General features: G+C 34.8%; 4 protein-coding genes and 1 long non-coding RNA gene across 12 annotated transcripts; 2 read left to right on the top strand and 3 right to left on the bottom strand.

The window, feature by feature from the left end:
• Positions 1–10,674: 10,674 nt before the first annotated feature.
• Positions 10,675–11,321, bottom strand: LOC145071740 (uncharacterized). Its single transcript, XR_013690754.1, has 3 exons — positions 11,252–11,321; positions 10,898–11,082; positions 10,675–10,819 (listed from the first exon to the last, which is right to left on the bottom strand). It is a non-coding gene; the product is annotated as an uncharacterized LOC145071740 (long non-coding RNA).
• Positions 11,322–20,898: 9,577 nt separating this feature from the next.
• LOC145071751 (uncharacterized) lies at positions 20,899–22,680 on the top strand. The gene is made up of 4 exons (XM_079018380.1): positions 20,899–21,175; positions 21,821–22,062; positions 22,193–22,372; positions 22,447–22,680. Exons 2-4 carry the CDS (start codon positions 21,976–21,978, stop codon positions 22,666–22,668), a joined length of 489 nt encoding a protein of 162 aa, XP_078874506.1. The 5' UTR covers positions 20,899–21,175; positions 21,821–21,975; the 3' UTR covers positions 22,669–22,680.
• Positions 22,681–22,786: 106 nt separating this feature from the next.
• On the top strand, positions 22,787–25,623 carry LOC145071767 (uncharacterized). Its single transcript, XM_079018382.1, has 9 exons — positions 22,787–23,163; positions 23,235–23,491; positions 23,567–23,636; positions 23,734–24,040; positions 24,118–24,300; positions 24,378–24,497; positions 24,569–24,632; positions 24,789–24,884; positions 24,967–25,623. Exons 5-9 carry the CDS (start codon positions 24,119–24,121, stop codon positions 24,973–24,975), a joined length of 471 nt encoding a protein of 156 aa, XP_078874508.1. The 5' UTR covers positions 22,787–23,163; positions 23,235–23,491; positions 23,567–23,636; positions 23,734–24,040; position 24,118; the 3' UTR covers positions 24,976–25,623.
• Positions 25,624–28,737: 3,114 nt separating this feature from the next.
• LOC145100410 (disease resistance protein RUN1-like) lies at positions 28,738–39,030 on the bottom strand. Its single transcript, XM_079037697.1, has 7 exons — positions 38,794–39,030; positions 37,089–37,867; positions 31,346–32,489; positions 30,885–31,208; positions 29,894–30,808; positions 29,199–29,806; positions 28,738–29,065 (listed from the first exon to the last, which is right to left on the bottom strand). The coding sequence occupies exons 2-6, from the start codon at positions 37,619–37,621 to the stop codon at positions 29,207–29,209; spliced, it is 3,516 nt and encodes a 1,171-aa protein (XP_078893823.1). The 5' UTR covers positions 37,622–37,867; positions 38,794–39,030; the 3' UTR covers positions 28,738–29,065; positions 29,199–29,206.
• A 4,137-nt stretch (positions 39,031–43,167) lies between these two features.
• LOC145100420 (disease resistance protein RML1B-like) lies at positions 43,168–71,697 on the bottom strand. Of its 8 annotated transcripts, none has more exons than XR_013705043.1 (10): positions 71,579–71,697; positions 70,033–70,667; positions 68,798–69,926; positions 68,092–68,415; positions 67,097–68,014; positions 66,413–67,019; positions 66,164–66,228; positions 65,999–66,067; positions 64,239–64,402; positions 63,718–64,059 (listed from the first exon to the last, which is right to left on the bottom strand). XR_013705043.1 is itself a non-coding variant. In XM_079037719.1 (8 exons), exons 2-7 carry the CDS (start codon positions 70,563–70,565, stop codon positions 66,191–66,193), a joined length of 3,546 nt encoding a protein of 1,181 aa, XP_078893845.1. In that variant the 5' UTR covers positions 70,566–70,667; positions 71,579–71,697; the 3' UTR covers positions 65,404–66,067; positions 66,164–66,190. The 8 variants fall into 8 exon arrangements, 3 of the variants coding, with proteins under 3 accessions (XP_078893845.1, XP_078893831.1, XP_078893849.1); XR_013705048.1 differs by having other exon boundaries at positions 63,719–64,059; positions 64,266–64,402; XR_013705052.1 differs by lacking the exons at positions 63,718–64,059; positions 64,239–64,402 and adding an exon at positions 43,168–43,231.
• Positions 71,698–72,089: the final 392 nt, after the last annotated feature.

A 72,089-nucleotide genomic window follows, 5' to 3' on the forward strand; every position in this document is an offset into this window, starting at 1 on the left:
TAAGCTCATGCACCACGGAAAAAGAGATATGTGATAGACTTAAAGAGCTGTATTCCACTGATGAAGATCTCTAGCATTCTATCCAAACTCTATTTCTCTCTGAGTTAGGTGCTTTCCAACAAAAGCCAGATGAAAAACTTATTTAGGCATTCGATCGTTTCAACCATCTTTTGAGCAAGATGATCAAGCATGGCATTGGAAGAGAAGTGATCGAATAAAAGGTCACATTTATGAATGGTTTAAGACCTGAATGGATGGCTGTGGTATCAACGGTGAAGGCTTACGAGCAATTTAAAACCTATTCACTAGCGAAGATGGTAGGTATTCTCAACTCTCCTGAAACTGTTGTGACAAAGGAAGCGAAAGTGGTGTCTGGTATGGGATACCTGGCCCTTCTCTCTAAGGCGAAGAATGTGGTAGAGGATGAAGAAGAGTCAGAGATGTCAGAATGTGCTGTGACAAGCGAAGAATATGCAATGATGGTTTCCAACCCGAAGCAGTTTGCTCGCAAAAAGTTTCCTATTGCCAAGAACCGAAACTGGCAGGGAAGCTATAGCTCAGAAAAGGCGAAAGAGGATATCATAAATACTCCTAAAAAAGAAGAGAAGAAGGAGAGCAAACTGGTAGGAGACTCCGGATACGATTGGAACTTTTGCCATGGCAAAAACCACTTTTCCAAAGATTGTATGTTAAGAAAGCTATCAGAGAAGAAGGAGGGTTAAGATGATGAAGCATACTATATGCACAAGTTGGAGGAGATAAAGAAGAAGAAAGCCTCTAACAATTCAATGAATGCTTTGATTGTGCAGGAGAACGTTGTGGATGATGAGTTCGGTGGAGTAGATGTTTGGTCTACAGACTCTGAAGACGAAGAAGTACGTAAACCCACACATGGCAAGGCATTTGTGGCGAAAGAAAAGAGTATTGAGTCTGCTAAGAGATGCTTGATGGTGATAGCTAGAGTGTCACAAATGAGGGGCTACACAACCGAAGGCGAGTATGTGAAGGCGAATCTGAAGGAAGATAAGTGTTTTGCTGCCAAACCTGTGAGCGAGAGGATCAACGACTGCGATCAGTTGATCAAGAAGGTACAATCCATTCTCGAATCACTTAAAATACCTGTAACAAACTATGAAACGGAATTAAACGAATTGAAATTCAAATTTTCTAATTTAAGTGGTAGTCTAATGTAAACACCCCTCACACATGCTAACCTAACCGATCAAATTAGCAGGGTGACATCTTAGTTAGGACGAGAGATGCAGTTATTTATTTGCAACGTGATAACTTGAAACTTATGAAACAAAGAAACATTTTTTGCTTGATTGCCAAAACGTTTATATACTAATATCACTCAATTGCATTTATATTTTGAAATCCGCAAGATGATTCACAAAATCTATATTGTGAAACATTTTTTGCTTGATTGCTAAACATTTATATACCTCCTGAATATTGTCATATTCACTTAGTAGCTGACTCCCATCATCAAGAGTTCTACAAAGCACGAAGCAAGCAGGATTCGGGCATCAAATAATCTCTACAAATACATAAAACCACTCTAGGTTACCACTCCACTTACACTCAAAAGGTATCACCGAGCTCAAGCAACTCTACCCCTCACAGATATCTAACTACTCTCTCAGTAGGCTCATCCAATACACTCAGGTGGACCCTCCGGTCCTAACCCAATAAGCTCATAATAACAATACTCAGCATAAATCACAAAGACATAATGCAAAATATGACAATACACAAATAAGCATATAAAACATCTCAATCACACAAGGATACCACTCAAGGTAGGTATAGTGAGAAGACTCACCACGAATGATGAACATCCCCTAAAAATGTTGTTGTCACGCACCGGTCTCTAACTCTGATCCAAATCTACAATTAACCCAATTAGGAACTAAGTCTAGACTCTCACTCATTAGGTCTAAACGAAGACCACTAACTGGCCCATTAATAGCCTAAAACCCATTGGGCCCACCAAGGCAAAATAATAAATGGGCTCACCCGAAGCCCACTCTTAAAACTAAATGGCAAGCCTAACTCAAGGGCCCAAGCACGAATATATATATTCCTCTAGTCTAATACTCTATTTTAACAAGTCCAAAAGTCCACAGTGAGGTTACGCGGGGCGTACCTCTCTTGGTACGCTCAGCGTACTCATGAATCCGTATTAGTTATTGAGGACATCTCGTTAGTACGTGGGGCGTACAGGAATCACGCTCAGCGTACAACTAGAATTGCTTTTTCCTACTCCTTTGGTCTTAACCGATTAAAACATTAACTCAAATCCTAGATATGGACTCCTTAATGGCTCTTACTCCATAAAGTCAATGACTTTAAGCCTTTGCTTGGTTGATATGGTCACAAACACACGAAACTCTCACTTTCTTAGCTAAAAATGCAAATAACTCATGCATGGCTCAATTTCAACATCCAATACTTGATTTTTATGACACAACACCACTATATACACTCAAAGGGGTTGGTCATTGTCTCTAGAGCTCAATAACTCATAAAGCATCAAGATTTGAGACCAAAAACCCTAAAATGGACCATAACATGCAAAAATTTAAAAGGATGGGAAACCTTTGAGCTTTATACCTTCAAATGAGGCTCCATCCACAGAAAAGCTTAGATCCAAAGCCTGGACTCCAACTCTATTCTCTTCCATGCTCCTTCTCCACTCCAAAGTCTCACAAGAACACTTAAAACACTCAAAGGCTCTCAAATGCATCCACAAACTCCATGAACGAAGGTTTAGGATTTTGGAGGGTTTGAAATCTGAGGGTGGTGGCCAGGAATGAGGCCGTCTCATTCTTTTTATAGGTACACACCTAGAATTAGGGTTTTCACTCTATGCCTAGTAGCCCGACGTACCCACTGGTACGCCCAATATCCTAGGTGGCTCCACTTAAAAACCATGCACATGAGTACACTAAGCATACACACACATACGCCCAGCGTACTCAGCTTCCACCTTTCTCATAATAAGGGACTTACCCTGCCAACACTTCAAACCTCCAATGCTTCCTTGATATGACTATGTTTCCAAAGAATCTCATACCCACGGAAAGGTGACGAGATGCCCTACACTTCTAGCAACTCGTCACAACCCCGAGATCTCCTCATGCCCGATTTACAGCCTACAAATCCTAATCACAGACGATCCGAAACAGGATGTTACAAGTTTACAATTCATTCTTACGGAAAACATATGATTTTCCGGGATAGATACGATTACTTACAAACCAACAGCTTACGACCTAGTTTTATAGAAAATATAGGATTTTCTGGAAATAAATGTGATTTTGATCTCATTGAATGTCATATAATTTCATATAAATACTTATGAACTCACCAACTTAAATGCTGACACCTTTTCTCAAATTACTTGTATTCTCAAGAAAACGTTAAAACAGGTACATCCACGAGTTTTTGAGAAGACGAAGCATTATAGACTTATGTCTTTTAACTTTTGTTTATACTTTTTGGTGTCAATATACAATGTTTTGAACACATAGGTAAAAACTTATACTTTATGAATGCATGGCTGTGGTACTTTGATTACTATTATGCAATTGTTGTGATATTTACATGACGTCCTCCACCCTTGAATGTTTCCGCCGTTCAGGTTTGGGGGTGTGACAGATTGGTATCAAAGAATTGTTTATAATGAACTAAGTATATCTAACCGTATAAAATATATAAACTATAAATACAAAGGGACTAAAAATCTCTGAAGTAACATTTTCATATTAATAAACAAAAACAAAAGTTTTTATGATGAGTTGGACACTATGGTTAAGTCTCGGGGTATGTAATCATGTTTGGGATGAATATAGCATGATCAACTATGTTTATCTAGGACATGACTAATATATGTCGAGAAATAGTCGTAGTGACTTACAAGTCTAAAACTTACCAACAAACCATACAAAGAACCTAATCATATAAAATACTATAGGAGTATTTTGGGATACTATAAAAATATTTTATGCTTCTTATCCCTATTTCTCGTACAGACAACATGGTTGGATACCATTTACCTGGAGACCCCTATAACCCCCATCAAGGAAATGGAGGTTAGATTGAAGAAGATTCAGATAAAGAATCGATGGAGGATAGTGATTTAAGTGGCACAAGCTCGGAACCACAAGTATGTAATCCACCACAAGGAGTACAACGCCCATCCAAACATCATTTTCAAGGCCCAACACCAGTGTGGGGTGAGGAATTACAAATGTGGAGTCACCAACAGGGACAAGGCCCTCCATTTGGTATGAACATAGATTTTTATAACATAAGTAATGGAGGATTGGCTGACAGGGCCCTACCTGTTATAGTACATCGTATCGATCACCAGACTGACCAAGCAAGGATATCAATCAACCAGATACTGGAAACCAACGTCACCACACAAGTAAACACTACAAATCTTCGTCGTCTGGATGAAGATCATGGTCAAACTAGGAACCATGAACCATGAACAATGATGTGGCACTTCAAATGGAAATGATGACTGCCCAAGCTGAAATAAGGGCACTAAGGGAACATCAGGCTACCCTAGAGGGGCATTTGAAAGAAAAAGATGAGGCAAAATCTAGTACTCGGCGTAGTACTCGCCGCAAGTAGTGTTTACACTACTTGTAATTCGTAATGTTGTAATATTTTTCCTTATGTAAATAATATAGATATATGTTAAGGTTAAATGTTTCCAACGGTATGACCAAAAATAAATATGTATCAAATGAAAAGTACTTTATTTCATTAGAAATTAGCATAATTTTTATAACATTTTGTTTACTCATGGCAAATCTATAATTATATGTTAAAATTATGTTCAACAACCTGTTCAAGCTAAATTACATACTTGTATACATCAAATGAACCTGGTACGGAATACATTAAACAAATTCATTACAAGTGTTGATATAAACAAAATTTGCGATTGTTTACTTATATTAGTAGACTTTTATTGTAAATCTCTTAATAGAACATTATATCAGTCAGGATATGATACAATTAAAATTAAGATGCATCTCGTTCAATATCACCTGACTCATAGCTACCATAAGGAGCTTATCATCATTTCCTCATAAAAACTTGTAGAAAAAGATGCCGCCAAGAAAGAATCCCAGACCTTCCAACAATAATCCGCCGCTGCCACCACCTCAATTTGATGTTGTTATGTTTCAAGCAGTAGTAATTGCCGTTGTAGCAGCAGCTGTGACGCAAATTAACACTGGCAGGGCAGGTAGTGGTATCAATCCTCCTAACCATGGAGACAACCCTGGACACTCTAAGGAATGTTCATACAAATACTTTACTAATGGAAAACCTATCACCTTCAACGGATGTGGAGAAGTAATCACACTGATGCAGTGGTTTGAAAAGACTGAAACAATCTACGAAATATGTACCTGACCAGAAACAAGTAAAGTTAAATTATGCAACATGTACCTTCTCTAGCAGAGCTCTTACTTGGTGGAAGAGCCATGTCAAAGTTGTAACCCTTCCGGTGGCAAATTCCATGAACTGGGAAGATCTGAAAATCTTGATGTTAGAAGAGTATTGTCCAAGGGGTGAAGTGGAAAAATTAGAGCATGAATTATGGACTCTCATAATGAATGGATTTGATCTCACTACTTACACAATAGGGATGAGTTATAAAACCGAAAAACCAAACCGGAACCAGAATTGAACCGGAACCGGAACCGGTATAACCGGAAAATGCTTAAATGGTCCGGGTATTAGGTTCCAAAATTACTCTTATTCGGGTTCCGGGTATTTCGGGTATGGGTCCAATGGGTCCGGGTTATCCGGGTTTTTTGAACCGGATATGTTTAAAAAACCGAACCCGAGTTTAGTGGGCCAAGGAACCGATTTAGTGTCCAAGAACCGGTATAGGGTAAAAGAACTGGAACTAAAGAGTTATCTATTGTGATTGACATTCGATAACTCTCTTTTCTCTTGCTTGACGAGTGAAGACTCTCTTTTCTCTGCTCGACATCAAAAGTATCCTCGTATGTTTGTGATAATCATCAAATAAATTCTATCTCGTTTTTTTGCCCTTCTTGTGATCGACGACAACAACTCGGTATTTTGGCCCTTATATATGATCGACAATAACAACAGTTCGTCTCTGTGATTGACAATGGTAGACAATTGGATAGATAACAATGAAGATACACAAGTAAGTGTCAAGATTTTTGATTTCATGTCTTGTGAAGATACACAACTCATTTTTTTTTGTTGCCCTTCACTGTAATCGACAATGGTGGACAACTGGACATTCAAATATTATGTGAATTGTGTTTCAATTGTAGCCTTGGAATCTAAAATGTTAAAAGGGCAAAATGGTTATTTCATCCCATTCAAATGAATTAAGTTCCAATCTTGATTTTGTGCACAAAAGTTGCAGTTTGACCTTTTTGGTCAAACAGTTTGATTCCTAAAGTCAAAATGCAACTTGTCTTTCTTGAAACTTTAGTAAAGAAGAAAAGGTATAAGAAACACGTGACATATGCTTATCAATGGCTTTCTGTTAATCCACAATTCCACATTATACCCCTAACATTTTTCGTAAAGACTTGATAATCAAAGGATAGAATTGTCATTTTAAATTCATAAAGTTACATAATACCCACTTACCTAGCATGTGCTTAGTTAACACATGTGTTTCATGCACCTTTTGCTTGGCAAGGGTATCCCAATGACCCAGTTAATATCCCTAAAATATGGATGTTGTTTCACCTGCATTTATCAAATTATTCAGCTTCCTGTTCACAATGATTAATGTTAATCAAGAAAGCAGACCTCGGTTGCTCCCCTAGCTCCAAGTCTCTGGTTAGCATCTTCTGTCAATAATCTGCACTGCACGATCATTAAATTCAGAAAAATGTAATTAAATTTTAAAGATGATAATTAAAAATTTCCTCTTATTGATCAATGAGATCCTGGGCATGTACAACAACTAACAAAGAAGTGAAAGTAGAAACCCAACCCCACCTGAGGGTGCTCTACATTGAAAGGAGGAATGCCAACAATCAGCTTAAATAGTATTATAGCAACAGACCACCAATCCGCTGATGTACCTGAAAGATATTTGAATAAAACGTTTTCATGCATGAGATTTTATAAGAAGTTGGCATCATTATTATTATATGTTATTGTTTTTTAAATAAAGAGACTCCATCAGACTATTTATTTTTTACTTAATAGACATAATTCACTGGACTATTTACTTAATAGACATAATCTTATTTGTCATGTATTGTAGGTCAAATTTATGAATCAAGTTGTGTTATTTTTTGTGGTTCAAGTATGGATGAGACTTAATTGTCATGTATTGTAGGTCATGTTTATGAATTAAGTTGTGTTATTGTAATTTAATTGTGTTTTTATTGTTATTTATTGTAGCTTGATGATTATGAGGTGTTTGTTGACAACACTCAACAAGAAATCAATGAAGAACCAACACAAAAGAGAAAAAGAGTAGGCAAAACAAGGTCCGATTGTTGGAAATCATTTGAGAAGATTTTTATTGATGGAGTTCGGCATGGAAAGTGCAAACGGTGCGAGAGGGTTCTCGAAGCTGATGGGAATAATACTGGTACGTCTAGCTTAAATAAGCACGTAAAGAATTGTAACCAAAACCTCGAGAATTTGGAAAACCAACAAACATCACAATTTAAAGTAGAACCAAACGGGGAGGGTAGTGTTAGCACTTGGAAACATGACGACAAATAAATTAAAAAGGCTATGTTGAATTTGTTTGTAGTGGGTGGTCTACCTTTTAAATTTGTAGAAAATGAGGCCTTATTGAATACACAAACGCACTAAATGGGAAGGTGGTTGTACCTTGTCGAACAAAAATTTCAAAAAAAGTGTCACTTTATTTTCAAGAAGAAAGAAATAAGTTGGTAACATTCTTATGTAATCCACTTAACACGGTTCATTTGACCACCGATTGTAGGACAAGTCCGAGTAAAAGGGTGCATTATATTGTCATCACCGCACACTTTATTGATGATAATTGGGAGATGCACAAACGGATACTCAACTTTAAAGAATTAAATAGTCAACAGGGGGAAGATATCGGAAAAGAAGTGTTGAAATGTATTCAAGGGTGGGGTATTAAGAATGTCATGACTTGTACGGTTGATAATGCAAGTTCTAATGACAAAGCAATAGAGTTTCTAAAAAACAAATTACCAAACTTGTACAATGAAGGAAAACACTTTCACATTAGATGTATGGCACACATTATCAATCTAATTGTGAGAGACGGGATGAATAAAAATGACGAGAGTGTTAAATGTTTGCAAGACGCCGTAAGATATATTAGAAAGTCGACACAACGGATTGCTCTATTTAAAAAGTGCATGAAAGCCGTCGCGGTGGAATCAACCAAAGTTTTGTGCAACGATTGTCTCACTCGTTGGAACTCAACTTACGACTTATTGAAGAGAGAAGTGAATTTAGAAAAAGCTTTCTACAAGTATGAAATGGAAGGTAATTTTTTTTCTGCATTCTTGCTGAATTTTTAGCCCTATTTAAACTGTCATATCTACTTCGTTGTGAGTCTGTTTGGGCTGTTTTTTTTTTTTTTTTTTAAATTGTAGTTCACTGTTTGACAATAGTTATAAACTTTGGAAACTCCTTATTTTCATGTGTATTGAGTAAGTTACATCCCTCCAAAATTGATATATCAAAGCTGTTTTGAATCTGTTAACAACATTATTTTAGAATTTTTTGTTAACTTTAAACTGTCATATCTACTTCGTTATGAGTCCGTTTGGGCTGATTTTTTTTTTAAATTGTAGTTCACTGTTTGGCAATAGTTATAGACTTTGGAAACACCTAATTTGCATGTGTATTGAGTAAGTTACAGCCCTCCAAAAATGATATATCAAAGCTGTTTTGAATCTGTTAAAGCATTATTTTAGAATTTTTCGTTAACTTTAAACTGTCATATCTACTTCATTATGAATCTGTTTGGGCTGATTTTTTTTTAAATTGTAGTTCACTGTTTGGCAATAATTATAGACTTTGGAAACACCTTATTTGCATATGTACGGAGTCATTTACAGCCCCCCAAAAATGATATATTAATTTTTTTTGTAACATTTTTTTGATAGATGGTTCCTTTGCACAAGATGTGGTAACCCCCGTGAGTGAAGATTTTATAACTTGTCAAGCAATGGTCTCCTTTCTTGAGAAGTTCAAGGTCAAAACAGAATTGGTGTCGACGACTTCAAAACCATTGGCAAATCGGTTTTTTGGAGAAGTATGTGGCATTTACAAACATATACGGGTTTGCTCGAAAAACAAATGATTTTATTCAATTGGGAAGGATATGATAGATAAATATGAGAAGTATTTGGGAGATTTTGAAAATTTGAATGACTACATGTACTTTGCGACTATCTTGGATTAGCGAATGAAGACAAAATTTCTTACACATGCTTTTGAAACATTGATCATGTACAAGATGCCAGAAAATAAACCCCTTTCCGAATTAGATATTACTGCGAAGACTAAGTCATTAATCAAGGATATTGAATCGAGATTTGAGAACTTTTTTAATTCTTACAATACCAACTCTAATGTACCATTTGAAACCGGTGGTAGTCAAGATGTCGTGCATATTGATGATGACGACTTTGTGGGTGACTATTTTGCTCAATCGGTGAATTCATCAGCTTCAAAGGAAACGGAATTAACACGATACTTGAACGAAGGACAAACCCAAGGCGTTAAGGACTTTGATATACTAGTTTGATGGAAAAATAACGCATCTCGTTACCCGATTCTCTCGCGGATGGCAAAAGGTATAATTTTAATTACTTATATTTTTTTATAATGTAGTATAATTTAACATTATATGTTTGTGTTATTAGATCTTTTGGGCATTTAAATATCTACCGTGGCATCTGAGTCCGCTTTTAGTACAAGCGCTCGCATAATTGATAGTTACCGAGCAAACTTGTCCGCACCTATAATAGAGGCTTTGGTTTGCACCCAAGATTGGGTGAGGAAATCAAAGAAGCCGATTGTTGACAACATCGATGACATTCTTAAAGATGATGACATAGCTAAAGGTAGAAAACAAATTCATTTTATTATCTAATAACAAAACATTGGTTTTATGCTAACTTTCACATTAATTTTTTTCTGGTATATATTAGAGTTAGAAGACGCCATACGCACCCAAAATGGAAATGGAAAAAGGCTGATAGATATTAACGAGTAGTTATAATCTTTTTGTTTTTTTTTTGTTGTAAATGATTATTGGTTTGTAAGTGTGTTTTGGTTGATTAATGTTTTTGAACTTGAATCAAAATTTACTTGTTTGGTATTGTGCGTGCATGTGGGTGTAAACAAGTATAAATGAATGATATTTTAATCAATGTAGCGCACATCCACATTCCACTTTATTATTTTTTATTACTTTTATTTTAATCAATTACGGATGTTTATAACTTATACATAATAATAATTTTTGTCTTAGTCAACTTGTTCTTGTTACTTTCACATGCTTGTTATCAATGCATTTCGTCATTTTAATAATCATTTTAATGAATGTTTCTTTTTGGTCTATGTTGTGTTAAAATAACAATGAAATGAACATAACACAAGAGAAGAAAGGGACAATGGTTGGGTCCAAGTTCATGGTACCTATTGAACAATTCAAAATCAAAGTCTAATATTCAAAACAATTCAAATCAAAATTCTTCCACAATTAAGAACAAAACAACACTTATTCCGTGACTATCTTGTCGAGTTAACGCATCTTCAATCTCTATACATAAAACAAAAATAAACATATTTTGTATTAAAAAAGTGTTACCAAATAAATTAAAAGCACAAAACTTATTACCTAGCTATATTGTTCAAATTTTTGGCACACGTACGACAATGTCTATTAAGACTACTTGTACCGTGTCTTGATGGATCGGCTTTAAGTGTAGCGAAATAATACTTACACCTTGCTTGCCTTCGTTCAACCCCATCATCTTCTACTACCCATAACATATCAAAATGTTGCCAACATGTGGACGTCTCCTTCAAATTCAAATGCTAAACAAATTAAGTAAAAAATCTAGGTAGATTCAAATCATGTAAAAAAATGAAGTATCAAAGACATAAAACTAATAGATTCAAAACAGAACCTAATTGAAGTATAGTGAATTACTTTAAATGCATATTTGCATAAAATTAAAAAGAAACATACTTGAATTAGGCGGTTAGCTTCCATGAATGCTCTTGAAAAGAAAAAACAACTTAAAACCTTCAACTTAGAGAATAATAAATTAAGTGAAAATGTAGAGTTTGAAGGGCCTATTTATAATGAGAAGTTGTGAGATGTTGACGAAACATGAAAATTAAAAGATTGCTAATGTCAAAAAAATTGTCTCTTGCTTTTATGGTCATATTTTCAAAGTTGAAGCCTTCAAGGACAAAAATATAAAAAGACAAGTTAGTGTGGTTGCAAATAAATAATTAATTAACAATTTAGAATTTCCACATATTTTAAACTAAAACACACAACCCAAAATAAATTATCCAATAGTCAAATACATAGTTTCTTAAAAAAAATAATACTATCAACTATCAAATATGACGTACAGATAGGGATGAAAGTTGATACATTGAACCAAGAAAAGCCAAAATGAAAGTTGCTAATATATTATTATGTCGTGTACAGTACCTTCTCCAAAATGTAATTTTTTTAAACCAACTTTGTTATATTTAGTTACTTTTAAAAAAATAAATCAATGTCGTCAATAACCTAATAACCTAAATGTAATTTTTTGTTTGTTAATTTTTTTATAACGGTTGAAAGATTATGCCATTGAGGTAATTACAAAAAAAAATCCGGGTTTTCCGGTTCTAACCCCATTTGACCCGGTTCTACCTTACCCACTTTCCTATTTCCGGGTTTTCGGTTCTAGACCCACTTTACCTGGAACCGAACCGGAACCGATTCCTATAAACCGGTCCGGTTTCCGATTCTAAAAAATGTCGTTAAACGGTTCCGGGTTTTCAAGGGTCCGGGTCCATCCGGTCTGGGTTTGGACCCACTTTCATCCCTATTACACGACCATATTCTGTGATCTCTCTGTACTGTGTCCCGGGATGATAACCACGGAAACAAAAAAGGTGGAAAGATACCTATGGGGATTATCACCCTAAACTCAAGGGTATGTATTGGCTTCCAAGCCTGCTACTTTCAACATCGCAAAACGTTTGGCGCAACAACTCATTGACCATGGAGCTCGTCAGGGAACAATAACAGCCACTCCTGAACAACCAAAGGAAAATGCAATCGAAGAAGGCCTTCGAACAAAAGAAAGAACAAAAAAATCGAGGTAAACTCCAAAAGACAACAAGTGGTGGCAGCTCACACCATCACTACCCCAGCAGCCCCAACACATGCTAAGCAATATGTTTGAAATCTTCCAAAATGCAATAAATTTAACTACCATCATGTTGGTGTGCGTCGAGAAATGTATTGCACGAGGTGTAACAAGAAAGGACACAATGTCCATTTTTGCAAAGAACCAGCTCAACAAACTGCCCCAACGGCGAATACAGGAGTGAGCCGCTCTTGCTATGAATGTGGAGAAACAGGGCATATTAAGAGGGATTGCTTGAAAACAAGGAATGCACGAGGAGTGGGAAGGGTAGTGACGATGGGACATGAGCAGGCAGTGGCAAACCCAACCATGGTTACGGGTACATTTCTCCTCAATGACTCTTATGCATGCATACTGTTTAATAGTGGAGCGGAGAGTAGTTTTCTGAGCCACCAGTTTAAACATTTACTTAATCAAATACCAAAACAATTAAACGAAACATTCACCGTTGAAATGGAAAATGGAAAGACAGAAAACACTAATGATATATACGTCGACTGTACCCTCTCAGTAAACAATCGTTCTTTTCAAATCAACCTCATGCCAGTCTCAATAAAAAATTTTCATGTCATCGGCGGCATGGATTGGCTATGTCCCCATCGTGCTGATATTTTATGCTACAAAAAGGTCGTTTACCTTAATCTGCCAAATGGCAATACCCTCATCATCTATGGCGATAAACCCAATACAAATCTTTCCTCATTTCTTGTATTAATGCTCGTAAATATCTAAGCAAAGATTACCAAGTATTCTTGGCTCATGTTGTGAATGAAAAGCAAGAAGTAAAATACCTCAAGAACATTCCTAAAGTCTGTAATTTTCCTGACGTATTTCTTGAAGATCTTCCAAGAGTACCTCCTACATGACAGGTCGAATTTAGAATCGACTACCACCAGCTGAGATGCAAGAATTGTCCAGTCAAATAAACGGACTACTTAGTAAGGTATTCATTCGACCGAGTTTCTCACCTTGTGGAGTACTCCTGTTCGTAAAAAAGAAGGATGGATCATTCTGTATGTACATTGAGTACCATGAAGTAAACAAACTTACCATTAAGAATCGATACCCACTACCACAAATACATGATTTCTTCGATCAACTTCAAGGAGCAAACTATTTTTCAAAGATCGACCTAGGATAGAGATATCACCAATTACGAGTCCAGGAAAGCGATGTTTTTAAAAACAGAATTTCAATTGCGTTATGGTCACTACGAATTTGTAGTGATGCTCTTCGGACTAACCAATGCACCCGCAGTATTCATGGACTTAATGAATAGGGTATGTCGCCCTTTCCTAGACAAATTTGTGATTGTGTTCATAGACGATATACTCATCTATTCATGCGGCAAGGAGGAGCATAATCAGCACCTTCGACAAGTCCTGGAGACATTGTGAGCAAAAAAGCTTTATGAAAAATTCTCAAAATGCGAATTTTGGATTCAGAAAGTAGATTTTATAGGTCACGTGGTTAGCGAAGAAGGAATACACGTGAACCCCTCCAAAATTAAAGCAATGAAGAACTGGTCAGCACCAAAAACACCAACAGAAATTCGCCAATTCTTAGGCCTTGCTGGCTATTATCGTAGATTCATACAGAACTTCTCAAGGATCACTAAAACACTTACTACCCTAACTCAAAAAGGTGTAACTTTCAACTAGGGAGAGAAACAAGAAGTTGCATTCCAGTCTTTGAAATAGCCTCTATGAAGGAACAGAAGACTTTGTTGTATACTGTGATGCATGCAATCAAGGATTGGGATGTGTACATATGCAGCGAGGAAAAGTTATCGCCTATGCCTCGTGACAAATAAAAACTCACGAGGTCAACTATACTACTCATGACCTTGAGTTGGGAGCAGTAGTATTTGCTCTAAAAATATGGAGACACTACCTCTACGACACAAAGTGCACCATCGTTACAGACCATAAAAGTCTTCAGAAGGAGCTAAACACGAGACAACGACGATGGGTTGAACTACTTAGTGATTATGAATGCGAAATTCGTTATCATCCTGGCAAAGCCAATGTGGTAGCAGATGCCCTCAATCGGAAAGAATACTCAGGCCGTTGTGTAAAGTCTCTGACCATGACCATCCATTCCCACCTATCCAAACAAATCAAGGAGGCTCAGCAGGAAGCTTTGAAACCGGAGAACATGACGAGTGAAGCCTTAAGGGGAATGGAAAATAATGTAAAAATCAAGCTTGACGGAGTTCATTATTTCATGGATCGAATCTGGACACCGAAGTTTGGTGGATTCAGAGAAGTCGTCATGAATGAAGCACATAAGACTCGACACTCTGTTCATCCAGGTTCAGAAAAGATGTATCTGGACCTTAAGAAATTGTATTGGTGGCCAAACATGAAAGCTGAAATTGCTACCTACATAGGCATGTGTCTGACTTGTGCCAAGGTAAAAGTTGAATACCAAAAGCCCTCAGGTTTACTACAACAAGCAGAGATACCTGAGTGGAAGTGGGAGCGAATTACAATGGATTTCATAACTAAGCTACCCAAGACGTTGGCTGGTCATGATACTATATGGGTAATCGTTGACAGATTGACTAAGTCTGCTCACTTCCTGCCAATCAAAGAGACAGACAAGATGGAGAAGCTAACTAGAACTTACATCCGAGAGATAATACGACTAGAAGTGTGCTTATATCTATTATCTTGGATAGAGATAGTAGATTCACCTCACAATTTTGGCAATCCCTACAAAAGGCTCTTGGAACTAAGATGGACATTAGCCCAACTTATCATCCCCAAACAGATAGGCAAGGTGAGAGAACCATTCAAACACTAGAGGACATGCTGAGAGCATGTGTGATCAATTTTGGTAAAGCATGGGATACTCATTTACCACTAGTCGAGTTCTCATACACTAACAGTTACCATACTAGCATTAAGGTTGCTCCATTCAAAGCCCTCTATGGTTGCAACTGCAGATCACCTCTGTGTTGGACTGAAGTGGCTGATATGCAATTGGCTAGAGGTCAAGTTCCACACAACACTCTTACTGATCCAGAAATCATTAGGGAAATGACCAAGAAGATTGTACAAATTCATGAACGTTTGAAAGCCTCTCGATATTGACAAAAGAGCTACGTAGACAAAAGAAAAAACCCCTGGAATTTCAGGTTACCAACCATGTTTTGTTAAAGGTATCACCCTGGAAGGGCATGATACGCTTCGGAAAGCATGGAAAATTAAATCCAAGGTACATTGGACTATTTGAAATTCTCGCAAGGATTGGTCATGTAGCTTACAAATTACATCTACCTCAAGAACTTAATAATGTACACCCTATCTTCCACATATCTAATCTAAAGAAATGCCTATCTGACAAGACTCTTGTGATTCCACTTGATGAAATCGATTTGGACGAGAGCCTACATTTCGTGGGGAACCAGTAGAAATCATGGATAGGGAAGTCAAACAAACAAAACAAAGTCGTATACTAATAGTGAAGGTTCGCTGGAATGTTAAGTGGGACCTAGATTCACTTAGGAACGGGAAGATCAGATGAAACAAAAGTATCCACACCTTTTTCCCTAGTCCATGAGTATTAATTTAGAAATAATTTCCGGACTCCCTCTAACCGGGGGATAATGTAACAACCCGATATTTCAAGTCAATGTAATAGCCTAGGTGAAATGGTAATTTATTTTGAAATAATAAAAATAGAAACTAATTGAGATGAAAATAAGCATTAAAAATAAATTTTTCAATAATCTTGATTGGGACGAATAAAGTGGTAGAGATTGTAACAAGGTTTCCGAAAATATAAAGAACACCGAAATCAGAGTTATAACGAAGATCCACAACAAAACCGGCAAAACGTTGTTTAGCGTAGAAAGTGAGTAATTAATAAAATAATTTTTAGCCTTAGGTACCTAAATGAAAGCTGTAGTATATGTTAAACCGAGAGTGTCTATAAAAATAACGTCCAAATCTGACTTCGTATGATTAAGTTGTGATTTTTCTAAGATTCGACATAACGGTACATAGCCCGAAATTCGAAATAAAGATCAAATGATTTTTACCCGACACAACCTAAACGAGAATAGAAGGTCTCATCAATAGTAGTACAACAGTAAAAAGACAGACAAAAAACGGACGACAGATGAAGAAGTTATGAATTTTTAACGGATTTTCCTTTCGTGATCTGTTAAAAATAATAATATTAAAAATAGAGTTAAAATTAGCCGACAGAGTCTAAACGAAATTCGTAGAGTATAATCTCACCTACGCGTTCAGATAAAGAACGTCGAAAACAAGCTCGTATGAGAAAGTTATAAATTTTTGAAATTTTTGGCACAAAAACCAAGAACCTTCGCATATGCGAGGTCCGGTCCAACCTGGTGACTCGTCCGAAGTGCGGCCCAATCAAATTCTGACGTGTGTTGCGTCCGTGGAGGCGTCCGAGCCGAGACACGTACCTCGCATCCGAAGCCAATGCCTGCCTCCCCTTTGACAACTGTCCGACGAGTGTCCTCCCCTCCGTTCTCTGGATCCGAACCCTCATACCTATATAAGGAGGGTGTAAACCCTCCCGGTTCCTACACCATTTTCACATATTTTCACTTCTTTCACCCCTCCATAAACCCCCTTACAACCCCCCAAAGTCCCGGTAACATATCCAATACCCGAAGAATATCCCGAGGCGCCAGAAGTCCACAAGAAAATAGACTTTTGGTTTCCAACTCGACCCTCGCAAAGCCCAGTTTTCAGCAAACAAGATCATTTTTAGTAACGAAACGCTGCTCAATTCACCACTTATCAAGTGAGTTCATACCCCTACACTTTGTATTAGCTTTTCCATGTTTTTAAAGGGGGAAAATACAAGTAAAACACTAGGATACTAGTGTTAAAATACAAATTATTGTTTACGTTTTCTTTCAGTTTATATAACTATTACGAGAAAACATATACATATGGAAAATCTTATGATACAACAATTATTAATTCAAATGAGACATATATTGTAAACTATAATAAATGTAGTTTGGGTTACATTTTCATTATATTTTACTCTTTTAGGGCAAACAAAACGGTCATATAAAAATATGATTATATTTTATATGTTATAAATATTACGAAAAGAGTATCAATTTTATATACAAATATTATCATACAACAACATGTATTTCGTTGGAAATTTTTCAGTCATTTGTCTTCACTATACCTACCCAAGGTATACATGGGAGTCTTGCTTTATAACCAGAGTCTCCTCCCGGAGAGTGTGATACTTGTGTATAGATCTATACGGGATTGATGACCCCGCATCCTGGCTACTAGCTATTGCCCGACCGGCAGGTTAAGGATGACAAATATCAAACATAACGACGCTTGAAGAAAGTCGCGACATGAAAATCATTTATTAGCATGGTTATGAAAACTCACATGATAAATGACAACATGTTACTTTTACATGAAAATTTATATTATATTTGTTTTACGTAAATACATAGCACATCAAATAGTTTTATTTTGTATAAAACTACTTGTTACAAATTTAAGTATGGCATTTATATTTATACTTTTTAGTATTGGAATATAAACAATAGTTTACAATTCATTTTTAAGGAAAATATAGGATTTTCCGGGATAGATACGATTACTTAGTTCAAACGAAATTAATTCGTTTGGAAGCATGAGTAGTCGCCATAGCACATGGCCGGTTCTTCTATGTATCTACAATCTTCCACCTTGGTTATGTATGAAACAAAAGTATATCATGATGACTTTGCTAATTCAAGGTTTGAAGCAACTTGGGAATGATATTGATATGTATTTGGCTCCATTAATTGATGAGATGAAGGAATTGTGGAACTCGAGCGTAGAAGTATATGATTCCTACATGAAGGAAATTTTCCAACTCTGAGAGATGATTTACTGCACCATAAGTGATTTTCCAGCATATGGAAACTTGTCAGGATATACCACAGAAAGAGGAAAGGCATGTCCTATTTGTGAAGATGACACATGCTCGTTATCGTTAACAAATTGTAAGAAGAATGTATTCATGGGTCATAGAAAGGCCCCTTCTAATAAAACATGTGTATCGTACACAAAAACATTTGTTCGATGGTAAAATTGAAGACAGAGTGACAAGACCACCAATGAAGGGAGAAGATGTATTATCATGAGTTAATGACTTGAACATTGTGTTTGGAAAGTGTTGTAAAAAACCCCGCCCTAAAAATATTTGGAAGAAGAGGTCTATTTTTTGGGAATTGTCATATTGGAAGCACCTGGAGGTCTGACATTGTCTTGATCCGATGCATATTGGGAAAAAGGTTTTTGAAAGTTTGATAGGCTTGTTATTGAATATTCCTTGGAAAACAAAGGATAGTATCAATGATCGAGAAGACTTGGTCGACATGGGAATTCGGCTGGAACTTGCACCTATTAAGAATGATGGAAAGCATACGTATGTACCACCAACTTTTTATACCATGTCTAAGGCCGAGAAGACCAAATTTTTTAAATGTTTGCATGGGGTGAAAGTCCCATCCGACTATTCTGCTAACATTTAGAAGTTGGTGTCGATGAAAGACTTGAAATTGCTTGGTATGAAATCTCATGATTGTCATGTTTTGTTGACACGTATGATTCCTATTGCAATTCGTGGAATAATGCCAGACGGAGTCTGACATGAAATCACAAAGATCTGTTTATTTTTTAACATGATTCATTCGAAAGTGATTAACCTCGAGGTGTCAGATTCATGGCAACGCGATATTATCATCACTCTTTGCCAACTCGAGATATATTTTCCACCTTCCTTTTTTAATATCATGGTACATCTAATATCCCATCTTGTAAGAGAAATTAAGGCTCGTGGTCCGATATTCTTATGGCACATGTATCCATTCGAGAGATATATGGGTTTCTTAAAAGGGTTTGTAAGGAACCGACATCAACCAGAAGGAAGTATTGTTGAAGGATATGCTACAAAAGAGGTAATTGAGTTTTGTACAAGCTATTTAAAAGGTGTGAAAAGTATAGGGGTTCCACATTCTCGACATGAGGGAAGACTTGAAGGGTTTGGGACAATTGGATTGAAAATGGTAGTTCCAGACAGAAACCGTTTCCACATTGCACATTTTACAGTTTTACAACACATGACAGTGGTTGCTCCATACATAAATGAGCACAAGTTACTGTTAAAAGCAAAAAAAATAAAAATAAGAGTGATAAATGGTTGACCACTGAGCATAATAAAACTTTTTCACAATGGTTGAAAGACCAGGTGAAGCAAAGTTATCGGGGAGAAAACATGGATCCATTAGTAGTGGAGTTGGGGAACAGCCCACAACATGTTGTTGCAACATACTAAGGCTACAACATTAATGGGTATACATTTTATACTAAGAAGCAAGATGATAAAAGTACGCGTCAAAATAGCAGGGTGACGCTAATAGCCTCATCGACAGAATTTTATAGCACAAATCAAGAAACAAGGTCGAGGATAACTAAAAATTCTTATTATGGTGTCATCTAAGAAATTTGGGAATTGAATTATAATTCCTTTGCTATAGCAATGTTGAAGTGTAAATGGGTCAACAATCGACAAGGTGCTAAAATTGACAATGATGGTTTCACACTTGTTGATCTTTCCACAGACGGTTATGCATCTGAACCAATCATTCTAGCAAAACAAGCTACCCAAGTATTCTTCATGGAGGACCCAAAAGATTCGACATGGCATATTGTCTTGCATGGTAAACGGCGTATAGTTGGCATTGAAAATGTAGTGGACGAGGAAGAATGCAATCAGTTTGACTAACTACCCCCCATTTTCTATAAGTATCCCATCTACAAATGTCAATATTGATGATACTGCTTATTTAAGATCAAATCACAATGAAGGATTATGGATTGCAAAAAACTGCAAACGGAAAGCAAGAAAGCTAATAAACTATTTATTTGTCGTGAAACAAAAAAATGATTATAAATTTTAGTACTTTATAATAACTATTATTACAATTTGTATTTTTACAGTAACACGTCCTGAGAAAAGACATTAAAATGGAAAATAATGGAAGATACTTGAACATGATTCAAATTATTTTGAGAATTTTGGTAAGTTATAAATAATTCTAGTATTTTTGGTTAAAATATTATATGATTTTCATTGCATTTAGTAAACTACGTTAAAAAAATGCTCTATAAATGTTATATTTATTTATCTGTATGCATGTAGATATGTATGTATCTATACATTTATAATATTAATATTTATAGATGTAGTATAAGGATTACTTGGTTATTTAAAAAAAAAAAAAAAAAAAAAAAAAAAAAAAAAAAAAAAAAAAAACTAACTCATACACTTTCATACGGATATTTATTACGTTTATAATCATTAACACCTTTATGAGTATACGGATTCTTAATTTATATGCCAAAGGTAGTCATAAATTTTATAAAATGCTAATTTTCATAGACTCACATAAAAATGGGTGTGAGTTCCAGTTGCTCCACGATCAAAAATTTGAGGAAAACGCTACTAATTTTCGAGAAACCAGTACCTCATGATCCATTAGATCATGGTAGGTGCAATTTTAGGCGCGCATTTTTCCCCGCTATATTCAATTTTAAGGTTTAAGGCTTGAGAATGCAGTTGACGGGGAGACCATAGATATCAAATAAAATTCCGTGAGAGCATCAAAGGGCAAACCACTGTGACGAAAGCAAGCAGAGAGCAGTTCAATCGTTTTGTGAGAATAGGTAATTCTTCTAATCATCATTTTCCCCCATTTCATGAAAGAAACCCAAGATACAGGCACAAATTAGTGTGATAGTATCAAAAAATTTCAAGTTCTTTTCTTTCCTGGTTTCTGTGCATATAACAAATTGTAACTCCTGACTTTCAAGTTAGGGATTTAGTATTTTGTTACAGAAAATATAACTTATAATTGGTATTCCGGTTCGACCCGAATGACTTCAAAGATGGATTAGAATGTGCTGTTTGTATATTAGAGCTCGATGAAGGAGAAAAAACTCAGAATTCTAGCAAAATGTAGCCATGGGTCTCATGTTGAATGCATTGATATGTGGTTTCATTCGCATTCAACTTGCCCGATGTGCAAAAACCATGTTGTTTCCGATCAGATTGAACTTTCAGTCAAGCATTTGTTTGAAATTCGTCAAACACAAGAAGAATCAACAGAAAATGGGGATTCACAAACTTTCCTAACAAATATCTTGTTTTGGGGAGATTAAACTGAAGTTAGCACGTTGACTTCTCAATTTGAAGAAGCCAACAATCATCATCAAACACCTATTTCAACTTCTAAACCATCTTCTTCTTCACCATATTAACAATAACTTCCTTAATATGTATATCTGAAATTATGTTACTTGGTTTTGTAGGCATACAATGGATCAACCACAAATAAAAAAAAAAAAAAGAAGTGTGAAACTGATAAGGGGAAACCCGAAAAACCAAGTGGATTTGGAAATTGAATTTGATGAGCTAGGCCAAAATATCGGAGCTACCCAATCTGTTTAGCAATTATTGTGGAGTCATGGTAAGGACGAGGATTTCTATCCTCATATTGCGTTGGGATGAAGTTCCTAAGGCTGAAGTTGATGAATTGTGGTTAAACATTAAGGTATTTCTATGATCCTGTTAATTGTACTTTCATTTAATTCATATATATATATATATATATATATATATATATATATATATATATATATATATATATATATATGTTACTAATATTTATTGTAAAAAAACAGAAACATTGGAATATAGAAGATGATAGGCACAAAAAACAAGTACTAAAAATTTGCAATCAGGCATGGAAGGCTTACAAGAGAAGGCTTGTTACCGAATACCTAAAGAAGGGTAAAAATCCATACCTAGACGAGCCTACATGGAACGCTTTTGTTCAACTCAAAACATCACCGAGCTTCCAGGTTTTGCTTACTTTACCCCTCTTTATATGATAATAGGATATTGTAATATTTCTAATTCTGCTACTTCTTTCCAGGAAATAAGCAACAAAGCTACAGAGACTACAAAGTTGAATAAGTATCCGCCTCGGATAGGCCCACGTGGTTATGGAGTTATGAAACCTGAATGGGAAAAAGAGATGGAGTCTGGTGATTCAACAGAGCTCCATAATATAAGAAGTGAACGTGCAAGAAATTTTATCCTTGCTAGGTTAAAACATGATCCCACAGGGATATACTCGTTACCTACTGATCTCTAATCCTTGGCATCTGAATTGGTAAGTTAAGTATTCATTTTGTAATGTTATCATTTATATTAAAACTATTTATGATTTAATTACCCTTGCAATTTTATTTGGACTAACAGATTGAAAAAAGATACCCAATTATCTCATGGAGATTGGTTTCCTGGACCTGAAGCCGATGTGCTTACAGAGGTGTTAGGACCCGAGCATCCAGGTCGTACGAGGTCTGTTGGGCACAATGTTGGCTTGAGACAATCCATGCCTAGGATTGATAAGAAAAAAAGGAAGAGCCATGATAAATATAACTTGGAAGATATTAAGGAGAAGATGAAGATCGAGGTTGAGGCTATGATGGAAGCCAAGATAGAAGAGATGAATGATCAGATTGAAGAGATGAAAACATATATGCATTATTTTCTCTCAAAGTATGAAGGCATACACATTACCAGTCCGGTGTTGAAGAAAAATAGTGTTGTCTCGACTGTATCAGATGAGTTGGATGGGATAAAGGTAATCATGTGTTTTTTTCTTATATACAAGATATTTGATCATATATTAACATATACATTATATATTTGCAGACTCCTACTGCTTGCGAATTAGTGATACCATACAGCGCGATGAACTAGAAATATGCAAAAGGGATGGTCTTTCCATATGGGAATGGACAAATACATTCGGTTCCTTTAAATGCAAATCATTTGAGGGTATTCATAGACAAGATCTATGACCAATTTGATTGTATCCCTCTTCCTGTCTCAACCAAAGAAGCGAGTAAGCTGATGAGGTGCTTCATGGTATAGTTCAGTGGCCAAGGAATGCAATTAAGATCATTCAGGTACATAGAATTATCATTAACATTTTTTAGTATTAGAGTAATAAATAGTTGCGCAAACATCTAACTTGTTAACAGTCCTCACAGTTCAAGCCAAATGTTGAACAAGATAAACAATGTTTCCTCTCTACCGGTAGCTATCGACTCGGTAATTTCTCCAACCTTATTAGTTATTATATGTATATGTTAAATTGTACCAATATGTGATAATCCAACAATTTTTTAATGTTCATAAAAAAACAAAGCAACCTCGCATAACTAAGAGTGTGCAAGTGATCTCAAAGGGTGTTCTGAAGAAGACCCAGCCAACAAAGGCAAGTTTGATACCACATACTTCTAATAAGCAAGTCGAGCTAGAAAAAATGCCCCTACTCATGAGAAGAATGTATAGATGTTTGATGAATTGTGAAGCTCCTTATGATGCGATTTATGTTGAAGCCGAACTAGGGATCCTTGGAGCTAAGAAAATTGAAACATACATTTACCCCGAGGAGATTTTACATCTGTTAGTAAACAGTGGCTTGATATTAGTGTCATAACTTGGTTTCAAATGTAAGTACAAATAATAATGTTTAAATTATTTTTGTTTATAGTCTTTACATTTATAATGTATATGTTTTGGTTTGTAGCATGTTACATTCAATGCTTGAAACATGTGGTGGGAATAAAGTGAACAAATGTGCTTTCATTTCCCGGAGTGAGATTCAGGCAATGGTATGTGAGTCAAATTGTGAGGGTGTTGTAAGTTACATTGTTGATGCAATGCGCTTCCATGAAGACAAACAGTTTTTTGTCGCACCCTATTGGCAAGGGTATTGAATCTTACTGCTTTCATTTTTATTGGCTTTACTTCTTTATTGTGTATACTAAAATGTATTAAGATTACTAGATTGCATTGGATGCTGCTAGTAATCTGCCCTAACCAAGGCATAGGGTATGTCTTGGATTCTCTAAAAAATCCGGATGAGAAGCTCGTGGAGAACTACATAGTCGTGAAATATGTCGAAGAGTAAGAAATCTTTTTGTATTTTCGACTGTTATTTCTTTCTATGCTTTTTTTTTTTCTAATCTTCATTTTAGGGCTGTGGAAAGGCTTAAGGAAGATATCAACACAACACATTCAATGAATTGGACACTCGTTGAGGTAAAAGTACTTTATGGGTACCCTGAACCTGCTTCTTGTTAATTTTTTTTTTAATAAAAACTAATACCTGGAACACGGAACCTGTTGTTCCATCATCAGATCAAAACCATAGGTTCAAAGTAAAGTTCTCTAATCCTTTATTGTTCATATTTGTAGTGCAAACAACAACCATCAGGTTGGGAGTGCGGTTTTTACGTCATGAGATGGATGTTTGAGTTCGTGTTGACTCGACAAAATGAATTCCCAAACAAAGTATCTTAAATCTTTGTGCAATTTGTCTAATATGTTAAACATTCTTTATTAAGTTATAATTTATGTTTTAATTTATATATAGAACAACTAGAACGATAAAAATCCGTTTCCGGATTGGGTGTTAAATGAAATCATCGTTATGTAGAGTTCAAGGTTTGAGAGTAAGTATTTGAGTCAAGTGCCCCTTTGAAAGGTTAGTTATTCTTACCTAATTGTTTATTATACCATTTTGCTTTAATGTACTTGATTATTATAACATTGCACTTGCATTTCATTTTATACAACATTGTACCTAAAAAAACTCATGAAGACGTTGTACTTTTAAAAATGAACCTACTGTAGCATCGTACTTTCAAATCTTTATCTTATTAGGACATTAAACTACGAAAAATATATATTGTAAAAAATACTTTGAATTTGGAGGATCTTGCTATTATGGGATATATGTCTCAATGTATAACAATAGGAAGAAATGATAGTAAGATGTCTTAATAAACAAATAAATGACTATGTTGCTATTTCCTGCAATAAACTTAGTTTTTTCTTCTCATGAGAGTTATATGTTCCCTTTTTTTCATTAGTTGCAGCTTTTAGTTTCTTTTCTTCTCTTAATTATGTGGCAGGTATGTGGCTGCAATTATGGAGTTTGACATCTACCAGATGCATGTATTTGTCTTTTTATATATTTAATTTTCATTGATTAGGATAGAAAAATTTGGTTTATTGCAAATTATGTTTGAATTGGATATTGTTAATTTTAGAAATTAATGACTAATCATGCTTTTGTTTTGACTTTTATATACATTCTGATTGTTCATGAAATGTTTGTGTGTATAAATTATTTATAGACATGTTTTTTTTTTAATAGAAATTTGTCATTATTATATTTAATTTATGAAATTTATTTATTTATAATGTCCTTAGGCAATAAGAAACCGTACTTTAAAATATTTTATAAGGAGTACGGTTACATTGAAAGAGTAATATTCTATGTGCTTCGTTAAAGAATAAGGCTATTTTTAAAAAACCCTAAAACCGTATTTTATAATGATTATAGAGTATTGGTTTTGCAACTGTATCATATTATCTTAAAAACTGTACTTTATTATGATTGTAGAGTACGGTTTTGCAACTGTACTATATTATCTAGAAAACCGTACTATATGATGATTATAGAGTATGGTTTTACAATCGTATTGTATTACATGTTCGAATAGGAAACCCCCATATACACTAAGGCTGCAAAACCGTATTCTATGTTTCGTTTTAACGGTATTCTATGTGTTATTTTGTAGTAGTGGGAATGTATAAATATTAAATAAAAACAATAATTTACTCAACATACACACAATCATACATAAACACACTCATACATAGTTTAACGTTTTGAACCATGTATGCGGTGTTTCTTTAGCATCCTTCATGTCTAATCAAGAAACTAGTTTTGTAACTCTTGGACAACATGTTCTTGCAAGTCATCTAAAGTAAGTTCAAAATTCTTTTAAAAAGTTTTTTTTTTATCCCAGGGTTAATTTTGTCATTTTGTTTTTTTTTTAAACTATATTCAGGGTTAGCATGCATTATGGACATTCCGATGTGTTTGATAAAATGGTCCGTATAACTCGAGGTGGTATTAGTAAAGCCTCTCGTGTCATCAACATTAGTGAAGATATATATATATATATATATATATATATATATATATATATATATATATATATATATATTCACTCTTTATTTCTTATTTTCTTATTTTTCATGATATATCTTAATATAATTAAGGTGGATTAGTGGGCTATATTCTTCTAAGTGTTAGTAGTTAGTTCATGGCCATTTCATGGCTTATTGCTCCTTATTTGTTCAATCCATCTTGCTTCGAGTGGCAGAAGTGAGTTCTTTTCTTCTTTTTATAATTTAGACATCATTTTTTATATTTTATACCCACATTTTTACCTTCATTTGTTTTTATCATTTATAGGACATTAGAGGACAACGAATATTCTTGGCATAATTTTTATTGAAAAGTAAGCTGTAAAAATTTGTTGATATTGAAAACATATTTGGAACATCATTTGTTTGTTATTTATTTTAATGATTTTATAGGCAGATAACCATAATGCCTTGACTATTGCTAGCTTTGTGGTCCTTTTTTTTTTTATGTAAGTTAAACATTCTGTTTGTGTTTTGCTTTCTTTTGTACTTTCTTTCTCTTCATGCTAATGTATATGTTTGAATTGCAGATCTATCTTTTAGACGTCCACATATTTTACACTATTATATTTGTTGTTGTTGGTTTCTTTCTTGGAGCTAGAGATTGTCTTGGTGAGATAAATTTACCTTTCCGTCCTTATGTACTCACATAATATATGAACATCACTAGGAAGACATGTATATTTATTAAAAAAAAACTAACGCATAATGTATATATGGCATACTTAATAAAAACTAATTCATATTATCTTTAATGCTTTGAGATTAGGCCTTTAAAATTTGCCCACAAAAACTTTGATAGGTCCCCCGAAGCATTCATGGATAATATCCACATTTCAGACATGTGTTCTTGTTCTCCGTATGTAACAAAATTTGTTGAATTCCATTTTTTGTTATATTAATGTTTAATTTTATTTTGAATGAACTCCCTTAAAGTAACTAATTAGGTTCTTGTAAAAGATAAGTTTGGTTAGGGGTGAGCAAAAACCGAACCGACTAAAGAAAAACCGATAAAACCGCAATAAACCGCAACCGAAAAACCGAAACCGATGCAAAACCCAATGGTACAGATTTAATTTTTGCAAAAACCGAAGGTCAACGGTGCGGTGCGGTTTTTATCCAAAAAACCGGTCCACAAAAACCGAACCGCACCGCAAGCATGTATATTAATAAATCAATTGATATATATTATATACATGCTATTTAAAATACTTATAAACGATAATATATTTATTATATGTTTACTTTGTTTTTGTGTAAGACTATATGGGGTGCAAAACAAATTTTCTATTGTTAACCAAATGTACTAATGGACATGTGTAATAAGATTGTAACAAATTAAGACAAAGTTAACCAACCTTCGATTATTAATTAGTTTGTGAGAGTAGTCACATGGTCTTACGCTTTAAAAAACCGTACCAATAAACATAAAAAACTGCATCAAAGTTTAGACATGGTTTAAAACCGAAACCGCACCGATACAAACCGAAACCACATTTAAAAACCGTAAAACCGAACCGTTGCAAAACCGCACCCAACGGTTTTAAGAATGCAAAAAACCGCACCATACGGTTTGTGGTTCGGTTTGGCTTTAAAACCGCACCATGCTCACCCCTAAGTTTGGTGATGCTTGATTTCACCCTTTTGGAATGAGATTGTAAAAAATCTAAGAGAAGAAGATTATATTATTAATTTGTGAGTTTTTGACTTCTATTACGTGACTCTTATTAGGTGAAATATTACAATTTTTCCATCATAATAGCATTCAATGGCATTCAATATGCAACTAAAAATAGCATGATTTCTTCAATCATATTAGCATTCAATGGCACAAACACAAAAAAAACTTTTATTCTACTGTGACAAACAAAAAAGGACCACTAAAAGCCTAAAAAACTGCAGTGGCATAAAAAGTGTCATTATAAGGTTTTAGTCGGAACGTTTCTAATGACACTTATTATGTGTGCCGCGGATTCTTTGGAATGCCTTTAGTGGCATTTTTTGAGGTTTTTAGTGGCACATTTTGTGTGCCACTAAATGACATATTTTTTTTAGCGGTATATATTAATAAACATTGTGCACAAGAACCAGTTTATTACCACCAAAATAAGTGTAATATGATCAATTATGTTGTGCAATAGACTTTATTTTTTGGGGAGCGAGATAAATATGCATAATTAGTTAAAAAGATCGAGCCCATTATTGGAAAAATCTTGATCATGAACGTTTGGAAGATCCACTCTTTATGACAATATAACACCAAAACAAAAAGTACCTTTATTTTAATTAGAAAACATAAAAACGAACTAAAAGAAAAACGCATTAAATCGAAAAGCTGTAGATGAGAGCAAAGGTCATGTGAGTCAGAAGTGTAAGTCTGTTTCAGGGGGTTGGTATGAAAGTACCTTAGTGGCCATCCTCCATTATGCCAAACTTCCTTTGAGAAAAAGCTCTGAAGTACAATAGCTTATCTAATGAAAAGAAATAGATTAAGATTTGACGATGATTGCAATAAATCAAAACATGAATTATATATTACTAAATCACTATCATTTAGTTATTATCAGTGGTAGATCAAAACTAATATTTAAGAATGACATCTACCTTAACATTCAGGGCGCCTTCTCCATACAATTATCATATTTGAGTAGATTCTTGTCAATGTAAGGTAGTGGCATTCGGCTTCTGTTTAGGATGTATTCTCCGGTTGTTACCTGAAATCCTGTGAGATCTCCACCAATAATGTGATTCCATGACTTGTAATAAGACAACGCATCTTCTCCATCTGTGTCTCCATCATCATACACAAAACTAACCCCACACTCCTTTGTAACTTCATTAGCAAAAAGTAATGGGTTCCACGTCACAGCAATAGTAACTTTGTCACCACATTCCATCTCATTTATCCCAAACATCCAATGGCTTAACAATGTTAAAGACTTTACACCGACATTAAATAATCTGTCAATGTAATGTTCATATATCCAGGTGCGGTTCTGTGTTATATTACTAGTTATGATAACCGGAACACCAAGGAACTCATCCTCTATAGATCCACATGTCAGCACACAACAGAAATTCAATCCTTTGAGGTTGTTAGGAGATGATGGGATGGTAAATGATATTGATGGGCCCATGCTTTTCTCCGTAATCCAATTCGGCATCTCTTCACCTCCATAGATTGTGCTGAATATTCCAAATTCATAAAACATCTGCCAAATACAACCACCTTCATTAATCACCACAATAATTATATATGCATAGATATTCACAGAGACGTATAGTTGACTAGAGCAAACCTGGATTTCAGATTCCTCTCTTCTACCGTCAAAATAAGTTCCTAAGCGCCTTCCAATAAGAAAGTCTAGCTTCGTCCAACCCAGTGCACGTAATACCGTTTCCTCAACACCTTCCATTGATTGTATTTTGACTAAGCCATTAATTTCAAATGAAGAAGATGCTAACAAATTCCGGTTTATTACAAGCTCGAAATGGGACATTTCAGGATCAAATACAACTTTTCGTAGCATAGGCTTATTCGAATCATTATAGAGTTGCATAAATCTTAGTGTATGTGGAGGATGCTCGACCGACATCAACATATTACAGTTTACCATACTGAGTATCTCAATCATAGGAAGGCTTCTCACACAACTCGGCAGCGAAACAATAGGATTGTAGTCTAAATATAACTCCTTTAGCATGACTAGGCAACTAAAGTCCACGGGAAAGGATTCAGTCGACAAATTGTTATCGGCAAGTGACAACCTTACTAAAGATCTTGGTAAAGGAATCGTAAAGAACTTCAAATCACTTGGTATAGCCTCAAGAACCACAGAGGAAGATGTCTTTGTGTTTGTGCCAATGCTACTCTTGAGTTGTATCATTGAATTTGTATCTCTAATCTTGATTTGAGATTCACCGAGACTACATCCCTTTAGCAACAATGTTTTAACCTTCTTCAATAAGCCTATGCTTCTTAGAAGCTTTTCAAGCTTGTTGCAGTAGCTCATGTCAATGAGGACAAGTTCAACGCATTGATCAATTGACTCACAAACCTCAAGCAAACCAATGCAACCTCTAAGTATTAACCTCTCAAGTTTAGGGAAGTGGCTAAAGCCACCAAGAGTATGGAGTTGTTCACAGAAACTTAAATTAAGAATCTTCAACGATCCGAGCAACCTTTTTTCTTTTGAGCATGATCCAATCAATTGCTGAAATTGAGATAAGTTAGAATAGTAGTGAATATTATCAACTCACATATAAAAGTAATAAATGGATATAATTTACCTTTAGCCTCTTATGAAGTCGTTGTGGATAACTGTAACAAATTCCAAATGATTCTATATTACTATATGACATGTCAAGAGCAACCAGATTTTCCATTGGCAAGTCTGAAGGTATAGACTTCAAAGGGAACCCATGCATACACAACCATCTTAATTCTTTTGGAAAATTCTTGTATGAGCCGGTTATTTGCACATAATTGAGTTGTAGAAGCATTAGCCTATCCATCTTACTCAATACATTTGTTTTCAAAGCAGATGATCCATTTAAGGTCTCTTTCTCATGCATTCTCATGTCAAGGGCAAGGCCTAGAACATTTTCTATACCCTAATAAGAAAGGGGATGCAAGAATATTTTTAAATGTAATAGAAATGTATTTAGAAATATAAAATGGTTTAATATATATATATATATATATATATATATATATATATATATATATATATATATATATGGCCTCTAACCTTTTTTTCTTTCAGCATTTTGAGTGACTCCTCATGACACCATAATCGACTTTGTTCCCATGGATTGTCAAGTGCTTCTTTACGTGCTAGGAATCTTCCCATCTCTTGAACCAATTGATGCATAATTAATTCGATATTCATCAATTCATTATTCCATCTCAAACTAAGGAGGCATTTGTCAATAAGATTCGTGAACCCAGATCTTGTGTCTATATCACATGCCTCTAATATTGTTTTAGTAACATCTCTATCCATTCCAACAAAAAAACAAGCAATATGCTTAAACAAGTCTTTATCATTTTTGAACAACAAAGAGTCAAAGCTCATTCTCAAGACATTACTTATAGGGGGGCCGTTTTCTTTCTTTAGCCCTTTTATGTACCCCTTCCAGTAAATTAGATCTCGATTATGTAGACACTTCCCCAAAACTTCAAGAGCCATTGGATGTCCTTCACAATACTTCACTAGCTCTTTTGACATCTCTTCATAACCCTCCTTGGGATCGTTGCACATGAATGCATGAAAACACAAAAGTTTTTGTGAATCGATCTCAGATAAGCCTTTAAGCTTGTACATTGCATGTTTGGGTTTTATGTTCGTTTTGAATAGTGCACAACTCTTTGTCAACCATGAGTCTTTTGTTGTTATCAGTATTTTGGTTCCTGCATGAAAACCTTCACTTCGAAGTAAGCTATCAAGTTGGGTTAGTGTACTAATATCATCTAGAACTAAAAACATTTTTTTTTTTGCTAGTACATTTGCTATCATTGATGTGTATAAAGAATTATCATGAACTTCAACTGAAATTGGTTTTGAAATGTCATCATAGAGTTGCTTCTGTACATCAAACATTCCATTTGATTTTTCGTCACATCTCCTAGTGATATCTTCAATGAATCCGCTTGTGGCAAATTCATGAGAATGTAGCACATAGACATATTTGGCTAAAGACGTCTTCCCGATCCCACCAAAACCGAATAGAGTAAGTATATTTGTTGTATGTAAAGAGGCATCTTTCAACCATGAGGTGACAAATTTAACAGAATTTTCCATCCCAATAAGGTGTGGAAGTGGCATCCTTGAGGATATGTGTAATCTACGAAAGATTTCATTAACAATTTCGTCAATAAGCTCCACCTCTAGCCTGAAATTTGATTTTAGTAAGAACCAAAAAATACAATCCAGAAAAACTAACATGGCATACTGGAGATTTAGTTTTTAGAAAAATCTAAATCAAGGTTATATCATAATTCATATTATCATGTTCTTTAATTAAGTTTTCCGACCATAAACATTATCATATATTCACTTCTACCCATATAAGCATCTAATATGCAAAGTGATAATTATTATCTATAATAAGACCAGAGCTATCAATGTAATACAAGATTCCAAATATCATTTTGTTTGTACAAAACCATCAAAACCAAATATCCATGTGGTATTGCGTGAATCAGATGTCACTGAATGGTTATAGCTAGCCTTTGCTATTTACAATAACATTTATATATCATAATAACATATTATATGATTAGTTTATAACCCGTGAGAACCACAATTATAAAACTAATTTAACTTTGATATTAAAAAATCAAAACTATTAATCAATTATTTTAATCAATTGGGTGTTCAAATGCGGATATCCGAAAATTCGGATATCCGAAAAATTCGGATACTAGATATTGATATCCGTATCCGTATCCGAAATTTCGGATATCCGAATTTTCGGATACAGATTCGGATAGGTGTACGGATATCTGGAAATTTTATCTTGCTATTATTTCTCAACCAATAAACCAACTATAAATAAACCTTTTAGCATAAAGTAGACTAATTGTATGAACTTAAACAGTATATAAACTCAAAAATACTATACACATAAAATGTTAATGTTTTTCTTCATCATTAATGCATAGTATCCAAAGATCCATTTATCACTACAAAGCTTCCAATCGTTTCCAAACAGTTTTGGTTAATTTTCAAACATTTCCTACCTTTCACTAAATAAACTTCATGTAGTCAATGAAAAACCACTTTTAAAATGCTTACAAATAAATTGAATATATAACAAAGCTACGATTTGTGAATTAAAACTTACTTTTAAAATATGTATAGTGAACTGAAAATGATAAGAGGTAGTAATGGATTCAGTATGAATTTTTCGGATATCCGAAATTTTCGGATAATATCGGATCGGATTTTTAAATTTTCGGATCAGATATCGGATATCGGATTTTTTTGAACAGCCCTAACTAGGTGTAACGTCCATGTATTACATGAGTTCGTTTATGATGAAAATTAAATATAAAATTCTAAACATTTGAAAAGTTTAAATTTATAAGAAAAATAAGAAAAATATTCAATTATTAAAATTAAAGTATTTTTTTCTTTTAATTTTAAATAAATAATTTAGATAGATAAATAAAGAAACTAATGTAGTTTTAATTTAGAAATTTAGAAATTAGAAGGAAAGTCAATTAATGAAGTTGATATGCATTTATTATTATATTTATTATAATTATTATATTTAAATATTATATAGAATATTTTAGAATAGAAAAAACCATAAAATGATATGTGGAAAAAAAATTATTTAAAATAACCATAAAATGACATGCAGCAAAATAAATGAGAATGTGACATATGACAAAAAAATATTTTTATTTATTAGAGTAGATTTGAAGGTAGTAAGTAGAATGATATAAAAACTAGTAAAATTAAAACCATCTTAAATGTGGTTTACGAATTAAAACACAAAACTGCAAAAATGGTCCCTGTGGTTTCTCATTTTATGTGGTTACGGTCCAAACGTTTGAAAAGTTGCAGATATGGTCATTCTCAACAAGTTTTGTTGTGGTTTTGGTCCCTCATCTGTTAGTTGGCTGTTAACTTCCTTAAAATGACAATTTTACCCCAGGGACCATTTTCTCAGTTTTGTCTTTTACCATACTATAAGGACCATTTTTGCATACATTCTTTTTTATTTTATTGAATTATTATATATTAATAGCTATTATTTTTAATATATAATATTATATATTAATAAATATTCTTTTATTGGATTATTAATTTATTTTAGTTGATTTCGTTTATTTTTTTTTTGTTGGAGTAATTCTTTTTTATTGAATTATTATATATGAATACATGTAGTTTTTGATAAATAATATTTATGTCATAATAAATATTATATTATTAGATTATTAATTTATTTTAGTTAATTTTTGTAATTCCTTTTCTTAATTATTTTTCATTGGATTATTACTTTTAATTTATTATTTTATTCATATATTAATATTGTTTTTTTTATTATTAGTTTATTTTAGTTAATTCTATTTTTAAATTTTTTTTTGTCGAGGTAATTCTTTTTTATTGAATTATTATAAATCAGTACATATAGTTTTTAATATATAATATTTATATCATAATAAATATTATATTATGGGATTATTATATATAACAAAACAATATTTTTTTTGAATTATTAATTTCTTTTAGTTGATTCTTTTTATAATTTCTTTTTTGTTTGAGCAATTATTTTTTATTAGAATATTATATATCAATAAATATTAATTTTAATATATAATATTTATATTATAATAAATAATACATTATTGGATTATTAACTTTTGTAATTTCTTTTTTGTTTTTACGAATTATTAAATTATTGAATTATTACTTTTAAATTTATTATTTTTTAAAATAATAAATATTATCGTATTGGATTTTTATTTTATTTTTAATGTATACTATTAATTGTTTTTAATTTTATTAGCACTACAAAGTTGCCGAAATACATAAAAGTATCACTTATCATCCTTAAAAATTGGCAGGTTCACCTCCAAACACCTACATCGGAGGTTCAATAGATACCCTATCCTATTCCACCCATCAAACGCTGGTAGCCACCTGCGACAACCACTTCATAATCCACTGGAATCCTTCATATCCCACATATTGCACAACAAACCCCTATAACAATTATAAGTGGTGGTGGTGACCGAATGATGGTGGTGATATTTTCCCTATGGTTTCTCATTATAAGCTACATGAAATGAAAGTGTTTGGAAGTGGTCCTAACGATTTCGATGATGAGAGACGACGATTTGGCGTATCCCACGATTTTTTGGTGGAACTAATAAAATTAACAAGAAGTATTATTATAAATTAAAAATAAATTAATAATCCAACAAAATAATATTTAGTATATGAAGAAAATAATAAATTAAATGTAATAATCCAATAAAAATAGTTTAAAAAAAGAAATTACAAAATTAACTGCAAGAAAATAATAAACCAATAATCTAATATTTATTATGATATAAATATTATATACTAAAAACTATATGTACTGATTTATAATAATTCAATAAAAAAATTACTTCGACAAAAAAAAATTAAAATAGAATTAACTAAAATAAATTAATAATCCAAATAAAACGATATTTAGTATATGAATAAAATAATAAATTAAAAGTAATAATCCAATAAAAATAATTAAAAAAAAGGAATTACAAAAATTAACTAAAAAATTAATAATCCAATAATATAATATTTATTATGATATAAATATTATTTATTAAAAACTATATGTATTGATGTATAATAATTCAATAAAAAATAATTATTCCAACAAAAAAAATAAACGAAATCAACTAAAATAAATTAGTAATCCAATAAAAGAATATTTATTAATATATAATATTATATATTAAAAATAATATCTATTAATAAATAATACTTCAATAAAATAAAAAAGAATGTATGCAAAAATGGTCCTTATAGTATGGTAAAAGACAAAACTGCAAAAATGGTCCCTAGGGGTAAAATTGTCATTTTAAGGAAGTTAACAGCCAACTAGCAGACGAGGGACCAAAACCACAACAAAACTTGTTGAAAATGACAAAATCTGCAACTTTTCAAACGTTTGGACCGTAACCACATAAAATAAGAAACCACAGGGACCATTTTTGCAGTTTTGTCGAATTAAAAGCATATAAACATCATTAAATGGATTATCTAAATGAATTTATTTATAACAAAATACTAAATGCACAGCAAGTTGAATGGTCAGCCTACATATATCTATACTAACAAATAAAATTCATTTTGTCACATTTTGTTCTCTCATTCAATTAACCATATTTCATTTTGTCATAATTTTGAAATATTTATTTTACATTTGTCATTTACTTTATTTTTTAATTTTTCAATATATCATTAATTTAGTTTTCATAAATTAAACATATCACAATGACTATTAATTTGAAATTTGAAATTTCAATTTTCTTTTCAAATAAATTTACAGTTTAAACTTTCGTATTCAACATTTTGTTATAATTAACCTATTTAGTACATGGGTCTAACAGCTAAGCACATAATTTTATTTTATATTTATTTTTTTGCATGTTTTTTTATATTTTTTTCTGATAATTTTCATTTATTTCAAATTCCAAATTCCAAAAACTTATTGTTTAATCATTCGTATTTAACATTTTGTTTTAATCAACAACTATGGCATACATGTCTCACAAATAGTGAATTAATTTATGAAATCACATAATTGCAAAACATAGATTCAGCAACTAGAATTTACTTAAGACATCCAAATTTAAATACATAAAAAATATGCCTATTTATGAAGAAATGTATTGAAATTCATAAGGAAAAAAGATGATATTGACTTTTCATGTGCTAATTAATTAATATTAAAGGTGTATGGAAATATGGGTAACAAAGTGGTTACCTGCCATTTGCAACCATCCCTTTCAAATCTACAACTTCCGAAAGCGCTTTATTCCATAGGTCTATCTTTTGAGCCCATTTACTTCTTTTATCTGCATTTGTCTCTGCCTCCATCATCCGTCTATGCTTAGTCATGGCATCTCCAAAACTACTTTCTTTCTTCATGACATCGGTGGGTGCAACATGATAAAAGATGGGGATTACAACAAGGTTGGATGTCCTTCGTTGCTCAAGGATTAGCACCAACTCATCAAGGCACCACCTTGAAGTGGCATAATGCTTGGACAACACAATAACATAAGCCCTAGATGCTTTAATTGCACTCTCCAATTCTGGTTTAAGATCTTCCCCTGTTTCAACCTCTTCATCATCCAAGAAGGTAGTGATATTGGCATGCACGAGGGCATTATAAAGGTGATTTGTGAAACTATGACGAGTGTCAAGACCTCTAAAACTTAAAAACACGTCATATCTATGACATTGAATTGATGAAGAAGATGAAGATCCTTCTGAAAGATCAGAGAGAACAACCATGATGAGTTATGGGTAGAGGACCGTTCGCCCTCCCCACGATTTTGTGTATTTAATTCTTGTTTCTCCTTATATGTGGGTGTATCCAAATAAGTTCAAAACTCTTACTCCAGATATCATCAATTATCAATTGATTTCACCGTTTATCTCTTGTGTCTCTCAAAAAGTAAGTATTGTGTTGTTATGTTTTTAAACCCACGCTTTCCTCACCTCTGCCTCAATCTCAGGATCCAATACATAATGTCTCTACTGAAAATCCAAATTATTATTAGCTTCAGAACTTAAGTATAATCAACAATTTAAACCTCAATAATGATACCTTATATTCTACAAAATAAAAAAATTGAAGTGCTTAAAAAGCAATACATATGCACCTCCAAACTTTTCCATGTGAATTTTAAGTGTAGCGTTTAAAGAACAATCTTTTGAAATTTGAATTGATCTATCCAAATAATATGAATTTGAAACTAACAAGTCACACTGCATATTAACTTTTAATTACAAAGTCTATGGTACATGAATCTTCATAGGTAAATGCACTTGATACACAAATATATATACATATTACTATCAATTGTCAGTAGCATCTTCTTTTTGAAAAAGATGTGTCGACTTTTCTTTGAACCCCCCCCCCCCCCTCCCCCCCCCCCCCCCCCCCCCCGGGAACAGGAGTTCAAGTTAACCTAACCTGAGTTTTAACTACAACCTCATATGAAAAGACTATCAACGGTATGCCCAAGCACGCAAATGAGAAACTGGCCAAAAGTTATCGTATTCAAAAGTAGATATTATCCGAGTTTCCTCTTCTGGTGCAACTATATATGAGCATGTCAATGAAGGGTTGATTATGTGACAAACGTGACTTAAGTGAAAAAGTGATAAGGGGAACATCACCAGTCAATTTACCATTATTCAGTCGAAAATTTAAGCTTGTTCATTATCAGTGTTAGGCTTACAGTTCAGGATCACAAAGAATCATACGTAGAGAATCGTGTTTGTGAATTAGAAGATATAAAGGAATTAAAAGAAGTACATGTTGGACTCTGTAGTACACTGACTGAAATACAAACTGAAAAAAAGTGACTGAGATAATCGAAATTTCAATCCCCTGCTAATGAACAAACAAATGATTATGATGTGATATACGATTAATAAGATAAAATTGCCTACAATACCTTATAAGAATGCCTTCATAGTTCCCTGCCTATAGAGCTACAGGGGGACCTGAAGCGGCGAGAATAGCTAATAAACCAACAGCGACGCGACAAAGAAGGATGACGAGAAAAAAACTACAGAAGGAAAGACGGGAATTTGCCGAGTATACGGTGAGTCAACGAGGAAGAAAGGGAGAGGCGAGAGAGGAAAGACAGAACGTTGGGTTGTGGAGAGGGCATCACGTTATGTTTATTTTTATTATTCTAATAACCAATTGCTAATCAATATTTCAATATATTACACTATATATCAATTTGCAACGTGGGTGAAAGTTTCTATTGACCGTTTGCAACCTCTTCATTTTTATAAATAGCATATTTTATCTTCTATTTTTTAAATATTTTATAAAATTATATTTTTCATCCTTCTATTTTTTTTAATGTCACTTTAACGCCTTCCATTTTAAACTTTTAGTCAAGCTTCTCTAGGTTTCGACATACATTTTTTTATTATTATTTTTAGCGTTTTTGTTTTTATTTTTATGTACCTTTCCTATGTATCACATATAATATGATTTTTTTTTATTTGAACTTTCGTCCGTTAACTTACAAAAATAATCTTATTTATTTATTTTTATGTATATGTTGCAATGTCGGTATAAATTCAAATTTACTTACATTCGACGTAGATTTTATGTACATTTTCGTACTTATTGTTATGTAAGTTTCCTATATATGAGTTCAGTCCCATATAATCCGTTTTCATTTAACGGTATAAATTGAAGTTAATTAGTAGTAGTGGCACCAACCTTCTATATTTATCTAGGAACAAACATAATACAATTGTTAAAATTCAACTTACAAAAGAGATTATTCTCACTATTGGGACAATTTACTAGTTAATATTATTATGAGTAAGTTGTTGGGATAATTATACAAATTTCAATTTATCATGTAAAACTTTAAAAATATCTTCTTTTGTTATTAGTCCATTTTTTGTTAAATGTGTAAAAAACTATGATCTTGGAAAATCTCGACACCAAAATAGGTGGAGACATAATATATTTATAAAACAATAATTTACACATTGGGTACAAGAGAAAAGGATAATTGCATAATACACACTTAAATATTGCAAATGCTTATTTATCACTAATACCCCCCCCCCCCCCCCCTCAAGCGAAAAGGTGGTGGTCCTAGACGAAGATGGGAACAAAAGAACTCAAGTTGAGGTCGAGGAAGACTCTTGATAAAGCTATCTGCCATCTGAAGGTTGGTTGGACCAAATTTTCTATAGAGTTTGCCTGAGGCAACGAACTCACGAATAAAATGATAATCTAAATCAGTATGCTTAGCCCGATTATGTGAGACCGGATTTTGGCTAAGAAAGAAAGCATTTATGTTGTCACGTAATAAAGTTGGATGATCCGGAGGTAATGCATGGAACTCGCGAAGTAGATGACTTATCTGAACGATCTCGACTGCCTTGTTTGCCATAGCTCTATATTCTGATTCATAACTTGAACGAGAAACGGCAGATTGTTTCTTTGCACTCCATGAGACAAGATTTCCACCTAGAAGATTGAGTAGCCATACGTGGAGCGTCTAGTCTCAACACATCGAGCTCAATCGACATCAGAATAGCCAATGATGGAGGATGTCTTTGATTTAGTGAAGTAAAGACTAAATGAAAGAGAACCCTTCACATATCGGAGAATACGTTTGACCCCTTGAAAGTGAGAGACTGTTGTAGCTTGTAAAAACTTACTAACTTGATTCACGGAATAGGAGATGTCTGGTCTAGTGATCGTCAAATATTGAAAGGACCCCATAAGAGACCAGTAAAGTGTAGGATCTTTGAAAGGAACACTAGCGTAGTGAACGACTCGTGAGGAGCCAAGGATGTGTGAATCAGTTTTGCATCTAGAAGATCAACGCGGTCAAGTATATCACGAGCATATTGAGACACACATAAGAATAGGCCATCATTGGTGTAGGCCACCTCTAGTCGCAGAAAATAATTCAAGTCACCAAGATCCTTTATTGAGAATTCATTATGCAATCGATCTATAAAGGAAGTAATCATCGATTCTTGATTGCCTGTTAAAATAAAGTCATCAACATAAACTAGAAGATACATGATACAAGAGTCGTGCTTAAAGATGAATAAAGAGGTGTCAGTGCACTACATGAGAAGGCATTTTAGTAGAAAAGCACTAAGTCGTTGAAACCAAGCTCGAGGAGCTTGTTTAAGCCCATATAAGGCCTTATCTAGACGACAAACGTGATCGGGAAACCTGAGTGTCAACAAATCCTGGTTGTTGCTCCATAAAAACAGTCTCACTTAAATGGTTGCGCAAGAATGTATTTTTTAAATCAAGTTGATGTAGTTTCCAATGATGAATTACCACTAATGAAAGAACAATTTGAACGGTTGATGCTTTCACAATCGGGCTAAAAGTATGAGAGTAATTGAGGCCCAGAATCTATGTAAAGCGTTAAGCCACAAGGCGAGCTTTATACCGCTCAATTGTGCCATTAGAATTATGCTTAGTGCAAAAAATCCATTTTCATCCAACCACATTTCCCGATTGAGGTCTAGGAACAACTGACCATGTTTCATTTTGTCAGAAAGCATCTATTTCTTCGTGCATTGCTAACATCCATTTTCGATTTTTGGATGCCAACTTGAATCCTTTGGGATCATGAGATGCAAAAAGAGCCGAATAAAGGCGGTAAGTGTCAAGATGGGCTAAATCAACCTGATGACACAATTTAAAAATTCTATCTCCATCACGGGTGATCATCGGGTTAACAGGTAGAGAGTTGTCAACAATAGTAGTAGGAGCGGGTGCTGGATCAGCAATAGTGGGCTTAGGTGTTGGATCAAAGGCCGGTAGGTCCTGGTTGACGAGTGGAACGGATGAGACAGGTTCTTCAATTGAAATAGGCCTAGTGGAGGTAACTGAAGCATACCCAATTTGAATAGGAGTGAGAGGATCCAAACAACATGAGCATCCAAGTGCAACGAAAGTATATTATAAAGTATTTATTGTAGTTGGGGCTGCAAGTGAAACAATAAGCACGAAAATTAGAGTAGTGTGGTACTTGAAAAAATAATAACTCAAATGGTGATTTGCCATCCAAAACATTAGTAGGTAGCTGATTTATAATGTAGACGGCCGAGCTAAAGGTGCCAACCCAATAAGCATTGGGAATATGACTATTAAAAATCATTGTCAGTCTACTTTCTACAATATGACGATGCTTTATTTCCGCCCTACCATTTTGTTGTCGAGTGCAAGGATAATAAAGACGTTGAAATGTACAATTAGCTTCAAATAAAGAGCGTACGTTGTGATTCACAAATTTTGTTCCGTCATCACTTTGGATGGTTTTAATTTTTCTAGAGAACTGAGTCTGGACAAACTTCATAAAGATTGTTAAAACAGAAAAAAAAAAAAAAAAAAAAAAAAAAAAAAAAAAAAAAAAAAAAAAAAAAAAAAAAACGGATTTGTTTTTTAAAGAATAAAACCAAGAAAATATTGAATAATCATCAACAAAAACCACATAATACCGATAGCCATCCATGGAAGAAACTGGGGAAGGTCCCCATAAATCACAATATACTAAATCCAATGGATATAACGAACGTTTATCATTTAAATCAAATTGCAAACAATGTCCTCTTGAAAGTTGACAAGAAGAACAAAAAATTGGTTTTGGTACAAAGATGTACCAAATAAATGTCCCAAACTATTTAAAAGCAAAATTGTTTCAAAAGCAACATACCCTAATCGGCTATGCCATAGTTCATAAGAAGCCTTTGACCTAGATTTTGAAACCGCCATCAAAGCATTGTGTCCATCATGAAGAACGTATAACCTATTCTCACATCTTCCCCGGGCTAGAACCTATTTGGTTATTCGATTCTGAATATGAAAAAATGATTGAGAAAACACAATGTCCACAGGATTATCGGTTCTCGGTTCTCAATTTATTAATAGATAAAAGATTCTTGGCAATATTAGGAACAATCAAAATATCTTTCAAATGAACATTAGATATCATAGATGAACCCGTATGAGATATAAGTAGAACATTACCATTAGCATTAGTAACCTTGGCATTACCCAAGTATGGAATCGGATTAGTAACATGTTCTTGAGATGGTGTCATATGGGAAGTGGCCCTAGAATCAACGTACCAATCCGGAGTAGATGTATTAACATGGCATTGAGCATGAAAAGCGACTGCAAGATTTGTAATGTCCAAAAAATAAGACCCGAAATTTTTAATGTTTAGATTAATAAAACAACAACCAAATACATTGTTATAAAAACAAGATTATCAAATGTATCAGTACATCCTCAATATCATAATAAATCACAATGATGTGGAAACGAGTGGTGTGTGTTTTGCAATCATCCCGAGCTCTTCCCTTTGGAACTAGAAGTACCTGAAAAATCAACTGAAAACCGTAAGCACAAAGCTTAGTGAGTTCCCTAAAATACCACATACCATACATAATAAACACATAATGGGCCCCGCCCGACATCAAGCCTCGCTCGGTATATAGATCAGGCTCCGCCCACCATACATATAAAAATATAATACAAAAACACATACAAATGCAATAATCACAAAGATAAATAGAATACAAAATGGTCATCGGGCCCTGCCCGGTAAGCCTAAAAGTACATAACACATGCAAGGGTCACTCAGACATCTAGCATCCTAACATAACAAAATCATGGGCCAATATTAGTGCCTTCGAACCGCTAAACACAGTGAGAAAACTCACCTCGCACTTTCAACTCTCACATAAAGAATCTTTGGATATTGGCTTGCTAAAATCCCCACACTATCAATACCAAAATAATCACCCAATCAATAATTGGATCCCAATTCACATAAAGAGTCTAGACTAGGGTAAAACACATTTTTATCCTTCCCTATGTTTGGCCCAAGGACCAAGCCCAATCCAAATTGTCCAAAAGCCCAAAATTCCAAAATAATCATACCAAGCCCAATTATGGCCCAACTTTCCAAATTGGGCCCAAATATCTTTAATGGGACTTTTCCAAGCAAACCCAAAACAAGCATCAGCCCAAAAACCTAATGGACCAAAAGGCTCTAAGCATCAAAATCCAAAAATGGCTCAAAATGAAGCCTAAGCATCCGAATCCCATCCTGCTGAGTACGCGGGGCATACTCAGCACGTACGCGCGGTGTACTCGCTTTAGGGGTTGTATACTAAGCATACAGGCTTGTATGCCTAGCGTACTCCTCCATTTAGCCAACGTCCATTTTCCAACTCTTAATCAATTAAGACCTCTATCCAAACTAAGATCTAACTTCCTTAAGATGGTTTATCACATAAAGTTGCCAACTTTACATGCATGCATGGCTTAATGAGGCTCTTAGAGCTCAAAAGAGCTTAATAAAGGACTTAATGCATGCATGAGACCATAAAAACCATAAATTTTGCACCTTTAAGCCTAAGGAACCCTCCAAACATCCAAATCTACAACATTTAGCTTCTAAAACGACCTTAACCCATCAAGACCAACCAAAAAAGGACAAAGAAGCATAAAACCATAACATGAAGAGATCTAAGCAAAGAGCAGACAAGGTATGAACTTTATACCTCATAAGACTTGCAAAATGAGTGTTGATTCTGGATTTCTAAGCTTCACACTAAGCAATGCACTTTCAACCTTCTTCTATCCCTTCAAAACGAGCAAAATAAGCACCAAATTCTTCTCAAGAGCTCAAAGAATCGAAAATGATGGCTAAGGGTTTAAATTTAAGGTTTAGGAGGTATGAAGACTAGTAAAGAGAACAGCCCTAGGGACCTAAGGAGGGTATATAGGGTGCAACACCCTAAAATAAGGGTTTCATTAAATCCTTGTATGCTCAGCATACAAGGCTCGACTCCGCGATCAAACCTCCCCTTAGTATGCTAAGCGTACCATGCAGTACGCCCCGCGTACTAACCCCAAGGAACAAATTGCAATAATTTGAAATAAAAAGGGCTAAAAGAAAAATATCCCAATTCAAGTGTTACAATTCTCCCCCTCTTGAATCAGACTTCGTCCTCGAAGTCTGCTACTCCAAATAACTCCGGATAGTTCTCCCTCATCTCATCTTCCGACTCCCAAATCCACTCTGAACCCTTTCGGTGCTGCCATTGCACCTTCACAAACACTACAACCTACTTCCTCAAGGTTTTCGTCTTTCGATCCATAATCGCCACCGGTCTCTCAATATAATTCAGGCGGTCATCTACCTGAATATCCTCCAATGTACCACTATAAAATCATACACTAAGAACTTCCGCAACTCAGAGAGATGGAATGTGCTATGGATCTGACTGAGCTTATCCAGAAGATCTAAATGATAAGCAACCCGGTCCATCCGGGCCAAAACCCTAAACGGATCGATATACCTGGGTCCCAGATTGCCCTGCTTCCTAAACCAGATGACACCTTTCCATGGTGACACCTTCAGGAGAACCATATCCCCCACCTGAACTCTAAATCTGATTGGCGAATATCGACATAAATCTTCTACCGACTCTGAGCTATCTGGAGCTCACTCCGAACTCGCCGAATCAGCTCAGTGGTCTTGATTAGCACCTCGGTACTCCCCATAACCCACTGACCAACCTCGCCCCAACAAATCAGGGTCCTACACTTCCTCTCGTAGAGCATCTCAAAAGGAGGGCGATCAATGCTAGCATGATAACTGATGTTATACGAAAATTCCACTAAAGGAAGATATGTATCCCAAGTCCCACCAAAATCCAAAACACACGCTAGCAGCATATCCTCTAGGGGCTGAATAGTCCGCTCGCTATAACCATCGTTCTACTAATGAAATGTTGTGCTAAAATGGAGACGAGTGCCCAACTCGTCATGAAACCTCCTCAAAAACCTGGAAGTAAATCGGACAACTCTGTCAAAAAACCACCGGAACCGGCACCCCATGACATTCCACAACCTCCCTGATATAAATCTCAGCCAATTTTTTCTGTAGAAATACTCTCCTGAATCATAATGAAATATGTGCTCTAGGTCAACCGATCCACGATGACCGAGATCGAATCCACTCCACCCGTAGTCTGGGGTAAATTCATGATGAAATCCTATTGGATTAGGTTTCTTGTTGGGACATGATTTGTGGTTTATACTTTAATTTACATAGCTTTTAGAGTTTTCGTTCTAGGACCAAAAACACCATGAATTCGGTGGTGTTTGGACCAAAATCATTAAGTGATTTTGGTTGGGCTTTAGGCTGGGACTTTGTAATTAGGTCTAGGTATATATATTGTATTGATTCAGCCGTGTTTTGAGTTAGTCATTCTAGTTGTTGATTTCGAGATTTGAGAGAGATAGAGAGAGACGAGAGACATATAGAGTCTTATGTACCAGATTATAGATTAATATAGTGTGTATTGAAGATTCAACATTGTATTCTTATTTTATATTTACAATATGTGTCATTCACTTGTTTGAAATTCCACACCAATCTAGTGATTTGGATTGATACCTAGATCAAGGTTTTACAATTGGTATCATAGCAAGGATTAATATCAATCGATTTGGCACCGTTTCTTGAAGTTTTTTGTTTTGGAGTTTTTTAGTTTTTTTGATGAAAATAATTGTTCTTCTTCTTCGTGTTCATCATTTTCTTAGAGTTCTTCACTATTTTTGGAGGATATTACGTTAGAGATCGTTTTTGGTAAATTACCAAATTTGGGATTCATTGGATATGGAAACACGATCAAAACCTTGATTTCGGTTGGGTTTTACTGTTCTCAGTGGCTGAATAATGTTCTCGGTAACAAGATATAGGGTTCTCGGCTTGGAAGAGTTCTCAGGAAAGATATATTGTTATGGGTCAACTATTTTCAGTCAGGCCTTTCGGTCAAAGAGTTGCCCTTCAAGGTTCTCGGTCAACAGGGTGTTGACTATTGGTGTTTTCGGTCAAAGAGCATTTATTTTTGGTCTTCGGTCAAAATCAAATTGCACAATTGGATTTTTACTGTTGGTAAATAATGAGCTCTTACAACAGTTCAATCACCACTTTTAGTACCAAGGAGGTTAGTGAAACCTCAGGCTCTTAGTCCTGTGAAGATAAAGTTAATAAATATCTTGAGCAAAATGAGTTATTAGTTAGAGAAGTTTTTGATCTTAAAAATGAAATCTATGAAATTAAGAAATTAAACAAGCATCTTAAAGAAAAACTAGAAGCACAAAATAAAGACCTAATTAGAATTAAAGATTATCATTTTTCCAAAGAGAAAATTGCCAACTTAACTGTTGAACTTGATGTGTTAAAAGCTAAATTTCAAGATGCTAAATTTAACTTTAAGTAATTTGATGTGTAAGTGAGATAGTTGAATCTATGATAGAAAGACAATTGAAATGGAAAGATAACTAGAAAATGGCTTAGGGTAGCATAGTGTTCCACCTCCTTTTAATGATAATTATGTTTATGCCTTTAAGACTATAGAAATAGAAAAACCTGCCCAATATGGCCAGCCCCTGTATCAATTTTAGTTAAGACTGAACAGTTTGCCCCACTAAAAGTGTTGAGGTGAACGATATTGATGTTTCTACTTCATGTGCAGAGAAAGTAACAGTGCAAGACGGGTGCGAGAAAAACAAAGATAATTCTCGTTTTGTGGGAAATTCTTCAAAAACTAATATTTTGTTTCCTGATGTTTCTAATAATTGTGTGAACCAAGACACTAAGTATGTTGATTTTGTTTTCAAAAACTTGTGGTGATGTTAATTTAAATTTAAATTCGATTAATCCAACTACTCATAAATATAAGCCACCAGAACAAGTTAAACAGACTGCTTGCTGTAAGTGTGCCCGTGGAAAGAATCTGAGACAAGGCATGGTCACGCAACCTGGGATGGGCAGCAACAACTTCCATGTGAAGAAACAAACGTGTTTCCAATGTGGAACACCCAGTCACATTGCTAAAAATTGTCCACATCGTTCATATGTTCCCTATTATGAACAAGGTTGGAAGAACGTGCCAAGGGGGAGATTTTCTAAAAGAAATCCTTCGAGGTCACGTTCACGCAATGGTGATTGGAATGCCAAAAAGGCCAAGAATCAGACTCCCAAGGACAAAAAGGGCATGTCAGACAAGAAGCCTAATTCGACAGATGGTTCAGCTAAACCGAAATCGGTGAGGGCGAATTCATCTCAAGGATTGTCCTCTAGCTCACACTTATGATTCAAGTCTAAATTGAAAGGTAGTTCCATTTCAAAATCAAGTGTTGAAGCACCCATTAGGTTAAACATCAAAATGCTTAAACCTAATTACCAATGGGTTCCTAAAGGTCACATTTCAAAATCGTCCAAAAGTCTTGTAACTTCTTTATGTTTCTTATCTGATAAACAAGGTATGTCATGGGAAAGAATATCTCGTGTAGATAGTAATGGTAAAGCCGGTTTCAAAACGGATTGGGTTTCCAAAACTAATTAATCCCGCACATTGTGTGCTGGAACGGCTATGGAGGAATATCATTAGACATTGGTATGTTCATAGTGGTTGTTCCAGGCACATGCCAGGAGACATCTCTCAACTGCACGACATTTAGAACTTTAATTGAGGGTCATCTAGATGCAACATCAATTGTTGGATTATGGTTTGAATATTCTTGGCACTCCTATTTTCTGTGATAATGATGCTGCTATTCAAATTTTTAAAAATCCAATTCAGCATTCTAAAACCAAGCACATAGATATTAAAGTTCATTTTATATGAGATTGTTTTCAGCATAAACTTGTTCATTTGGAACAAATCCACACTGATAATAATGTGGTTGATTTGTTTACAAAACCTTTTGGAAAAGCTCGTTTTGATGAGCTTGTGAGTTTTCTTAAAATGTTTCATTTTGAAGACTGACTGAAATTTTTATACATTTTGTATTTTATTTTTGTTTTTGTTAAATTTGTGCATATTTTTTTTCCTTCTTTCTCCTCTATGCTCAAATTTAGGGGGGATTAAAACCAAACAAAAATCATAAAATTCAAAATTTCCAAAAATATTTTTATTTCTGTTTTTTTTCTTTTTCAGAAAAATCAAAAATCCAAAAATATTGTATTGTTTTTTAGCGTATTTTAATTTTATTTTTACTTTATTTTTATTTCTAAAATTGCTTTGTCTTGAAACATGGATGAGCAAGGAAAAGCGACCTAGAAAGAAATTGACGGTCATTACACTTCACACTACTTTCACAAGGAATTGATGGCTTGCAAATCTAAACTGTTTAAGTTTCTTGATCTCATTGTTACAAAGTGCTCTAGATGTCCGAGCTTAATTGCCTTGGTTAATCTAATGCAGCCGAAAGGCACGCACTCACTCTCATTAAGCTAGAGAAGATGGGAAGTTTTTATGTTCAGGTCGGTTTTGGTAGTATCTCTCTACGAACTGTCGTATTCAAGGAACTGAAGGCATGAAACTTTACAAACTGTCAGTTAGGCAGTATCTTTCTAAGAACCGTCATATTTAAGGAATTGAAAGTTTGAAATTGTACAGATTGTCAAAATTGGTCTTCTCAGTTATCTTTACCTAAGAACTGTCATGACACCAGGGCGATTTATCCAACTGGGAAATAGATATCGCTGAACATCCCGCACAGTGTCTTGACATTCTTTTTGCCATGCAAAACTACGGAGACTCAAATATATTATCGGATACATTCTCCGCAGGTAATGAATTAAAGGTTATTGACACTAGGGCGATGCACCTCGCAAGGCACGATTATCATTGAATGTCCCGCAAAGGGCCTTGACCTCGTGTCATGCTAAACTATGGAAATATGTCTTCGAATACATTTTTCGCAGGAATGGTTTTGTTAGTTATTCCTCATTAACTCTCAGTGGCACTAGAATGGTACACTCAGTTGAGATTCAGAAACCATTGAACGTCTCGCCAAGGGCTAAGTAAACTTGTTAACTTGAAAAACTATATTGAGATCTTTGATCAAGGATATGCAGGGGCTAACATCAAAAATACCCACGAGTAGTTCTCCGATACTCAACAAATCGCAGTGCGTTCCTCCGTGTTCACACATATACTCCGAGTAGTCTCCATTTGGGCCAAGGTTGGGACATTGAACAATTGTGGTGAGAAGGGTCTTTATGACTCTGTGATCCACAGGGACTTCTAGTGTCACACCCCCGAACCAGACGACGGAAACGTCTAGGGGCTTGGGTGACTTCATCTTGAAATATGATCATAATGTATACAATTGAAACAAGACAAAACCATCATCATACATAACAAAATACAACCATCATTGTTTACATCAAGTGCAATATCATAAATTATATGCCAAAATATTCAATGTATGATGGAAACAAAATATGACAAATTCCACACGTTCTTGTTGACCTTTCCGCTTAACGATTCCCTGAGAATACAAGTTATTTTGAAAATGTCAACATATATAATGTTGGTGATTTCATAAGCATGTTTGAATGAAAAGTTTTGTATTGTTCGTAAAACTCCAGAAAATCTAATATTTTCTGAAAAATGGTTTGAAAGTGGTGTGTCAGAATCAAGTATTAATGCATGTGTGTTTTCTGTTTTTGGAATGTATATAAAAAAAATGTAATCCGGAAAAGATCTTGTATTTTCTGTTGTAAGTAGAAAGTATTGTTTAACTGTATTTTTCCCCAGATAATCCAGTATTTTATGTTTATAAAAGTGTCGTGGTCTCAAACCCTAAGACCGAATATCATTGTATGTATTTTTTCGTATCAACAAGATTGTATATGTATTCCGTAATTTTATGATGGAGTTACTCTCTATGTGAGTCGTTACAACCATACTTGATAATGACTAATTCGCCTGTCATGGCGTTTTCAGGCGCCGACTTGTTGAAGGTAAGGTTTGTCACCCTAGACTGACCTAGTCTAATTGTAGCGAACGGCTCAGGTGTAGGGTGTCACCCCGTATAGATCTATACACAAACTCTCGCTATCCCTCCAGGAGAATTTGGTTATAACTACAAGCTACGATTATACACTCAGGAGGTGTCAACCGACATGTCTCACTAGATCTTTAACTGAGTTTACGCGAATATTGTATTACGTTGTAAATATTGTTTCTGTGTACGTTTAATGTTTGCAAAGTCCAACAAATATGTATGTGAATGTACGAGGCCCAAAAAGACATGTAAAAGGACCTACTAAGGCCCACTAAACATGTAAGTTATTTCCAGGCCTAAAAAGCATGTAAATGGACCACTAAGGCCCAATAAACATGAAATGTAAGTATTAGGCCAAATAAACATGTAATCAATGTATTAAGTTCGTTTGTTATTACATTGTTTGTTTTAGCTCGATGGTTTTCCAAAATTACATAAAAAGCCCACTTTTTGTAATGATGACATTTTTGGCCCATTTAGTCGAAAATTTACAAATTAGGCACATTTTTGGTAAAGTTGACACTTTAGGTCCCTTAAGACCAAAATTTTACATTTATGGGCTTATTTCCAATAAAATGACATTTTTAGCCCAGTTTTGTTAAATATAACATTTTCGGCCCAATATCATGAAAATTGACATTTTCGGCCGAATTAATAAAAGTTTACATTTTCGGCCCAATTTAATAAAATTAGCATTTTCAGCCCTTTTTAACCGAAAAACAACATATTTGGCTCAAATTTGTTTAAAATGACAATTTAATCCTCAAAAGTCATAAATTTTCCAATTTTGGGCCATAAAACCGTGAAGGCCCAATTTAAGCCCATTTTGTGAAAACTTTACTCTTTTGGCCCTTTTAAAACCATGAATGTCATAAAAACCCATTTTTACATAAAAATGACTCTTTGGTCCTTGAAAATTTTTAAGTATCATAAAAGCTTCATATTTTTGTTTATTTGTCAAAAATTGTCCCTTTTCAAGATTTTGTTGAGTTTTTCAACATTCTTAACATGTTAACACTTTCATCTTTATGGTAAGTTGCATAAAGTGTTTTAGTTACAAGTATTGTCAAGTTTTGATAGAGTTTTTGAGATTTATGAAGTTTCTTCACATAGTCACAACATATAACTTAGAAAACACACATAAACATGCACAAATACATAGATATATCATATAAGCAAACTTGTATTCTCCCCCAAAACATAGTAAAACCGAAAATAAGGGGGTATGAACTCACCTTGGGTTTTAGATTCGGATTTGATGAAGAGATGAGAGGAGTTAATGTTATTTTCGGCCTAATCTACACCCTTGATGAGATTTTCGAGTTCTAAGAGCTTTATGGTGCATAGATCACGGTTTGAAGAGCAAATGAGTAACAAGTTTTAACAAAATCATGAAGTTAAACTTCTTGAGTAAGAGTAACTTACCAAAATGGATGAATTTTTGATGAAGTTCTCTTGAAATACACACATAAACTCACAAAATTTTGAGGAGGAAAAGGGAGTTCTTGAGAGGATATTTGAGAGAATTTGAAAGAAAAGTGAAGGTGGTGAGGGGTGGGCTTGGCCGAAAATCAAGAAGAAGAGAGGGAGAGGTTAACTATGTTATTACATGTAGGGTTAACACATGCTTAGATACATGGTGTGCAATGGCTTGGTTATCCTCTAAACAACAATGAGGTGTCACCATTTAACTCCACGCAAATTCTTTTTTAATAGTTGGGGAGAAGAGAAGAAAGGAGAAGTAGTTTGGGCCTTACATGCTTGACTTCGATACTATGAGGCCCAAATGGATGGTTCTCGGCCCACTGGGCCCTTATGAGGGTTCATGGCCCAATAGGATAAAGGAAATGGAGTTTATGGCCCATTAGGGCTTACGAAACCAATCATGGACCATCATGGCCCAATAGAAATAAAATGAACCATTCTACGCTCAGTATGGCCCAACATACTAGATCTTAATGAAGGTGGGTCCAATTAGAGCCCAAATAGAGTTCATTGGTCAAACACAACCAAATTTAATGTTTACTGGCCCATTAGGTCCAATAAGAAGATCATGGCTCATTTGAGATTGAATGGAAACATTACGGTTACGACCTAATGTTGGATGTATAACATGCATTTAATTTGGTTATTGGAATGAAGATCATGTATTATCAAGCTTAAAGTTGCAGAATACATCAAAAGTTGATTAAATGTAAGGAGAATTTCCTAGCCGAGAGTACTAGTTGTGACATCTAGTCATGGTCACTTTTCAAGAAGCATATGTGATCAGTGAAGAATATTCATTCGAAGGAACAAGAAGTGAAAATTATTTTTCAACACACAACCTTTCAACCCCAGAAGCAAGGTGAAGCTGTATTTGAATTTATGTGACGAATTGTATTGAAACCTCCTCAATCAATTTGTTGGTATCTATGAACCTGCTGAAGTGATACAGAAGAATCGGTCTCTCTGTAATTATCTCTGAAGTATTTCAAAGTTGAAAGTGCTGACTTTCGAGAACATATACAAGAAGCCTCTATACCCAATGTGCGTTAAAAGTCAAATTTTAAAGGAAGTCCAACTATTCAAGATGAAATCATTCATGTAGAAATTCACATGTTCATCTTGAAGTCGTGAAGAAATCGAATATAAAAGCTGAAAGTCAGGAACAAAGAAAAGATTGAAGAGAAAAGAAAACTATAAACCAAGGGGGAGATTGTTAGGACATGATTTGTGGTTTATACTTTACTTTACATAGCTTTTAGAGTTCTTGGTCTAGGAACGAAAACACCATGAATTCGGTGGTGTTTGGACCGAAATCATTAAGTGATTTCAGTTAGGCTTTGGGTTGGGCCTTTGTAATTAGGTCTAGATATATATATTTTATTGATTCAACAGTGTTTAGAGTTAGTCATTCTAGTTGTTGATTTCGAGATATGGGAGAGACAAAGAGAACCGAGAGACATATAGAGTCTTATGTACTAGACTATAGATTAATATAGTGTGTATTGAAGATTCAACATTGTGTTCTTATTTCATATTTACGATTTGTCTCATTCACTTTATTGGGATTCCGCACCAATCTAGTGATTTGGATTGATACCTAGATCAAGGTTTTACATGTCTAAGTCCATAACTATAATTGGTATGTACTTGAATTGATAGTAGCACAGTCCTTTTGGGTTGTCTTCATACTAACAACTAGACAGGATGACTTTTGGAGAGAGAGGTTGAATTTATTATTTGAATAATAAAATGAAATAAATGATTTATTAATATGTTATGAAAATAATATATTGACTAGAAATCATGTTATTTAATTAATATTTAATCATAAATTAATTTGGGATTAATTTTGGGATTAAAAGAATTAATTAAATGTACAGGGGCTATTTTGCAATTACTCAATAGTTGCGGGTTTGGGCTCTTTGACCACCCTAAAGAGGGTTGGACGAAAACTCTAGGGAGGCCCTAAGGATTTTCATCCTTGTGAGCGAGAGTCCATGGGCTGCTTAGGCCTTAAGCTGAAAACTAGGGTTTCCTCCATCATGTTAAGTGATACCGCCAATTTAATTGTTGTATTTCATTTAAATCAAATTGTCATACTAGGTCAATTAGAGTTTGTTGTAAAGCATTATTTTCTCCTATTATTTCTCACATTCATTGTATATGTATGTATCATTTTTTTTGAATAATACTATCAGATTTTACATCTGAACTATTGATATCTTCGTCTTCATATGGTATCAGAGCTCGGCTCACATCCTTCTTCTCCAAGTTCTTCTCAGTCTTCATCCCCAGTTCATCCAAAATCTCCAATCAAAATGTCAGACCACTCATCTTTCTTGGTTATCCCATCCATGAAAAACCTTACAGTTGTAACTTTCCCTGCAACCCTAAAACTGAACTCATCCAATTTCTTGGCCTGGAAAACTCAAGTTTAAGCACTGCTCTACGGTCTTGATCTCTTCAAATTTCTCGATGGATCTCACCCCAAGCCATCACGTACTGTTAATATCGATGGAAAACAAGTTCCTCACGACAACTATCCACAATTGTTCTGGCAAGACAGGCTGATCTTTGTTGCTCTTGTTGGCAGTGTCTCTGAAACAATAGTCCCTATAATCCAAGGTGCTGATTCTTCTCGTGATGCTTGGGAAATCTTGGAGAAAACCTATGCCACTCCAAGTCATGGTCACATAAAACAGCTAAAACATCGGCTGAAACAAACTACAAAACTCCCAACCCAATCTGTTTCTGACTACATGCAACAGATCAAAACAATTACTGATGTATTGGCAATCCTAGGAAAAGAAGATGGATAATGAAGACATCATTGATAGCATTCTTGATGGTCTCGATCAATCTCAATACAAACCTATACTAGATTTTGTTCATGCTAGAGATACCCTAATCTCATTCAACGAATTACATGAGAAACTAATCAATCACGAGCTTTCTCTAGCCCAACAAACTTAGGTCACTGGACTTCACCAACCAGCAGCTGTGTTTCACATGCAACAGAACGATCAGCAAGGTTCAGGCCATCGTTCTTGGCCGCCAAAGAATAAAAATGTGTCTTCTACCCATTACAGTGTTTCTCCTCATCATGGACAAGGCATATTGCCTACTCCCAATTCTAATGCCCATTCTAATGCAGGTTCAAAACCTTTCCTTGGCAAGTGCCAATGGTGCCATCAAAAAGGGCATTCTCTCACACACTGTCAATCGTTCAAGAAGATGCATCCAAAGATCATTCCTCCACCCTATGAGCGTAATATGCAAACAAAACACACTCAAGTCAATGCCATGGTCCTAGCTTCTGCTCCAGATCAAGCTAGTCGGATCTTTGACAGTGGTGCATCACATCACCACCGACCTTAAAAACCTTTCGTTCCATGGACTGTATGACGGAACGGAACAGCTCGTAATAGGTGACAGATCAGGTCTTCAAATCACTCTTACCACACACATCCATTATTCATAAAAATGTTCTGTGTGTTCCTTCTTTAGCCAAAAATATAATTTATATTTCACGTCTATGCCTTGATAACAATCTTCTCATGAAATTCTACTCTTCTGTTTTTGTTCTTAAGGATTGAGCAACCAAACTCAAACTTCTCCAGGGAACGGCAACCAAGGTCATGTATGAGCTTCGCTCAAGACGTGTACCATCCTCCCCATCCTCACCCACAGTCTATACCATGCATAAATCCGGTTCCACTACCTGGCATCATCGGCTTGGACACCCACATGATAAAGTTTTCAAGCTTTTATCTTCTTGTATTTCTTTTAGTTCTAGTTTTCCTCTTTATTATAATGCATGCAGTATTAATACAAGTCATCAACTTCCTTTTGCAAATTCGTCTCTTACATCTACTTCTCTTCTTGACTTAACATTTTCATATGTATGGTGTTCACATATAACATCTTTTGACAACTACAAATACTATATAATATTTTTTGATCATCACACCAAATACATATGGCTTTACCCTCTCAAAAATAAATATGATTCCTTCAATGTCTTTATCTGATTTCAAAAGCATGTTGAAAAAAATTTCAACACTAAAATTAAACGTTTCTTCTCCGATAATGGTGGCGAATTCATCAAACTCACCTCTCATTTCACTTCTTGTGGAATTTCTCATCTCACTAGTCCACCTCACACTCCTCAACACAATGGTTATGCCAAAATAAGCCATTAACATATCGTCGAAACCGGTCTTTCCTTGCTTTCTCATGCCACACTCCCACTCACATTTTGGCCGCTAGCATTCACCACCATTGCCTACCTTATCAACCGACTTCCTATCCCAACCTTAAATAACCAATCTCCCTATTTTACCTTATTTCAAAAACATCTCAAGTATCGTAAACTCCGTTCTTTTGGCTGCCTATGCTACCCTTGGTTATGACCATACTCTCCTCACAAACTCCATCAATGTTCCACACCTTGTATTTTTGTTGGTTATTCTCCCACTCAAAGTTCCTACTACTCCCTCGATCCCACTTTTTACAAAAGATACACTTCTCGTCAGGTTACCTTCATTGAAAATATTTTCCCTTTTTCTAAAATGACAAACTTCACACACCAAACTGAACGTACAAACATAGCGGTTTGGTCCCCTTTTTCTGTTTCAGTTATTCCTCAATCTCACTCCTCAACCTCTAATTCCACTCCCAACGATTTCACAATACCGATATTCTCTACTCCATCATCAAATACCTCATCTACATCCACCACTCCACAGCCATCCACTCTACCCCCACTAAAACCAAACACACGTCAAAATCGAAAACCCAACTCTAAATATCATAATTCTTATTACCAACTTTACACTCTCTCTTTAAATCCATTCACCGAACCCCCTACTGTGACAACCCGAATTTTCTATCTTGTAAAGCCAATCAATTCAATCAAAAGTCAGACGTGTTTCTGTTATCTTTTAGACTTGTTAATGGTATGTTTGATAGTTCTATGCTTAGTACACTCAAGGATTGTGTGTTAGGAAGTATTAACTTGAGATCATCGGGTTGCAATCGAGCCGGAAACACCTTCACAAGGAGTTTACGGCCGCAAACTAGGGTTCACGACCTTGAACCCATGTTGGCCGTGAACCCCTCTTTATATATAAGGTGTTCCTTCATTATTTCTTCATTTCTCACATCTTCAAGTCAAGAACTCTCTTTTCTCTCTCAAGTATCAACAAGAACACTCTCATTTCTCTTCAAAAATTGTAAGTGATTCTTCCATATTTACTTGATATCCTTCTTATTCAAGTGAAACCCTTTGATTTCATCCATGAATTCAACTATTTTGGGTTAGATCTTCAAATCATCATTTTTTCACCAAGAACACACACCTGTTCTTAGGACCGTAAACTCCCTAAAGACTTCCAAAACATAAGTTTCTCTTCTATCATCTTGTTATCCATTAGAAACATTTCGTTCCAACCATGAAACAACCACTAAATTGCATGATCTTCAAGAGTTCACGGCCGTGAACCCTTCATTGGGTGCGTGAACCCTTCTTAGATTCAAGGTGTGGTCGTGAACCCTTCATCCATGGCCATAAACCCCTCATTGATGCAAGATAGGACCATAAACCCTTCATAGGATCAAGTTTGGGTCATGAACACATCATGTGTTCTTGGCCGTAAACTCTTCTATGGCCGTAAACACTTATAGTGTGGCTGTGAACACCCTTCATTCAATCATTTGTGATTCTAACACTTCATTGGAAGTGTTTCCTAGTTACTAAGGTTGTTTCCCTTACATGTTAGTTGTTATATACACTAATTGTATACATATATGTGTCATTATATGCTTAATAGGATCGGTGTGTGCTCGAGACTTCAGTTGGCATACTTAGCATCCTATATCGATCTTTCATTCGAATCACTCACTACAGGTGAGTTCATACCCCTAAACTTACCTTTAATGGTTTTTAATGCTTTTATGGGGGGTGGGGGATACAAGTAGAAAACATTATAGTTATATAATCAATCATATGTGATTTATAACTATCAAACAAAGGATTTCTTATACTTCAAAATTGTGTTATCAAACAAACTGTTTCAAATCATTTTATAAACTGAAATCAAGTCATCAATAATCATTCAAATGGTTAAAACTCTTTTTATATGATAAACTCTTTAAATGTTTTACAAAACTCTTTTAAACTTATATGTTGTCAAAATCATGTCTATAATAGATATAGTTATATAAATAAGGTTTAAAGGGCTTAGGACTGATAACTCACTTTATTTCCTTTTCCTTATTTGGATGTGGACTTAGGGTATCGGTTGTTTGTCTGAATGTCGTTTAAATCTTAGTTATATATTATGTATATGTATGTAGATATAAAAGTAATTCCAATTAGTTCAAAACCTTTGGGTAGCAAAGGTGTACAAACATGATCAGCCATTAAACTACAGAGCTTACTAGTAAACTATAAAATGTATAGTTTAGAGGATCACTACATACTATTTCTAGAACAATGAAACTTACATGAATCAGTACTTACATGAGTTAGTTCATACATGAGTCAATTCAAACATACTATAATAAGAACAGAATTGAACATACTATAACAAGAACATAAAGGAACATACTATAACTACAACATGAAGGAACATACATACTAATTCAAGACGCAAATAACATTAATGTGAGCCACTATTTCATGGCATAGCAATATACTATTGTGTCACGTTTTGTAACCAGAGTCTCCTGGAGGAAGAGCGTGAGTTTGTGTATAGATCTATACGACATTGACCATCCTACACCTTGTTGCTACCTACAATAGGACCCGTAGGTCTACGCGTGACAAATGTCATACCATTTCAATGTCCTTGAAACGTCGTGTTTTATACTAGTCAATCAAGCATGGTTATAACCTCATCACATTTTACCTTAATTTAACAAATTGGTTTTAAGGTAGTTAGTACTTGAGTAGTTACTTTATACAATACTACGGTACATCTTCTTTTTTCCCATTACATTCATATAGTGATATTCTCACATAAAAGGTAATGTAAACTATTTTCTAGTAATGATAGTCATATACTTGGGAAGACATTCATTTTTACAAAAGAACAAACATACAAAACAATTGGGTCTTGGTAGAAGAGTACTTTCCATTTTAGTAGAAAATATAGGATTTTCTAGGAAGTATACAAACATTTACATCAAATCACTTACAAACTTTTTCATCAAACTAATGCAAACATTTGACACAAAAATACTTATGAACTCACCAGCTTAAATGTTGATCTACTCTTTCAAAATAACTTGTATTCTCAGGTCGACAGTAGATAGGTACAGATACCAGGTTTTGAGAAGACGGAGCATATTCAAGACTCGTCTTTTATTTTGATATATATATTTTTGGTGTCTTCCAAATACATTCAAAACACACTTGTATTAACCATATTATTAATGCAATGGATAATGTTGTTGCTTGTTTTACTATTGTGCATTGTTATGATACAGAACATGACGTCCTCCGCCATTGTTAGAGCTCTACAGTATCTCTCACTTACTAGGCCGGATGTAGCTTTTAGAGTGAGCAAGCTCTCTCAATTTATGCATGCTCCTACCTTTCAGCACTGGTCGGCTCTTAAACGCTTACTTTGTTACCTCTAAGGTACAAACACTATGGGACTTCTACTACAGAAAGGTTCGGCTCTTAATCTGCATGCTTTCACAGACGCCGACTTGGCAGGTGACAAAAACACTTATCGAAGCACCATTGGTTATATAGTTTTTCTTGGTTCTAACCCCATAGCATGGAGCTCAAAACGCCAAAGTACTTTAGCCCAAAGCACAACAGAGGCTGAATTTCGAGCGGTCGCATCTGCCACAACCGAGGTTCAATGGCTTGAAAATCTTCTTCAAGAGCTCAATTATCATCTGTCTATGGCTCCCACAATCTATTGTGATAATTTAAGTGCTACCACATACTCCGCAAACTCAGTTTTTCACTCTCGAATGAAACATCTAGCTTTAGATTTTCATTGCGTACGTGAAAAAGTGCAGCTTGGTTCTCTACGAGTTACACATGTCTCGGGGGATGATCAATTAGCAGACCTACTTATGAAACCATTATTAAAACCTTTCTTTCAGCTGCTAAATTCCAAGATTGGTCTTACTTCCCGCTCGTCCATATTGTGGGGGAATGTTATGTGATACCGCCAATTTAATTGTTGTATTTCATTTAAATTCAAATTGTTATACTAGGTCAATTAGAGTTTGTTGTAAAGCATTATTTTTTCCTATTATATCTCTCATTCATTGTATATCTACGTATCATTTTGTTTGAATAATATTATCAGATTTTACATCTAAACTATTGATATCTTAGTCTTCATATAGTAAATCCTAGCTTTAGGACTAAGCAACCTAAACTATAAAAGGAGCCTCACCCCCTCTAAGTTTCGGCTATCACTTTGAAACCCTAGAAGAGTCGAAACTTTGAAAAACTTCCCTCCTCTCTCTTTCCTCTCATCCTTTTGCTTGGTGTGTTTGTGAGCCATTAAAGTTGTTACACTTGTGACACTTGTTCTCAAAGTGAAGATCTTCAAGGAATCCATTATAATTACAATATAACAATAAAGGTATGTTTTCTAATACTTGTTTTGTTAATTTTAAAAATTGTAGAAGCATGTTAGGGTTTCTTGCTTTGTATTCAATGCTTGTATGTCTAATAGAGAAAACATAGATCCAAACATTTAGGGTTACATTCACACATAGGATTGTTTATTATGCTCAAAACTCATCAGTGGTATCAGAGTTATTGGTTTTTCTTTTCAATTAGATTTGATGTAATTCATTGAAATTGACAAAAAAAAAATTAGGGTTCATGGCAATTAAATCCTAAGCCTTGGCTTTTTCACCAATTAGGGTTTCATAACCATGTTTTTCAAAAATTGGCAAAGGGTTTTTAACCCTTTTCATTTACCTCCTAATTTTCGAGATCTCGGGTTTCCTAACCCTAGGGTTTTCGAAAATAATGCAAGGATTGAAAGCTTTGCCTACCATCCCAAGTAAAGAGTTTGAAATCTAGGGTTTTTGGGTGGGTTGTTATTTTTGGCAATTATCTTGTTAATTGTTTAATTAGATTATTAAAGATTTTGAAATATCCCTCTCAAATTTTCGAAATCTAGGGGGTTAGGAATTAGGTTAAATTAATTTTTTTAATTTAATGGATAATCCTTGTTTGATTTAATAAATTAAGTGAATGTTTAATTAACAGATAATTATTAAATCAAAGTTTTTAAATTTTTAAATTTTAATTAAAATTCTTTTTAATTTTCAAAATTTTAAATGGATTTAAAAACCCTACTATTTTGAAATGTTTAAAACACACCCTTATACTTTGAAGACATTGAGAATATCTTTTGTTTACGAGTAGTCCAGGAGACAAGATTTGATCTCAGATATATTGCAAATCCCTCGGTGGATCAACGGTCGACTAGGCAGCCAGCCTAATCAGAATTAGAATAGGCCCGAACAGGTGACGAGGTCGAATCTTGCCAATGAGCATCTATAAAAGCCTGTAGAGAGGAGCTTGACTGGTGGCGAATCAAGAGACCAAGATCAGTTCTGCCCTTCAAGTAACACAAGATACGTTTAACAGCAGACCAATGGTTTTCTATTGAGGCACGCATAAATTGACACACCCGGTTGATAGAAATGGCAATATCCGGATGTGATAAGGTGACATACTGTGAGGATCCAACTCTTCGATGATATGTAGTAGGATCAAATAAAGGGGCATATCATCAATAGTTAATAGTAGTCATTAGCTGAGAGGAACTCATCAAAGAACAAGATGGCTTACAGTCAGAGAGACTGGATCATTGAAGGATCTTAAGGATATATTTCTATTGAGATAGAATAAGATTTTGCTAATGAAGAGGAACTCATCAGAGAACAAGTTGGCTTACAATTAGAGAGACTGGACCATTGAAGGATCTCAAGGATATATTTCCATTAAGATAGAACAAGATTTTGCTGATGATGTACAACCTCGATTCCCAAGAAATAGTGAAACAGACCAAGTTCTTTAATGGCAAAAGTGAAGCTTAGATGACTGATAATGCTAGTAATAGTTGCTTGGTTGTTACCGGTGATGATAATATCATACACATAAACAAGGACATAAGCAAGAGTGCCACCAAATTAGAGGCTATTTCATGCAAACTGTTTCTTGTAAGTCATCATGTAGAAACACATTTTTCACGTCTAATTGGCGTAGATCCCATTTTTTGGTCACAGAAAGAGACATAATGAGCCGAATGGTAGTTGATTTGATGACAGGGCTGAATGTCTCGTGATAGTCTGCTCTCGGTTATTGATGGAAACCCTTGGCAACAAGGCGTGGTTTGTAACGAGTGACATTTCCCTGTGGATCTGTCTTTATCCTGTATACCCACTTACAATCAATGAGGTTATAATTTTTAACATAAGGGGCTAGAGACCATGTTCCATTGTTTTGAATTGCTTGAAACTCTTCATTCATGGCAAGACGCCACTCCGAAGATTTGTTAGCAATGGTAAATAAAGTGGGTTCACTTAATGAAGGAGAAACATGAGTAGAAGTGTAAGCAGATGGATCAAATGGAAGTTTACGTTTGAGATTTTGACACAAATTAGGGGGCCGAAACCTAAGAGGAGTAGGAGGATGAGGTGGAGATGGAGATGATGGGGTGATTGTGATGTAAGGTCAGTAGGTAAAGGAGTGGGAGAGGGTGGTTGATCAGTGGGAATGAGATCAAGAACCATTAGTGGAGGTGGTGTAGGAAAGCCAGAAGTATATGATTAGGTGAGGGGGTGGTCGGTGGTGAAGGAGGAGAGTAAAATGGGAAAACATTTCATTGAAACGAACATGTCGAGCAATTTATATGCGTTTAGTTTAGGGGTCAAAACAATGATAGCCATGATGTATAGGGTTATAACCAAGGAAAACACACAAAGTAGAAAGAGAATCCAGCTTGTGGCAGTTATAGGGACGAAGATAAGGAAAACATTGACAACCTAAAACACAAAGAAATGAATAATCTTGTTTTCGGTTTTAAACTTGCTGAAAAGGGGATTGGTTTGATGAAATCCTGGATGGTAACTGATTTATAAGGTAAAAAACAATTTCAAAGGCAAACTGCCAAAGCGTTGTAGGAGATGCGATTGGGCAAGAAGGGAAAGACAATTTCAACAACATGGTGATGACGATGCTCAACAATCCCATTTTGTTCACTAGTAGGAGGACAGGAGCGTCGATGAATGATGCCAAAATTTCTAAAGAAAGGAGTGAGAGAGCGGAATTCACCTCCCCAATCAGTTTGTACATTTTTCAATTTGGTGTTAAATTGGCGTTCAACCATTTTAGTGAAATTCGTAAATGTAGAATAAACACCAGTTTTATGCACAAGAGGATAAAACCACATGTATTGAAAATGATGATCAACACACAAGAGAAAGAATCTGCAACCATCAAAAGAAACTATGGGGGAAGGGCCCCAAACATCACAATATACAAAATCCATAATTTTATTGCTACGAAAAGAAGAGTTATGTAATCAAAGTTTGGAGGACTTACCCAAATGACAAGAAGTACATAGCGAAGAATTGAGTTTTGTAGAAATGGGTAAAGAACAACTAGAAATAACATAATTAAAAACACATTGATGTGGATGACCGGACGTTGATGCCAAATAGCAGATAAAGCTTTGGTTGTTGTGAAAGAAATCTTAGGAATTAACTTGAGTTAAGGGAGACAGAGTGAGTAGGGACAATTATCACTTGGACCCGAAAAAAGGGTAGTGTGTGTAGACTCGTCCTTCACAACAAAGAAAAAAGAGTTAAACTCAAAGTAAACATTATTATCATGACAAAAAAATTTAACCGATAATATATTCTTTTGAATCTGAGGAACATGAAGAATGTTTGTAAGATTAAAAGTTTTATAGGGTGAGAAGAGTTTTGATGAGCCAATATAAAAGATAGGAAAAGCATTACCATCACCAAAATGGAGTGAATCGTTACCATGGTATGTGTTGGAGTTGTCAAGATTTGATAAATCACGGGTGACATAACTATTAGCACCGGTGTCAGGAAACCACGTAGTTGCTGGTGTGGATCCGATATCTGAAGAGGCTGCAAAATTTGCTTGAGGGTTGGACCTGTGAGAATTCGTAGACTAATTTAGACACTTAGATAAGGAGGGTCACTGAAATTGTTGATTGGGAGGGTCATTGTGACGACCACAGTTAGAATATTGGCCTCGTGGGTTACCACGAAAGTTTCCTCTGCGGTTGTTTGATGGTCAGGATGCTGCATAATTAGCCTGTGATTGTGTGTTGTTTGAGCCAATAGGATTTCATTGATAACCCAACTAAGAGCCTAACAAACATAAGTTGTTAAGTTGAGACTGAATGACTGTGATATCAGGTAAGGAATTAGATGGAGTGCCTCCGATAACAGCAACAAACACTTGTGGTGAGGCAGCAATAGGTAACGTGGCTGGTCTGTTGATCATGTAATCGTGGTAAGAGATAAAAGACCATGTAGTTCGTTGAAGGTAATTGGTGGATGGCGGGCCAGAAGATTCGATTTTAAACTTTTGTATTCATCTCACAAACCTGAGATTGTAAGCATAACTAGATCCTAGTCCTTCATGGGTTCACAAATATTAGCGAGAGCAGACGCATATTTCATTGCTCGGCTAAGATACGTCAGTAGTGTTTCATCATTTTTCATCTCTATGCGAAGTAACTATGTTTTTAAGGTATGTTCATAGGAAGTAGAGTTTGGTGCATACGCATATTCTAACGAAAGCCACAAATGTCTAAAGGCTATACCTTGAACATGTTGGAAATACGCTTATAGATGGTAGATAGAATTATCATTCTTAAATGTGTATCATTCGAAACCCAGCAGAAGGATAACTAGGGTTATCAGTTATTGCATCTGCTATGGTAATTTTCTGTTTTGGACATTTGATGGTGCTATCCACATAGCAGATCAAGTGATTGGTGATTAGGAATGGTTCGAGCATTGCCTTCTAGAAATCATAGTTACTAGGAGAAAGAGTGAATGCAAATTTGTGAGTATTGTGGGCGGTTTTCTTTGCAACGGTAAAGGCAATGATAGTAGCCATGTATTGATCGAAAAGAAATTGAGATGATGGAAAAGATGTCGCCGATTTAGGGTTGGAGGCGGCAGAGGGAACTTGGCTCTAATACCAAGTCAAGCCTTGTATCTTATTCAATTACATAGATATTACATCACATCACTTTCTATATAATAAAATATTACATTTAGGTACCCTCTACTTATTATAAATATAAACATAGTCTAACAAGAGATGTCTAGGACGTTCGCACAACAGCCATGTTTCCATAAAAACAGAGCATCATGTTGAAAGCGATGGGTTTAGGTTTGCCAGTTTGGTATGTGTGAAGAAGAAAGATAAGAAAGACACATTGAAGTTGTTTAAAAGGAAAAAAGAAAAGAATATAAAGGGGGGCCATATGCCCAAAAGGAGGGACCATATCCGCAAAAGGTTTCAGCTTTTGGACCCCATCTACAACTTTTTGCAAACCATGCACATGGACCGAATTTGCAGTTTATCTTGATAAAAACCAAAAATACTAAATTCAAAGCCCAAAATGAAGGCATTGAACTCAATCTCGACTATTGGCAATTGACGGGTTAAAGCTTCTAATATGTAAGGAACAAGGATGAGCGCTTTACATGCAAACCTTTGGCAAATATACCTTAGGTTTTTATGTTGCCATTTCCAAGCGTCCATTGCAAGGTTACAACTCCTTTTATTTTGTTGCATCCTGGAAGAACGATCAGGAACTTTGATTATAAGATATTTGGTTGTATGTGTCTTTCATTCAAGTGGTAAGAGAAGGTTTTAGGGACAGAAAGCATACCTCCCATGCATGACCAAGTATTTCGGACTACTTCTGGGATAAAGCTCTAAAGCCAAAGTTCTTTCCTGATGTATAGAAATAAAAAGTATGAAGTTAGTATTTTGTTTATGGATGTGAATTTTTATGTAAAGAGACAAGTATTTCCGCTTGAAAATTCACATCTGATATTAGTAAACAGTGAGTTTGGTTGTGTGATTTCACTTGTTCTTGCCACACAAATACTATGTAACAGATAAGAATGATATCTACCATTAGAGCGGACGTCGTCTGTATCCATTTCAATATAAGGCAGCATCAATCGCCTTTTGCTTAGAATGTATTCTCCTGTTTGTACCTGAAATGGAGTGAGATCTCCACTAATAATGTGATTCCATGATTTGTAATAACCCAAAGCATCTTCTTCTCCTTCTTCTTCTTCACCATCATCATACACAAGACTCACCCCACACTCCTTTGTAACTTGCTTACCAACATGAAATGGGTTCTCCCTCACAGTAATAGTAATGTGATCATCAGCTTCCATTTCAATCCTCCCAAACATCCAATGACTTAACAATGTAAAACACTTTCCAGCAACATTAACTCTTCCAATGTAATGTTCGTATATCCAGGTCTGGCTCTTTGTTTTATTTCTAATCATGATCATGGGTAAATAAAGGAACTTTTCATCTACAAATTCATGCTTCTCATTCATAAATCGAGATGCCAACACATAGCAGAAATTAAATCCCTTGAGCTTGTTAGGAGATGAAGGGATGAAAAATGATATTGATGGTCCCGTGCTTCTATCTGTAATCCAATTCGGCATCTCTTGGCCTCCATAAATTGTGCTGAATATTCCAAATTCATAATACATCTGCCAAATACAACCACTATAATTAATCACCATAAATTATATATTCACACAAAGACGTATAGTTAGCTAGAGCAAACCTGGATTTCAGATTCTTCATATCCTCTATCACGTGTAGAAGTTGCCACACGTCTTTCATTGAGGAACTCTAGATTAGTCCAGCCCAAACTACTTATTACCTTTTCCTCAACTCCTGCCATTGGTTGGATTTTGATCATCCCTTCAATTTCAAACGATGAAGTTGCAAACATCTTCCACTCTATTAAAAACTTGAGTGGGGACATTTTTGGATCAAATAGTACTTTTTGTAGCAAAGGCTTATAATCAGAAAAGAGGATCAACTCTCTTAGTGTATGTGGAGGATGCTCGATTGATGTCAGCGAATTACAGTTTTGCATGCTAAGTATCTCAAGCCTAGGAAGGTTTCTCACACAATTGGGCAGGGAAACTATAGGATTTTCATCTAGATATAATTCCTCTAACATGGATAGGCAACTAAAGTCCATGGGAAAGGATTCGATGGACAAATTGTTATTTTCAAGTGACAAGCTTACTAAAGATCTAGGTAAAGAAACCGCAAAGAACTTCAAGTCCCTTGGTATAGCCTCTAGAAAAGTAGAGGAAGAGGTTAATGTGCTTATGTCAATGTTGTTAGTCTTGAGCTTTTCCATTGAATACATGTCTCTAGTATCTATTTGGGGTTCGCCAAGATTACATCCCTTTAGCAATAGTGTTTTAACTTTCTTTAACATTCCTAAGCTTCTTGGAAGTTTTTCAAGCTTGATGCAATAGCTCAGATCAATGAGGATGAGTTCAAAACATTGCTCAATTGAGTCAGAAACCTCAAGTAAATTAGAGCAATTTCTAACTATTAACCTCTCAAGTGCAGAGAGTTCGTCAAAGCCACTCAGACTACGAAGTTGTTCACAGAAACTTAAATTTAGAATCTTCAATGATCCAAGCAACCTTTTATCTTTTGAGTAAGATCTAATCAACTGCTGAAATGGAAATAATGTAGAATAGTAATGAATTTATTCAATTGAAATAGGAAGAATGATAAATGAAGATAAATTACCTTTTGACTACTATCATGTCGATGTGAATTACTATAATAAACGCCAAATGATTCAATATTGCTATAAGACAAGTCAAGAGCAACGAGATTCTCCATTGGTAAGTCTAAAGGTATAGTCTTTAAAGGGAATCCATGCATACACAACCATCTTAGTTCTTCTGGAAAGTTCTCATAAGACCCAATAAGTCGTACATAATTGAGTTGTAGTAGCATTAGATTATCCATGTTACTCAACGCATCTGTTTTCACCTCCAATGATGCACGCAACTTCTCTTTCTCAAGCATTTGCATGTCAAGGGAAAGGCCTAGAAGATTTCCTTTACCCTAAAAATGACAAAATATTTTTAAAATAGTTATATAAACAATACAAAGAACTCTAAATACATATAATACTAAGGGCTACATGCTAGAAGTTGCAATTTACTTTCATTTATTTATGTAGTATAGTATCATACCTTCATTTCTTTATATTACATCCCAAAACTATCAATTCTTAACTAGTGAAGACATAGCACATTGATAATCTACCCGATTATAGCATCAAACTCTCAACTTTTTTCTTATCAGGATGACATGACATTACTATACTTGGGTAGATTTTTTAAAAATATAATGCTATAATAGGAACATATGAATCTATAATGTTATAATAAACAAAATCAAAAGAAATACAATGCTATTTCTTTACGTATGCATAGCCTCATACCTTTTTTTGTTTTAACACTTTGAATGACTCAGCGTGACACCATAATCGACTTCGCTTCCATGGCTTATCTGGTGATTCTTCATGTACTATGGACCTTCCCATCTTTTGAAGCAATTGATGCATCATCAATTCGTTATTCCATCCAATACTAAGAAGGCAGTTATCAATGAGATTCGTGATCCCATATCTAGTGTCTATATCACATGCTTTTAATATTGTTTCAGCCACATCTCTATCTATTCCAACAAAAAAACATGCAATATGCTTGAACAATTCTTTATCATTTTCAGATGGCAAAGAGTCAAAGCTCATTCTCAAGACATTATTTACAGGAGAACCAGTTTCTTTCTTTAGCCGTTTTATCCGATCTTCCCAGTAAGCTACATCCCGATTATGTAGAGACTTGCCCAAAATTTCAAGAGCCAATGGGTGTCCTTCACAATATCTCACAAAGTTTTCTGACACCTCTTCATACCCTTCATTGGGATTGTTGGACATGAACGCATGAAAACACAAAAGTTTTTGTGAATCAATCTGAGATAAGCCTTTTAGCACATGCTTTGTATGTTTGAGTTTAAGGTTCGTTTTGAATAGTGCACAACTCTCTGTCAACCATGCATCCTTTGTTGTTACTATAACTATGCTTCCTGGATGAAAACTTCTGCTTCCAAGTAATGCATCCAACTGAGTGAGACTATCAATATCATCAAGAACTAGAAGCACCTTTTTATGAGCTACTAAATTCTCTATCTTTGAGGTGTATGTAGAAACATCATGAACTTGAATTGATGTTGTCTTTGAAATGTCATCATAGAGTTGTTTTTGTAAATCAAGCAACCCACTAAATTTTTCATCACATCTCCTACTAATATCCCCAATATAGCTACTTGTGTGGAATTCACGAAAATGTAACCCATACACATATTTGGCTAAAGATGTCTTCCCAATTCCGCCCATACCCAAAATAGTGAGTATATTTACTGTATGTGAGGATGCATCTTTCAACCATGAAGTGATGAATTTAACTGAAGACTCGATCCCAATAAGTAGTGGCAGAGGACTCCTTAAGGGTACACGTAATCTATGATAAACGTCCTTAACAATTTCTTCAATAACCTCTGGCTCTATCCTGAAAAAATTGATTTTAATAAGTACAAAACACAATCCACAAAACTTACAAACCAGATTGAGAAATTAAATTGAAGGAGTATGGAAATATGAGCAAAAGTGTTTACCTGCCATTTACGTCCTTCCCTTTTATGTCAGCAACTTCTGTAAGCGCTTTCTTCCATCGGTCCATCTTTTGAGCCCATTTACTTCTTTTATTTGCATTTGTCTCCAACTCCATTGTCTGTCTATGCTTAGCCATTGCATCTCCGAAGCTACTTTGTTGCTTCCTGACATCGGTGGGCTCAACATGATAAAAAATAGGGATTACAACATGATTGGATTTCATACGTTGCTCAAGGATCAGCACCAATTCATCAAGACACCATGTGGAAGAAGCATAATTCTTGGATAACACGATAACATAAGCCCTAGATGCTTTGATCGCACTCTCCAATTCCGGTTTCAGATCTTCCCCGGTTTCAATCTCTTCACCATCCAAGAAGGTAGTTATATTGGCATCCATGAGGGCTTTACGAAGGTATGCAGTAAAATTATTACGAGTGTCAAGGCCTCTAAAACTTAAGAATATGTCATATATATGACCATGAGTTGATGAAGAAGATGAAGATCCTTCAAAAAGTTCAGAGAGAACAACCATTATGAGTTAGTCCTTGTGTCTCTCAGAAAATAAGTATTGCTTTGTGAAGCTTTCCAGTTTCCTCACTTGTAGCTCAATCACTAGATATACCACGCATAATTTCTGTGCATAAAATCCAAATTATTAATACTTTATGCAACTTAAGTTAACCAATTTATTGAATATATCTATCACAATGACTAGCATCACATTCTGATGGAGTTGTTCCAAAAAAAATTGTAACAAACAAGTAGCTCCATTTCTAAGATTTGGATTTCAAACTCTATACTATATGAAACTTTGGAGGTAATGCCCCTAGGAACAAGGTTTTGAGTTAACCAGATCCTACATGTAATTAAAACATCCACATGAAAAGGCTACCAAACAACATTTTAGGTATTGAAACTACAAAGAAATCCCTCATGAATTTTGTAGCTCCAAAACAAAAACCTAATCCAACTTAATTATTTGCACATAAAGTGAGGATTACTTGATTGATTTAGGATCTAGACTTGTTCATATCAAAATTCTAATTTTGATTCAAGGTCTACAACACCCCAAGATCTGGATCTGGCTTCAGGAGTTCAGGTTTCAGCGAGTTTGGCAGAATTGGAGCATCACCAGGGCAATTAATAATTATGACAATCTAATATTAAATCCTGTTCACAATGAGTGTTTAGCTTACTTTTCAGGATATCATCATTCAATAAGAATCATATGTAAAAAATCCTGTTTACGAATTGGAAAATATATAGGAAGTAAGCAGTAATTTTCGAGGACTGAAAATTTTCCACTGTGCAGAAAGATTTGCTCGTCATTCTGGACTTTACCCAAGAATATGATGGACTGACTCTCAATTCTCATCTTAATTGAATCATAAAACTAAACAAAAGTAACTGAGATAAACGAAATTTCAATCGCCTAATTATGAACAAACAAACGAATCGATGATTATGATGTGGTTTTTGATTAATAAGATGAAATTGTCAAACAATAAGTGAAACTAAATTGTAAAAATATGCTTTCGTAGTTACCTGCGTACAAGACGACAGTAAGACCTGAAGCTTCGAGGATAGAGAAGGAACGGTGGTCAGACGACGAGGAGAAAGTCAACGAAGAAGGAAGGGAGACAATCATAATATATTTTTATTTTTATTTTTTAAACAGGATATGTTAAAACCTTTCTTCGTTTGACACAAAAACTAAAACTTTTTTTAGACAAAAGTCATGATAAGTGTTGAGTGTAGTGTTGAAAATTTTTAATTATTAATATTTTATTGAATAAAATAATTGTGCATTTATTATTTTGTTCAGATTAATGGAAACTTTTTATGTTTTAAACAAAATTGTAAAATTGGTTCGGTGGTTTGTTAAAAACTATTAGAGGTGTATCTGGACTGGTTTGGTTTAGTTATTGGTCAAAACCGAACCATAGTCATTATGATTGGTTAATGCATTTTGGTAACTATTTGGTATGGTTAATATTCGTTATGGTTAATGGTTTTTGTCGGTTAACGGTTTTGCTTAATGGTAAATATTGGTTAA

The sequence above is a fragment of the Lactuca serriola genome, chromosome 1 (genome assembly GCF_051521515.1).
Source record: "Lactuca serriola cultivar US96UC23 chromosome 1, Lser_US96UC23_V15, whole genome shotgun sequence".
NCBI lineage: Eukaryota > Viridiplantae > Streptophyta > Magnoliopsida > Asterales > Asteraceae > Lactuca > Lactuca serriola.

Coding starts and splice junctions, on each gene's coding strand:
- LOC145071751 (XM_079018380.1), top strand. CDS start 21,976: ATGGTAAGGACGAGGATTTCTATCCTCATATTGCGTTGGGATGAAGTT. Junction 22,063..22,192: donor AATTGTGGTTAAACATTAAG/GTATTTCTATGA, acceptor GTAAAAAAACAG/AAACATTGGAATATAGAAGA. Junction 22,373..22,446: donor AAACATCACCGAGCTTCCAG/GTTTTGCTTACT, acceptor ACTTCTTTCCAG/GAAATAAGCAACAAAGCTAC.
- LOC145071767 (XM_079018382.1), top strand. CDS start 24,119: ATGTTACATTCAATGCTTGAAACATGTGGTGGGAATAAAGTGAACAAA. Junction 24,301..24,377: donor GTCGCACCCTATTGGCAAGG/GTATTGAATCTT, acceptor TAAGATTACTAG/ATTGCATTGGATGCTGCTAG. Junction 24,633..24,788: donor TGAATTGGACACTCGTTGAG/GTAAAAGTACTT, acceptor TCATATTTGTAG/TGCAAACAACAACCATCAGG.
- LOC145100410 (XM_079037697.1), bottom strand. CDS start 37,621: ATGGTTGTTCTCTCTGATCTTTCAGAAGGATCTTCATCTTCTTCATCA. Junction 31,209..31,345: donor AAATGCTGAAAGAAAAAAAG/GTTAGAGGCCAT, acceptor CTTTCTTATTAG/GGTATAGAAAATGTTCTAGG. Junction 29,807..29,893: donor GAGAGGAATCTGAAATCCAG/GTTTGCTCTAGT, acceptor TGTATTTGGCAG/ATGTTTTATGAATTTGGAAT.
- LOC145100420 (XM_079037705.1), bottom strand. CDS start 70,565: ATGGTTGTTCTCTCTGAACTTTTTGAAGGATCTTCATCTTCTTCATCA. Junction 68,416..68,797: donor AAGTGTTAAAACAAAAAAAG/GTATGAGGCTAT, acceptor TGTCATTTTTAG/GGTAAAGGAAATCTTCTAGG. Junction 68,015..68,091: donor GACATGATAGTAGTCAAAAG/GTAATTTATCTT, acceptor TTTCCATTTCAG/CAGTTGATTAGATCTTACTC.